Below are 72,089 nucleotides of genomic sequence, written 5' to 3' on the forward strand. Positions count from 1 at the left end.
TCCTGACCTCAGGTGATCCCCCCACCCCCACCTCGGCCTCCCAAAGTGTTGGGATTACAGGTGTGAGACCCCGCGCCAGGCCCCAAACACCATTTTCTCATGAATGGTGCTTCACATGACTTCTTCCCAGGTCTGCTTTCACTCAACGCTTTGCCCTAGGTTTTCTGAGTTCCTTGATTACCTTTGCTTGGGATGGGAGATGGGCCTTCCTTATGCTTTAAAAAATTACCCATTTATTTTTTGGAGGAGTGCAACAAGGATTTATTAAATGTAATTATATAATTCATCTGAAGGTTCCTGGAACACATAAAATTTAGGCCAAACTCTCAACCATAATCTCTAGAGTGTTTCTCAAATTCTTATGTTTTACTGGAATTCACGGGAGTTCCATTGTATAAGCTGCTCTGTGGAATAAATGGGAGAGAGGCTTGCAAGCAGAGGTAGAACTCCTGCTGAAGGTGGTTAGAAATTGGGATTTATATTGACAGCACAGACACCACCTGGGACTGTGCCTGGTCCCCTAGGAGATCTGGTCACTCTAGCAATAAGAGTCTGTGACCTTCATAAACGTAGAAAGCAATGTGCCCAGTTCACCGTCTGCATGTGTGTTAGAGGCAGAAGCAACGTTCTCAAGGGGAAAGAGAGCCAGATCTGAGTTTGCTGGCTGAACTTACCTTACATGGTGCTGGGGAGAGAGCTGGGGGAGAGAAGGCAGGCGGGGATTACTCACAAGGATTTAGAATCCACCCCGTGACACAGATTGATAGCTCCCTATGGGGCTTTGGTGAGCCCTACACCTCTTAAATTTTCACATAAAGCTTCGACTGGAGAAGCATCTGAACCACATACCAGCAAATCTCTGGACACAGCAACACATTCAGACTCTTCTGTTTGAGGAAAACATTGGGCAAAATAAGTAGGGCTTTTCTTCAATTCAGCTTCCTAATGGTCATGATCTTTGCAGCCCAGAAAGCAAAATTGAAGCAGACTTTTTTTGGTGACTTGTTTTGTTTCGTTTTAAAAATGGTATAGTTATTTTTTATAGCTTGTACTTCCTTTTTGGCACTCTTACAGAATTGCCACCAGGCCTAAGAGCTAGAATGGGAAAATGAAAGAGTAGAGGACAGTGTCACAGAAATGCGAATTAGGGAAAGGTTTTCAATATGGAAATATCTTTAATATCCTGCCAGGGTATGAAAGCGACAGGACCTTTCTTGGATAAGCGCTCATGAACCTACAATAATTAGGTTTTATTACATCATATTGAACAGCCTTTCCTAATACGGCAGCCTTTTCCTAATGCGGTGGTGCTCAAGGCTCTCTCTGATTTTCTTCCTGCTTATCTCTCTAGCCTCGTCTCTCAACCTCACTTCAGTCATAGTGTATGTTCTAGATATATTCAACCTCTTCTAGTGCTCTTCCCCCAACGACCCACATAGAAGACAGTAAAGACATTAAGAAGAGTTATTTTAGTTCTCCAGTTCCTTTTTATTGCTCTGTTCTCTGTAGAGAATGTTCTTCCTTTGACCTCACTCCTTCTCTGGTTTGAACTCTCAGTGGTCACTGCTTCCAGGAAGCCCTCCCAAACTCCCTCTCTTACTCCTCCCCAGGCTGGGTTAGGATTCCTTCTCTTTGCCTCCTTAATATCTATGTAGCTAGAACTTTGTGCTGTATTATTTTATAACTACATATACATTCATGAGTGGATAAATCAATATTTGTCACCATTGGGCTAAAAGCAAATTAATTTTTTTTTAGACCACATCTGGCTCTATCACCCTGGATGGAGTGCAGTGCTATAATCTTGGATCACTGCAAGCTCCACCTCCCAGTCTCAAGCCATCCTCCCACCTCAGCCTCCCGAATAGCTGGGACTACAGGCACGTGCCAACACGCCTCGCTAGGTTTTGTATTTTTAGTATAGATGGGGTTTTGCCATGTTGCCCAGGCTGATCTCGAACTGGTAAGCTCAGGCGATCTCCCTGCCTCAACCTCCCAAAGTGCTGGGATTACCGGCGTGAGCCACAGTGCCTGGCCTAGCAAATTAAATTTCTTAATGTATGAATTTCATCAAACTTTATGTTTATTTTTTTAAAAATTAAAAAAATTTATCCCTATCACGGCTCACTGCAACTTCTGTCTCTCTGGCTCAAGCGATCCTCCCACCTCAGCCTCCCAAGTAGCTGGAACTACAGGCGTGAGCCACCACGCTTGGCTAATTTTTGTATTATTTGTAGAGACGTGGTTTCACCATCTTGGCCAGGCTGGTCTCGAACTCCTGAGCTCAAGTGATCTTCCTACCTCGACCTCCCAAAGTGCTGAGATTACAGGTGTGAGCAACCATGCCCAGCCTAAACTTTATGTTTATGTTAGATTACAAAATCATAACTGTATGACATTTAAAAATTTAGAAAATTATGTTATTTGAAGAGTCACCCACTAAACAAAAGCATTCCTTCTCTAATGTTCCAGATTCTTCATTTTATTACCACACTCTTTAGAGACTTTGCTCCAAGTCTGCAGTAAACTTAAGCCAATTTATTGCTTAGAAGTCGAAGTAGAAAGTTGTTTACTGCTCTATCTTTAAAGACTGACACAGGCCTGACATACAGTGGGTGCTGAATAAATGAAGCTTTATCCTAGTTTTTCTGTACGTGGTCCCATTTCTCTATTTCCTTTTTTTTTTCCTCTTCATTTTTAAAAATCAAAATGCCAATCTGTAAAGATGAGGGAAGGGCCTTCAGAGAGTACTATTTCAAAGGTGGTAAAAATCAACCTTTGGGAGACCATTGGTGCATCTGAAACAGTCACAGACTTGGTTTCCACACCAGCCCTTTCCCATCTCCTCACTCAGAAACAAACTGGACTCTCATGGTTGGCACTGTGAATGTGGAGGAGGTGTTTCCAGGGCCCGATGAAATTGTACATGAACCTGAGAAAACAACTGGTTGACACATTTCCAAGAAAGACAGGTGTGCAAACGATTCCTGCTGAGCGTAGGTGCGATACTGTTTACATTACTACTCTTGAGCCCAGTTTTGCTTTCCCGTTTCCTCAGAGTAAATATGTGCACATATTAGATAGAAGCAGATGCATGGAATTTATGTACAACTGTGTTATCAGACTGAGTAACACAGGCTTTGTTGGCCCCACAATAATGGATGTGTATTTAACTCTCAGTTTATTACATGTCAGCTTTAGTTTTCTTGGAACTGAGAAATCCATGTATTTGAATGATTATTTTGAAGGAAAATGGTGATCATATAATGAATAGGAAGTGTCGCTTCCAAACTGCTATTAGTGGGCATACAAGGACATTTTTTCCAATGTCCTTTTTAATTAAGCAAACACTGAAAGTATTTGAACAGCATCTTTATTTTTGAAGAAGTGCGTCATCTCAATTAGTGGAGGTCTGTAAATACTGAGGGAGAAAGTGGTTAGCAAAGTTCAAATATATTTCATTTTTCAATCTTCTGAAATATTGGTGATTATTATATGTTCAAATGGTAAACTTAAAAAAATCATAATTCCAAAAGCTGGGCATTAGAACTTAAAGTTTATAGACTCTGTTCCCCAAATTAATATCACTAGAAATTTAGCAAAAAGCAGGGTAACCTACCTTTTGATTTTCTGAATGCAGGCAAGAATGTGAAGCAGTCTGATCTGTTCATTAACAGCACATGAGTGTAATTATTTTTAGCTGTACAGATAAACCAGTGGAATTTGACATGGCTAGAATATTCAGGCTAGATTTCCTGCTTAATTATTCAAAACATAACTGAATACTCGAACAAAGGAAGATGGTTGTGAATATATCATTCAAAGTACAATAGGGTTGAGTTTTGTTAAAGTTTTCTTCTGTAGAAGCCCAAAACTTGGGAATTACTAATTCAGTGTACAATAAGGAGGTATCATTGGATAAAATCCTTTCGTAGCTATCCAAGGCTGAGGCATGTGTGACTTCTGATTATATATATATTGGACATGTCAATTACAGTGCCTCCTGTCATTTTTTTTTAAACAGTAGAAAACACACTGGCCATAGCCTCCTGCTTAGTGAGGCAGTATCTGACTTAGCTGTGCAGGCATGGCTTCTGATGGGGCCAACTTAGAGCATGAAACCCAAGGCCAGATGTGAAGGTTTTGCCCTATAGGAGGTTAGTAATTAGCTAAGCCAACCTCATTAATTTCCTTCAAAACTATTTCTTCTTCTTCTTTTCTTTTCTTTTCTTTTCTTTTTTTTTTGAGACAGAGTCTCACTCTATCGTCCAGGCTGGAGTGCAGTGGCACGACCTCGGCTCACTGCAACCTCTGCCTCTCAGGTTCAAGCGATTCTCCTGCCTCAGCCTCCAAGGAGCTGGGATTACAGGCGCCTGCCACTGCACCCAGTTAATTTTTGTATTTTTAGTAGAGACGGGGTTTCACCATCTTGACCAGGCTGGTCTTGAACTCCTGACCTCTTCATCCACCCTCCTCGGCTTCCCAAAGTGCTGGGATTACAGGCATGAGCCACTGCACCCGGCCCCAAAACTGTTTCTTGGGGTGTAAGTCCCAAAATTCCTGGGGAATACAGAGTAGCTTCACAGAAAGATGGGGCAGACAGAGAGAGCAAAGCAGTGGTACTTTGAAAGAGAGACCACATGGGCCGTAAGAGAGGTGGAGAGGAGAGTTGTCTCAAGAATTACTTAATAGTCTCATAGCATTTAAGCTCTGGTACTCACCTATATTTATAATATATTCCCATTTTTATTAAGGTGGCCTGAGCAAATCTCTGCTCTTGGTAATCAAGGGTCTAATGACTATACTCAAGGGATAAAAATTAGCTGCATAAAACCCTACAGCCACTGAAGAGAGAGCAGTTGCTAACTAGAGGCTCTTAATAGAAGGATAAATGGAGAAAAGAGACAGGCTGGAAGTGCTAACTCCTTAAAAGCTCCAAACAAATGCCAGAGACTCTCCCCAGCCAATTCATGAAGGCCTCATGAGACAATAACCATATTGAGATCAACAATCATTGAAGAGGAGTTTCCTAAGTTAATGAAATAAAAGTTCTAGCAATTACTTGTTTCTGTAGGAATTCCCTTCCCCATAATAATACATTTGGTCAAAAAGCTTTTGATTTTTTTGGAACTGCTATTTAAAATTTCAAGTACCTGGGTATAAATTAGAGGTACTAAAGATTTAGCTCACATCGACAGTTTCAAACAGATAATTAACATATATTCCTTTTAAATTATTATTTTCTGGAAGGCAGTAAATATGCACTTGTAAAACCTTTGTGAAATGTACAAAGAAATATTTAATCAATGCTTTGCATGGTAACTGTGGTGGTAGATGAGGATAACAATGAGAGTGTAGATAATTATGAAGAAGAGCATAATTTCTGTCTTTTAAGTGGAGAACCAATTTGGCTCTCTCAACTAGAGCTATTGCCTAATCTGTCAAATCAAGAGCCAGAATGACAAGGGGATGAATATTTTATTAAGGGTGTCATAGATGTGTGCTAATCTAAAAATGCTCTTAGTAATAGGTTTTTGGAATTCACAGAACTTAGAGAAGTAATGCATTGTAAAAAGAGATCAAAAAGATCACACAAAATTAATTGTGTACAGATTTATAAATTATATAGTAAGGTCATGTGCTTCAATTACATTGGTAACATTAATTACACATAATTGCATTTCTAGTTCATGTGCTTATGTAATTTTACTAAAGCTTTACTATAGTGGAACAAGTTTCAGCACATGGAAATAATTTAAAAGTAAATCTCTAATAATATTACATAATAAAAAATTTAAAAATGCTCTTGCATTTTGGTACCACTCCATCCACTTCCAAACAGTAAACATGTTCAACCAATTTTCTAATCTACAAATCTGGTACGTTTTTCCTAAAACCAACCAGAAATGGTGTTTTTAATTGTACGTAAGTCATGCATCAGGATGAAAACTATATTGGTTTTTCTGACTTAGTTCCTAAAATCATCTTTGCACAAAAATTGTTAGCTCTTCTCCCAAATATGAATATGACAAAATATACACATGAATACAAGTATCCAGACATGACATATAACCTCATTATCTTGTGTTTTCAATTAAAAAATTTGTATCCCCTTTTATATAACTTGAATCCTTCTGGCCAGGTTTGAATTTGAATTCCTTCAGACTTGGGACCTGTAAAACTCTGTGACCCCATGAACCTCGATCATCACAGTCTCTGTTGTAAGTGGACTCACCACCATCAGCTGTGTGGCCTTGGGCAGCTCTCTATATCTATGTCTCAGTTTCCTATCTATGTTATAAAATGATGGGTTCAGTAGATCAGGAGTTCTCAAATAATGCTCCATAAGGCCTTGGTGTGTCTGTTGAACACTCCCTGGGGACCACTGGGTCGGGTGGGGGCAGTGGGGCAGTAGTTGCTTGGGCTCTGGACTTTCTGAGGTACCTGCTCAAATGGAGAAGCTTTACTCATGACTACTGGATTTATTGGACTTCTATATGAACTTTCATTTGACGAAAGAGCTAGAAGGCCAAAAAGAGGTTTGTAAACCACTAGTCTAGATAAAAGTTCAGACTCCTGCTTTGTCCTAGAATTAAATTATTCAACTTTGAGTTGAAGTAATATAAAACACCTGAATGAGTCTAGCATGAAATAATGTTCAACTAACATCTATTGGATGAATGGAGTTCCTGCCCTTAAGGGATTTATAGTCAAATGGAAAACCTTCCTCATCCTAGAAAATCCTATAGTTAAAATACTACTTCTTTTATCCTGTGGCCATTATACTTTTAATTGTTTCTTAATATTTTAATTTTGTATGTAGCAATTTTGTATGTCTAGGGATTCTAGGAAGATGGCAGAGGAGAAGGCACCAGGAATTTCTCTCCCCATCTAAGCAAGCATTGTAATGGCAGAATCTGTCTGATGTAACATTTTGGAACTCAGGAATCTATAGAAGGTTGCAAATTCCAGGGGTAGGCTTAGGCAGTAAATTGCATTTAATGTTGGTCAGTTTTAGCTCTTAGCAGGTAGCAGCAGTACTCATCCTCCACCCCAGCTACATGACAGGCACCTGTTCATGAGTTCCTGGAGTTCCTGGAGTGACTTGTAGGCAGCTTGTAGGCACTGGGGTGGGCAAAAAGGATCCTGTCCTCCAAACATCAGGGATCTGTGTTTGGATCACTGATTGCTTCTTCTGATCACAGACATACGGACAAAGAGGCTAATGGCCATTTGTTTGCACCTCCACCCCATTTTTGCAAGCCCTTCCCCTCTAGCAGAAGTGATTTCCAGGAGATTTAAAAGGCTGGTGCCCTTTTCTGTCTCCCTTCATTTTCCTTTTTTCTCTCTTTTGGGTGCCAGACGTTGAAGACTATAACATTTGAAAACAACTGCATATATGGGGAGCATTAGAAAGTGACTGCACATAACCAGGAAAAGACCCAGGTTCAGAAAAGGCCTGCAAAGACCTAAAGTTTACAACTGACACTAATCTTTGGCACAGTGACAGCCTAAAACATCAGAAACACAAACAATAAAATATAAACACAAAAAACAGAAAATCCTGGGAAAGGGGGAGAACCCGAGTTCCAGAGTTAGCATATTATTAGATTCAGATGCCTGGTTTTCAACAAAAAATTGCAAAGCATACAAAGAAGCAGGAAAATATGGCTTATTCAAAGGAAAAAAGAATTAACAGAAACTGTCTCTGAAAAAGACCTGATGGCATAGCAACTTGACAAAGACTTTAAAATAACCATCTTAAAGATGTTCAACAAACTACAAGATGTAGAGAATGCCAAGAATAAAATGTATGAACAAAATGGCAACCCCAACAAATAGAAAACAGAAAGAGAAACCAAAAAGAAATTCTGGAGCAGAAAATACAATAACCAAAATGAAAAACTCAGTAGAGGAATTCAAATGTAGATTTGAGCAGGCAGAAGAAAGAACCAGCAAACTTGAAGATAGGATAATAGAAATCAAGTCTGAGGAACAGCGAAAAAAAAAAAAAAAGTGAAGAAAATTGCACAGAGCCTAAAGGATCTGTGGGATACCATCTAATGGACCAATATACACATTGTGGAAGTCTCAGAAGAAAAGAGAGCCAGAAAGGGATAGAGAGAATGTCTGTAGAGATAATGGCTAGAAACATCCCAAATTTGATGAAAGACATAAATGTAAACTTTCAAGAAGCTCAAAGAACTCTAAGTAAGTTAAACTCAGAGACCCACAGTGAGGAACATTATAATCAAACTTTCAAAAGCCAAACACAAAGAGAGAAAGCAGTAAGAGAGAAGCAACTCATCATATACAAAGGATCCATGATAAGATTATCCACAGATAATCATTGGGAACTTTAGAGGCAGATGACAGTGGGCCAATATATTCAAGGTGCTAGAAAAAAACCCAAACGAATTGTCAATCAAGAATCCTACATCTGGCAAAACTGTCTTCCAAAAGTGAGAAAGAAATTAAGACATTCCCAAATAAATGCGGAGGAAGTTTGTTATCACTAGACTTGCCCTCCAAGATCAAGGGAGTCCTGGAGGTTGAAATGGAAAGACACCAGATAATCACGTGAAGCTATGTGAAGAAATAAAGCTATAAATACAGGTAAATATATTGGCAATTACAAAAGCTAGCATTATTGTAATAATGATTTGTAACTGCATTTCTTGTTTTCTACATGATTTAAGAGACTAAAACATTAAAAGGAACAATTATTAGTCTAAAAGCTATTATTATTGTAAACTGATTTGTAAATTCACATTTTGTTTTTCATATGATTTAGGAGGTTAATGCATTCTGAAGAATTATTAGTTTATGTTTTGGACACACAATATGTGTCACACAAAATTATACAAAGATGTAATTTTGTGACACCAAAACACAAAAGAGGTGGGAATGGAGCTGTTAAAGGAGGAAAGTTTTTGTATGTTATTGAACTTAAGCATGTTAAGTATGTTATTGAATTTAAGGTATAAATTCAAGTTAGAGTGTTACAACTTTAGGATGTTAAATATAATCCCCATGTTAACCACAAAGAAAATAGCTATAGAATACATATAAGATGAAATGAGAAGGGAATTTAAATAATTCACTGTAAAAGATCAACTAAACACAAAAGAAGACAGCAATTCAGAAAGTGAGGGACCACAAAAAAGTGTAAGACATATAGAAAACAAATAGCAAAATGACAGAAGTAAGTCGCTCCTTATCAGTCATTACTTTAAATGTAAATGAGTTCAATTCTCCAATCAAAAGTCAGAGATCAGCAGAATGTATTAAAAAACAAAATTCAACTGTGTACTGTCTATAAGACACTTACTTTACATCTAAAGACACAAATAGATTGAAAGTGGAAGGGTGAAAAAGATATTCCATGCAAACAGTGTCCAAAAAGGAGCAGGAGTAGCTGTACTAATGTCAGACAAAATAAACTTTAAATCAAAAATGTTTGCAAGAAACAAGGACATTATTTATTAATAAAAGGTTCACTTCAGTAAGAAGACATAATAATTATAAATATTAATATTTACACACCTAAGGACCGACCATCGTATATGAAGCAAAACTTCACAGAAACAGAGAAACAGTTGTATGATACCAGTTGGAGACATTAATACCCCACTCTCAAAAATGGACAGACCAAGACAGAAGCTAAATACGGAAACCAAGCACTTAAACAACACAATAAATTGACTAGATCTAACAGACATACAGAACATTGTATACCCAACAATAGTATACATATTCTTCTCAAGTGCACATAGGACATTTTCCAGGATAGACCATACGTTAGGCCACAAATTAAGTCTCAATAGATTTAATAAGACAGTTATATAAAATATCTTCACTGACCACAATGACAAGAGAGTTTGGAGAATGTAGTTTGCAGAATTCCAGTTTCCGTGGTACAGAGAGCTGGGTGTGGAGCTGAGAGACAAAGGTCACTAAGGGACTTTTAGTGTGCTGCTCCTGGAAACTCCCAGCTTTGGAATCTATAGTGCTAAATATATTAGAGGGTTTTTTTTTTTCCACAAAACAATAATGATTGACTAAAAGGCATAAATGTATCAAAGACTTTTTTTTGAAATATCGAAGATATTTCACACCCTGCTAAAGGCATGCTAATCAAATTTATCCCTGACCCTAAACAGAGGATAGGAGGCAACTATATAAAGTTCATCAGAATTGATATTCAAAATTATCTCAGTGGAAGAACTACGATTCACAAATCACCATGATAAAACCTAACAAGAATAGATAAATGCGGGGTTTTCATTTGGGTTAAAAGAATCTTGTCTATTCACCCGTTTTACATAAAGAAAACGTATGAACTATAAATATGATACGGACCATATGATGGGGCTCCTAGAAAAATTAACTGCAACTGTCAGCTGTACTAATAAGAACATACTTTCTATATCTAGGATGGTCATGCCACTACTGTACTCAATTTTATTTGTAATACTAGTAATTCCTTTGCAACTGTGAGATCTCTGCATACAAAGTTCAAATTTATAGAGGCCTACCTTAGCATATCATTTGGACAAGTGGAGGAATTTGTAGTATGTAGATATGTGAAAAATCCTACTTCACTTGTAGATTTTCCATCAGAGTATTGGTAAAGATAACAGGAAGATCAAAACATTCCTTTGTGTTCCAGACAAGTGATTTCATACTCCATCAGATCCAAAGCCCCTTTTTATAACTAGCTTATAATAATCTTTTCTCTGCTATGAAAACTATTGATAAGGTAACTTAAACACAAATTGTTATACAATTAAATATGATGTCATACATAATATGAAAGAAAAATAAAAGGTATTTCAGTGTAGAAATTCTCTGTTGCTATATAAGAAAATGTTATCAAGTATTAATAGTTAGATGCCTGCTCCTTGTTACAATGAATAATTTCAGATTTGTAATAAGTAAGAGCAATATTCTACTAAATATTTCCTACACTCTGTCCTTATATTTGAAATTTAAAAATAAGGGTTAAATAAGTATATTTCTCTTATGACCTAGAATATAATTTATCTTCATGAATGTTCTATAGTTGGGTGGAGTGTTCCATAAATGATGGTCAACTTTTCTTATAGTGTTGTTCAAATCTATTTTCTTATTGACTTTCTATTTGTATCAATTACTGATAGAGGAGTGTTGAAATTGCAAAATATTTTACTTCTCCTTTTGGTTCTATCAAGCTTTTATGTCCCTGGTACATAAACATTTAAGATTATTATGTCTTTTAGTAGGTGCATAAACATCTAAGATTGTTATGTCTTCTTGATGAATTGACATCTTTACCATTAAGAAATTCCTGATTTTGGATGGGCGCAGTGGATCAGGCCTGTAATCCCAGCACTTTGGGAGGCTGAGGCGGGTGGATCACCTGAGATTGGGGGGGAGTTGGAGACCAGCCTGACCAACAAGGAGAAACTCCATCTCTACTAAAAAAATACAAAAATTAGCTGGGCGTGGTGCCATGTACCTGTAATCCCAGCTACTCGGGAGGCTGAGGCAGGAGAATAGCTTGAACCCTGGAGGCGGAGCTTGCAGTGAGCCGAGATCGTGCCACTGCACTCCAGCCAGGGCGACAGAGTAAGACTCTGCCTCAAAAAAAAAAAAAAAAAAAAAAAAAAAAAAAAAAAAAAAAAAAAAAAAAAGAAATGCCTGATTTTTACTTTTAGGAATATTTCTTGTTCTGAAATTTACTTTATATGATATTAATATAGCTCCTTCAACTTTGTTTTGTTTTGTGTATTCATTGTATGTCTTTTTCCATCATTTTATTTTTAATCTTTCTGTTTCTTTATATTTAAAATGTTTTTCTCACAGACAGCACAGTAGTTAGGCCTTGCTTTTTTATCTGATAATCTCCATCCTTTAATTGGAGTGTCTTTGTTTTATTTTTTAGTTGTTGCTCTAAGGTTTATAATACACATCTAACTCATAGTTTACCTTCAAATTATATACATATAGTATAAGCACCTTACAATAGTATGTCTTCATTTTCTTCCTTCTGTCCTTGTGCTGCTGTTTCTTACATGTTATTGTCATACATTATGCTGTTTTGTCATACATGTCTCCACAATACATGCTATTATTGCTGCTTTAAATAATCTGTATCTTTTAAGGGGATTAAATTTGGAAGAAAAAGTATTTTACATGTTCCTACACACTCATCATTTCCACACTCTTCACTCCCTGGTGTAGATGCAAATTTCCATTTATATTATTTTCCTTCTGTCTGAAAGACATTTTTTCATGTAGCTTGTAGTGCATTCTTCCGGTGATGAATTCTTTCAGCTTTTGTGTATCTAAATAAGACTCTTTTATTTTCACTTTCATAAGCTATTTTATCCGGGTATAGAATTCAAAGCTTTTTTTTTTTTTTTTTTTTTTTAGTAGTAGTTTAAAGATGTTGCTTCATTGCCTTCTGGCTTGCAAAATTTCTGATGAGAAGTCTGCTGTCATTTTTATCTTTGTTCCTCTTTGTGTAACGTGTCCCATCATCCCTCTCCTGGAAATTTTAAGATTTTTTTCTTTATGACTGATTTTATGATCTTTCTTAGTTTGAATTTCTCTATGTTTATTTTTCTTGAAGTTGCTTGAGCATCTGAATCTGAGAGTTTAGAGCTTTCATCAAATTTTGACAATTTCAGCCATGATTTCTTTAAAGGTTTTTTCTGTCCTTCTTACCCATTCTATTTGCTATTCCAGTTTTACATGGTTTAGACCACTTACCTTCTGCTCTTCCTCCATACATCACTGATGCTTTGTTAATTTTTTCTAGTCTTTTTCTCTTTGTGCTTTATTTTGTTGAGATACTATTGCTATGTCATCAAGAATACTGATCTTCTCTTCTTTTTTTTTTTTTTTTTTTGAGACGGAGTGTCACTCTGTCGCCCAGGCTGGAGTACAGTGGCACGATCTCGGCTCGCTGCAAGCTCCGCCTCCCGGGTTCACGCCATTCTCCTGCCTCAGCCTCCCAAGTAGCTGGGACTACAGGCGCCCGCCACCTCGTCCGGCTAGTTTTTGTATTTTTTAGTAGAGACGGGGTTTCACCGTGTTAGCCAAGATGGTCTCCATCTCCTGACCTCACGATCCGCCCGTCTCCGCCTCCCGAAGTGCTGGGATTACAGGCTTGAGCCACCGCGCCCGGCCCCTGATCTTCTCTTCTACAGTGTGTAAATTGCTATCTATCCTATCTACTGATTTTTCTTCCCTATGATATATCATATTTATTAGTATTTAGTCAAAGATTTGAGAGAACCCTTTGCAAATCTTGAGAGTGTGCTTTCTCCCTCTTTCTCTCTGTGTAGCTTTCTCCTTTCCAGTACTTTGTCCCACAAATCTAGTCACCTTGCCTTCCTTAACTTTGATCTCTGTTTCCTTAACTCAGTGAGACTGTTGGCTGCATGCTGTGGCTTGAAAACTGCCTCCAGGCAGGAAGCTAGGGCAATCATAGCATTCAGTTCAACTGGTTCTCTTCTTTCAGGGTTCACGGTCCAGCATTACCAGTTGTTTAATGTCTGAAAACTGTTGTTTCATATATTTTATCTCATTTTCAATTTGTGCACGGAAGAAGGATAATTCCTGTAGCCATTAATCTTTCATGAATGGAAGTGAAAGTCTAAATAAGTAAATTTGAAAGTTAATATGTTATCATCGTAAATGCAATAGTTACAAAAACTGAGACAGCTGCTCTTTCATTGGTGCCTCCAATACCATAAGCATTTGTTGATGGTGATTTTCTTCAATAGTCCATTACTTTTGGTAAATTTCCAAACAAAACAAGTCTCAATCTTTCCTCAATTTACATGATATTTGCATTCCTGGAAATTTCATATATATTAACATGAAGCAAAAATGCTTTGTGTTCATATGTAAAACGGAGTTAAGTTCTGGGCTCAGATAATATAAACAGGTTTTTCCTTACAGAAAAGTCACATAGAATGTGGAACCATAACCCCTTGGGTAAGACTGTGATATGGGATCCTTGACCCTTATTGAAAGCTACCACCTACATAATTCGTACCTTTCACACGTAACATATTTTATCTGTTGTATGCATAACCATGGAGTAGTCTTGAGGCCTACATGCTCTTGGAAAAGCAATAAATAAGGTATGTCTTCATTACAACTTTCATCATCAGGGAAAGGGGGAAGATACATGATGTTTTGCCAAGCTAATTACTGTATTTTATAATAAGGGAATCTATTTTTAGTTAAGATTTAAAAGAAGTACCTGTTTCTGCCAAAAGGCAATGTAAAATGTCCCCACTATTCATACAACAGATAGAAATATTTATTGAGTTCTGTTATGTGCTAGGCATTGAGGATTGATGAGTGACTCAGAGAAGAATCCCTGTCCTCATGGAGCCTACGTTTACTACGGTTTGTGGAGAAAAACTGGCAATCAAAGGAAATGCCCACACGTCCCTCACATTCTAAGAGTTGTAACATCACACATTTCTGTTAACTAGTAAAACAAGTTATGAGAATTTTAGAGAGTATAATACAAAAGCAAAAGCCTCTATCAAAATCTTTCAGGGTTCCATACTTAAGGACTTTGAGGAAATGCATAAACAAAGCTGCAGATGATTTATTTCGACTCTATTTTTTTTTTTTTTTTTTTTTTTTTTTTTGAGATGGAGTCTCGATCTGTCGCCCAGGCTGGAGTGCAGTGGCCGGATCTCAGCTCACTGCAAGCTCCGCCTCCCAGGTTTATGCCATTCTCCTGCCTCAGCCTCCCGAGTAGCTGGGACTACAGGTGCCCGCCACCTCGCTCGGCTAGTTTTTTGTATTTTTTAGTAGAGACGGGGTTTCACCATGTTAGCCAGGATGCTCTCCATCTCCTGACCTCGGGATCCGCCCGTCTCGGCCTCCCAAAGTGCTGGGATTACAGGCTTGAGCCACCGCGCCTGGTCTATTTCAACTCTATTAATAGATTCGAAGACATTTTCAACTAATCCTGTTCAACCCACACTTCGTACTTTACTGAAACTGAGGAAAAAAGCCTCTCTCATACTTTTGCCTAGTAAGAGAACACAGTTACCCAGGATCACCTTGGCTTTTGAGACATTATTGTTTTGGCTGAGATCCCACTTTCAGACCTCATTTCCTTAGATTTGGCAACTTGAGTTCTGGACTGATGACCACTTGGTCTATTTGGACTGATTCTCTGAGCTACCTACTCTCTATGTGGTGATGTGGCTTCAGCCCAGAGCCACAGGTAGAATGCACTTTGTCCCACTCCCATCAGGCAGCTGCAATGCCAATGTGGGACTACCTTTGTCAATTAAAGATCCACAACAATATGAAATGTGTAGCCACAAAAATAAAACTTGGTGTCAGGAGCCCAGGGTCCAAATCTCTGCTCCCAAATCTATTTCATGTGGATCCTGGTGTAAATCAATTAATTTTTTTCTTCTGAGTCTCAATGGCCTCACCCTTAAAATGAGGACAATAATAACCTTGTTCATCAGATTGCTATGAGGATTGTAACAAAACCATGTGTTCCAGAATGCTTTGCAAGCTACACAGCACCATAGTAACCTACACTGCTGTTGTGGTAAGTGATGAGGAGGAGGGTAAGTGGCTGGATGAAAGTACCCAAAGCCTGAAAAGTCTATAGACCACTGACCTGCACATCTGAATGCAATGTACGTTTTGCTGCTTTTCCTGATTAGACAACAACAAGCTTTTGCTCTTAATGCTATTTCCACTTTTTACTTTTCTTTTGGATTTGTTGTCATTGATTCCAGTCTATCTAAACATAATTTAGTTTGGTGCCCAGGAGATAGTGAAAAAGCTGGTGCCCAGCTTTTTCTTCTTTGGTGTGGGAGCTTCTGCCTGGGGCTGACCTCCTTCTCCGGGTTAAGGTCCTGTGTAGCTGTCTTAAACTGACCGACCTGAAGTAGACCCAGACACACCTGTAAACTACTTACCTTGCATGGGTGGTGCCAGGCCTGGGGCTAAGAGGGCATGCCTGCTCCTGTAATCTGTAAGGCCTAGTAAAACATGATTAAGGCTCTGCTTGCAGTGTGGGAGTCAACAATGCCATTATAGCCTCCATTGGCAGATGGTGGGCAAGAGTTCCTGCACTAATAAGAATTTCTTGCTGGATCATCAAAATGCATTATCTTTTTGGGGTTTGGACCTTGTAGAACCTTATTCCTATGTTTGAGGCTTCAGCATCTGTGTCTCATGGTCAGTCTGACCTCTCTCTAAACAAGAGATCTGGAAAGAAACACTTTTCCAGGAAATCATCCACAGGCAGTTGACTGACCTTCCGCCATACCCCTTTCATTCCACCCCCAGCAGTTTCTCATGGATACTAAATATGTGCCTTGGGATAATTGGACTAAACAGGTTTGTCCGATTATTTACAAGCTCCTTTCAGTTTACCTGTTTACTTGTTTCAATTTTGCATGGGCCATTTTAATATTTTTTTGTGGTTCAGACAAAAACCACATATATCACAGTGTTTTAGATTAGTTAGGATTCTCTATGATGTGATTAATATAATAATCCATTTTCGGCCTCTGTTGTGAATCAGATGCTTTATATACACGATCTGATTTCATCTTCATAATGCTCCAGAGTAGGCATTATTATCCCCCTTTTAAAGCTGAGGCTTAGAGGGCTAAACTCATCTGTTTAAAGCTATGTAGTTGATCATTATCAGAGCTGGAACTGGAGCCTACCTGGATTTCAGTCCAAGTCTATGCTGTTTCCACTATACCATACTGGCTCTTGACTCTTTACTTGCTCTTTAGCATGGCAGTGGAAATCAGTACTATTAATATATGAGTTTCAGGTTGAGTTCCCTTCAACTTTTCTGTGCAGGGATAGAGGATAGGGTACTAATAGTTCCCGTTTTTGTTGTTGTTGTTGTTGTTTTAGACGAAGTTTCGCTCTTGTTGCCCAGGCTGGAGTGCAATGGAGCCATCTCGGCTCACTGCAACCTCTGCCCTTTGGGTTCAAACAATTCTCCTGCCTCAGCCTCCCAAGTAGCTGGGATTACAGGCATGGGCAACCACGCTCAGTTAATTTTGTATTTTTAGTAGAGACAGGGTTTCTCCATGTTGGTGAGGCTGGTCTCGAACTCCCAACCTCAGGTGATTCACCTGCCTTGGCCTCCCAAAGTGCTGGGATTACAGGTGTGAGCTACCGTGCTCAGCATTTTTTTTTTTTATCATGCCACATTATTTTTAATTACGTACAAAGATCTAACATGTCACCCAGGGACCATTTCACCCACTGCACTGTTTGGCCGCCGGTCTTTGTCTCTCTCTTCAGCAATGGTGAGGCGGATACCCTTTCCTCGGGGAAGAGAGATCCATGGCTTGTTGCTCTTGTCAATAACAAAAATGTTGGAAAGTCGAGTGGCAAAGCTGTTGCCATTGGCGTCTTTCACATGAACCACGTCAAAAGATCCAGGGTGCTTCTCTCTGTTGATGATCACACCAATTCTTCCCAGGTTAGCACCTCCAGTCACCATGCACAGGTTACCAGTGTCGAACTTGATGAAATCAATACTCTTGCCAGTCTCCAAACCAATCTGAATGGTATCATTCACCTCGATGAGGGGTCAGGGTAGTGGATGGTGTGAGCCTCGTGAGTCACAAGATGAGGAATTCCTTTTGTGCCCACAAAGATCATTCTCACTTTGCACAACTGGTACTTGGCCTCCTCAGGTGTAATACGATGTACAGCAAAGCAACCCTTGGTGTCATAGATCAGACGGAAATTCTCTCTTGTCTTGTCAATGCTGATGACATCCACGAATCCAGCAGGGTAGGTTGCATCAGTTCAGACCTTGCCATCGATCTTAATGAACCGCTGCATGCAAATCTTCTTTACTCCATCTCCTGTCAGGGCATACTTAAGTCTGTTCCTTAGGAAAATGATGAGGGGGAGACACTCTCTCAACTTGTGGGGACTGGTGAATGGACGAGGAGCAAACACACCAGTCAATTTATCCAGCATCCAATGCTTTGAAGCTGCTACCAGCTTCAGATGCTTCTTGGGACCACGAGCCATGGCTGCGTTAGGCAAGGAAAGAGGACCTCTGTCTTCTGGTGCGCATAGAAATTTCGTAGTTACAGTTTTTACAAATCAATATGCTTCTTGAAAACATGCCAGGAAGCAGATTGTCATGAAGCAGGCTGAGCATCCAGGGCTATGTCCAGTTATTGGTAGTGAGAAGTAAAGGAGAAAGCAATGAACAGTGTTGAATGGTAGACAGACACCAAGCATCGACCCTCTTCAGTCCCTCTCCTCATAGTAGACGTGTAATCATTAAGAAACACAAATTCAATTATGCCTTTACCACACTGTATACATTTGCTTTGATCTGTGTGATTGTTTATGAAGTTAATGACAGTTGCCCCAGTAGACTACGCTCTACAGGGCAGGGAGCATGTCTCTTTCACTTGCCACTGGATCTCTGTGCTTGACTGTGTCTGGCCCTGATCCTTTAACACAGCAGGGTTGTTCCTGACTTCAGATCTTTGTACAGAATTTTCCCTGGGTCTGGAAAGCAGTACTGCTGACCCCGCCACTGTCTGCCTACATGACCCTCTCACTCACTTCATGCAAGATTGTGCTCAAATGGCCCCTCATCCAAGCAGCCCTCACTGACTACTCTTTTTTTTTTTTTTTTTTTTTTTTTGAGACGGAGTCTCGCTCTGTCGCCCGGGCTGGAGTGCAGTGGCCGGATCTCAGCTCACTGCAAGCTCCGCCTCCCAGGTTTACGCCATTCTCCTGCCTCAGCCTCCCGAGTAGCTGGGACTACAGGTGCCCGCCACCTCGCCCGGCTAGTTTTTTGTATTTTTTAGTAGAGACGGGGTTTCACGGTGTTAGCCAGGATGGTCTCGATCTCCTGACCTCGTGATCCGCCCGTCTCGGCCTCCCAAAGTGCTGGGATTACAGGCTTGAGCCACCACGCCCGGCCCACTGACTACTCTTTCTAAAATAAGATTCTTTCTCTGTCCCTACCCCACATTCATCACCTCCTAATCCTTTGCCTTTCTTATTTAAATATTTTTTCCTACCACAAATCACCTACCCACATTATATTATTATTAATTTTTAAGAATCTGTCTTCTACTAGAATATGAGTTCATTGAAGGCAGAGACTTTACTGCTGTGTCCTTAGTACCTACAATAGCGTCTGGATATAACACGTTTAGTAAATGTTTCATCTAATTGGTTAATACATAAATCCTTATTGAGTTAATGAACATCTCCTAAAATTCATCCCTCAGTTCTGTCCATAGCAGATGCTACGATGCCCTGAGCCACGCCCTCTCAGCCCGCCTCTGCTTCAGCTGTGGCTGTGGTAGACAATTTCAGTGCATGTCAATGTTGGTTCACCTCAAGTGCAGGCGGAGTCCCTGGCTTTTCTCCACCAGCTTTCTCAGATGATGCCCGGGAAGGTGCCTCGCCGCCTAGAAATGCAAGGAGTTACTGTCCTCAGGGGCAACACTCACCAGGAGGGACGGTGCAGGATCTCCACTTCAGAGGGGCAGGTGTGCACCATCTACAGAGGGGCTCAGAGTCCCCATCAGCATTGACCCGCAGGGATGAGGACAATAAGCTCTACCGGGTACCCTTCCTGACCTTTCCCTTCTTCCCCCACCACTCCACCTGCGCCATTGCTCTGGCTTCCTTGGATCATCTTTTAAAGTAACCGTCTACCTCCAAGTCCGCATGGAAAAAATCCAATCCAAGAGACTGTCCTTTCCAACACTATGATCAATGACACAGGTGTGAATAATCATGGCATATTTGTCAAATTTGTTTTAAAATATTAGCAGGAGAGTTTGTTTTTTTTTTTCCTTTCTTCTTTTTATATTTTCTTTCTTTCTTTCTTTTTTTTTTTTTTTGAGACAGAGTCTCGCTCTGTCGCCCAGGCTGGAGTGCAGTGGCACGATCTTGGCTCACTGCAACCTCTGCCTCCAGGGTTCCAGCAATTCTCATGCCTCAGCCTCCTGAGTAGCTGGGATTACAGGCATGTGCCACCTCCCCTAGCTAACTTTTTTTTTTTTTTTTTTTTTTGTATTTTTAGTAGAGATGAGGTTTCGCCAGGTTGGCCAGGATAGTCTCAATTTCCCGGCCTCAAGTGATCTGCTTACCTCAGCCTCCCAAAGTGCTGGGATTACAGGTGTGAGCCACCATGGTCACCGAGTTTATAGTTTAAAAAATTTTTTTTTTTTTTTACTTTTGTAGAGATGACAAAGTCTCACTATATTGACCAGGCTAGTCTCGAACTCCTGGCCTCAAACAATCCTTCTGCCTTGACTTCCCAAAGTGCTGGGATAGCAGGCATGAGCCGCCCTACCCGGCAACGAGTTTATGTTGCTAATGGGGTTTATGGTTTACCAAGTGCTTTCACTCAGGTTGATTCATAGATTGCCTAAAAGAATCACGATTCAAATTAGAATTGAAAATATCTGGAAAATGAGTTGAATTCAAGAAATAAAATCTAATAGGAAAAAGTGTAAAAGCCAAGCCTTAGGTTAAAAAGAAAACAACCCACATACATAAAGGAAAGAAATAACCCAAACCTCACCCTGGTAGTTTTTCTTCATTAGGCAGCCTCGCACTTTAACTCTTTTTTTTTTTTTTTTTTTTTTTTGAGACGGAGTCTGGCTCTGTCGCCTGGGCTGGAGTGCAGCCGCCGAATCTCAGCTCACTGCAAGCTCCGCCTCCCAGGTTCACGCCATTCTCCTGCCTCAGCCTCCTGAGTGGCTGGGACTACAGGCGCCCGCCACCGCACCCGGCTAATTTTTTTTTTTTTTTTGTATTTTTAAGTAGAGACGGGGTTTCACCGGGTTAGCCAGGATGGTCTCGATCTCCTGACCTCGTGATCCGCCCGTCTCGGCCTCCCAAAGTGCTGGGATTACAGGCTTCAGCCACCACACCCGGCCACTTTAACTCTTAAGTCTTGGCGGTTTCTACATCCCAAGTAACTCTTGAATCTTTACACAGCACTTGTTGCAGCAGGAAAGTCCAGCGTGGGTCCAGGCTGTCCAGAAAGCCCCACTGTGGCAAACATGCACCAAACGACAGTTTTCCGAGGGAGTCCTAGATCAAGGGGGTGCCTGTGAATGCTCCACATGCAGCTGCCTGGGAAAATTAATCCCTGATATGTAGCAAATGCCTGTTCCCATGGTGTAAACTTCTACTGGAGCTGATTTTAAGCTACCAACATGACAACACCAAATGTGGAGTTGGGAAGCAATACACACAATTGGCTCTCATGAACCTGTAAGGGCCAGCTCCAGCATTTTAAAAGTAGAGCGCGTCATTTTGCTTCTTTATCAAGTACCACCCCAGTTTATTAGGGAGTAAAGTTTTGATCAACTAATTCAATGAATGACCAACAACATGCATACATGTAGAAATAGCTAATGAGGCCAGTCACGGTGGCACATGCCTGTAATCCCAGCACGTCAGGAGGCTGAGGCAGGCGGATAACAAGTTCAGGAGTTCAAGACCAGCATGGCCAACATAGCGAAACACCGTCTCTACTAAAAATACAAAAAATTAGTCAGGCGTGGCAGCGCACACCTGTAATCCAGCTACTCGGGAGGCTGAGGCAGGAGAATCACTTGAACTTAGGAGGTGGAGGTTGTAGTGAGCCGAGATTGCGCCACTGCACCCCAGCCTGGGTGACAGAGCAAGACTGTCACCCAGAAAAAGAAAAAAGAAATAGCTAATGAGCATGAGTTTGGGCAAAATTTGGTGAGTGAGCATGAGTTTCCCAGAGTTTGGTGGCAAACCTTCCGAAAGTTTGCCTGGTTTTAGGGACAGCCGTCTTTATAGTTTTTCTTTTGTCTAAAATCCATGGCCTCTGTGCGATACCCTAGATCTTTAAAAGTAGATTTACTAATTCTATATGTGAAGCTTGGGGTTATGCAAACGAAACAGAGAATTCTCACACAGGAATTCCAGGAAAATGAGACATGTTAATGGAAAGTTAATATTCCAATTCATTGGAACTTTCCATAGTACATATTCCTCAAAGGACCTGAGCTCACTTTTCGTAAGAGCACACAGCACTACAATGTCATTTAAGTATTGAAGGCTCTGTCCTAGCAACGACTGTGCCTCTTGTCACTAATAGACACATTCTTTGGAACCTCTGGACACATTTTCACATGGACCACACCTCTGTGTGTTTTCTGCAAATGAGCACATGAGCATGTACCTGGGGATATGGCTGTGGCTGTCACTGTGAACACGTGTTCCTGGGCCTGCCCATGTTGGAGAGTTATCTCTGAGCACCCAGACATGCCATGCCCTGTAGTAAACTGCCGCACGGTGATGAAAACCCCAAAGACAGATGTTTCCTCCCGAACAGGGCATATCACTGAAAGTTCCACGAGAAACGTAAATAAGCAGATTTAAAAATAATACTCAGTTTATGAAAGATTTCTCCAGAATATTACTGCCTCATTACTAAAACCAGAACGTGAAAGAAGGACAACTGTTGGAGCAAATGTTTTAATTTAGAAGTTTTCCTCATTTATCCCAGATTGAGAATGCAAGAGATATGTAAAACAACAAAAGCAGCTCGTTGTAAGACCACCCAGATATGAAATCAATGATTAAAAGGAGTCTTCGGAAGAAGGCTGTGAATATTCTTAATTATTATCAGGTCTCTAGGACTTTGTGCACTTTTTATAGAACTTGATGATGAACAAGAAGCTGATTGTTTAAGATACAGAACTCTCTTGACAAAGGTAACATTGATTTCTTCCCCTCTTTTAATAAAACACTTCTCTTGAAACTCTGAAAACCATGACTCTTTCACAACACCCTATTTAAATTTTTTTTTCCTGAAAAAAAAAAAAAAAAGTCCCCAGTACAAAGCCTGTGAGCAAATGCAAGAGCAATATAATAATAATTCTTGACAGGGTGCAGTGGCTCACACCTGTAATCCCAGCACTTTGGGAGGCTAAGGCGGGTGGATCATTTGAGGTCAGGAGTTCGAGACTAGCCTGGCCAGCATGATGACACACTGTCTCTACTAAAACTACAAAATTACCCAGGCATGGTGGCACACGCCTGTAAGCCCAGCTACTCAGGATGCTGAGGCAGGAGAATTGCTTGAACCCGGGAGGTGGATGTTGCAGTGAGCTGAGATTGTGCCACTGTACTCCAGCCTGGGCAACAGAGTGAAACTCCATCTCAAAAGAAAAGAAAAGAAAAGAATCCTTAACATGTTTGAGGTACTTGCCTTATGCATTATTCATTGTTTCATTTAAAGTTCACATACAATTTCTAAGATGAATACTGTTGTTTGTAGACTCCTATTTGTTGCTGACGAAGGTAAAGCTTAGGGAGGTTAAATGACTTGCTCAAAATCAACCAGGTAATAAGTGGAAATGAGGAAGGTCAGATTTGAAAGCATGAAGTTCTTTCTCAGCTACTACACAAAGTCTCCCTAAGAGGTTTAAGGAGCCCCCCAAAATAACATCATGTGGGAGATCCCTTGTCCCTGTTTGTGACATTTTGTCCTGCTGAAATCTTGTTCAAATCAAAGGTAGCAATAGTGGGGGAAAGTATCAGGGAGAAAGCAACGGAGTTTGAGTTGTCAGTGAGATTGGAAGAGTCTGAATTCAGACACCTGTAGTTGCTATTAGTTTGGTGTAAAAGTAATTGCGATTTTTGTCATTAAAAGTAATGGCAAAACATCATATTTGAATGAGATATTGAAAATGTCTTAGATATCTTATATTTGAATAAGTATGTTATTGAAATAAGGATATTTTGACACTAAAAGTAATGGCAGAAACTGCAATTACTTTTGCATGTACCTAATATTAATATTTTATTCCATTAATTTTTTCTTTTTTTGAGATGGAATCTCTCTTTCGCCCTGGCTGGCATGCAGTGGCACCATCTCAGCTCACTGCAACCTTGGCCTCCCGGGTTCAAGCAATTCTCCTGCCTCAGCCTCCTGAGTAGCTGTGATTATAGGTGCGCATCACCATACCTGGCTAATTTTTGTATTCTTAATAGAGATGGGGTTTCACTATGTTGGCCAGGCTGGTCTTGAACTCCTGACCTCAAGTGATCTGCCTGGCTCGGCCTCCCAGAGTGCTAGGATTACAGGCGTGAGCCACTGTGCCTGGCCAGTTTTGTCATCTTCTGATCTCCTTCTCCCATCCCATATAGCTGAGTTATATCTTTGGCTACTGGGTTTTCTCAGGAGAGCATGAGTCCTTTGCATCCAAGCGTCACTGGCATTCTCCTTGGCTGGCTGTACCCTGGGGCCAGCCCTCCCATCTGTAGTGTGACTAACTCATCCTTGGCTCCAGCAGCAGACACAGACCTTCACCATGCCATTATTTTCTTCTGTTTCCTGAAGGATATTATCCAGGGGCCAGTTTGGCCAATTAAACAATTCCACCATTGTTGAAGTCATCAAAGTTTCATTACCTAGAGACAGATGAGAATTAAATATAATTCTTGCTTGATAATGATAGTAATTGATAAATCCATTTTTTTTTCTGTGTCTCTGCAAGATTTGAGATAAGTTCTCTAGCACCTAATTTGAAACGGGGTAGCCATGTCTCCAAGGCCTAGGAAACTCCTCAGTTGATATCCTGTTCCCTGTGCCAATTATTGACCAAAGTAATTTCTCACACTGTTGAGATGCCTCAACTCTTGGCAAACAGGAATCACCTCAGTTTTTTAGCAGGTCTTTGGAAAGGTACCACACAGAACAGTGCCAGGCAGTTCAGAACAGGGTAAGTAGAATTATTTTCTACTGTATTTTCTATAAATGGACTTAGTTATTGTGGCTGTGATTGAATTATCTTCACAGAGTAGTATTTGAGGGGAGGATTATGAAGCAACATGGATTGTGGGAACTGTGTGTGTGTGTGTGTGTGTGTGTGTGTGTGAGAGAGAGAGAGAGAGAGAGAGGAACAGGATGGGTGAGGCAATGTCAGCAGATATTTAACACAGAAACCATGCATCAAAAGTTTTCCTAGTATGCACTACTTAAGAATCCCTTTTATCTTGAAATTGTTAGAATTAGAGGTAAGAATTTCTTTCCTTGGGAAGGTCCCACTTATTATTTCTCCTCTTTTTTTTCCTTTTTCTCCTATGTATCCCTGACACTTGGAATGCTAATTTACACTTTTAATAATTTGTAGTTGATAAATCACATCCACACTCATTATCTTATTGCTCTTTGCCCTGACCCTATGAGTCAGGATAGACTGGCACCCTTGTACCCTCTCAATAAATAAGGAAACTAAAGGTCAGAGCTCTTGTGATGGGATTAAGCTCACATACACAGCAAATATGCCACCCACTGGAAGTCAGGTCATGTGAGTCTATCTCAGTCCGCTTTCTGTTAGACACAGGGCCAGATGGTCTCTTAATTGCTGGGTTTGGGGGATTTTGTTTTTGTTTCTTGAGGGATGAGGTTTTGGCCTAAAAAGAAAGAGCACAGTATCAGCCAGCCATAGAAACACAATCTGAAAAACAAGTATTACTTTCCAGGATGTTAGGAGAACAAATGTTCCATGCCACACAGAATTATACTGTTTGCAACTCTGTTTGGCACTTAAGCGGAAATGTATTTTAAAATGATGGTGTCATCACTCTCATGACATTAAAACTGACCAGATATGGAGTAATGCATTTGAGTAGCTCCAGATGTTGTTCGTCCACTGGGTCATTTGCCCTCATTGTATCCACAAAGTGGTTGCTGAACAACACTATCCTTGTGGATTTCTGGTACCTGATTGAAATTTTCCTGGACACTTTTCTACTTCCTGGCTGCAATTTAATTGATGCAGAAATATAAACTGAATGCGGCTTCTGGCTTTGACATGTCCCCAAATTACAAGATGCTTTTCCCCTAAACCTAACAGCTGGCATCCACAGAAATATCTGAAAACATCCTTCAATAAAGTTTACCAAAAAATATCCACCGCAAAATGCTATTTTGACAGCTGTTCAAGTGACAAGCATCTAAAGTGAACTTACTTAAGCCCTCTAAATTTTATATTTTTAAAAAGATGGATTGCATGAAATTGCCTCACCTGAATTGATTTATCTTTTATGACTTCACACTTTCAAACCTAAATATTTGTCCTGAATTACATCACAAAAACCTATAGAAATGCTTAATTGTTCTTTTCTTGGGAATTATGATGAATTTTAAAACATATATTGAATTTATTTTCTTACAGATTCATTCATCTACCTCCCCATTCATGATCCATATTTGAACTTATATATAGCTTCCATCCTTGGTACTGTCAAAGACTACAGCTCCATGAAGTCTTTTAAAAAAATAACAGGTTTATAGATATGTAACATATATCCTACAATATGTAACTTATATATCATACAATATGTAACTTATATATCCTACAATATGTAACTTATATATCATACAATATGTAACATATATCATACAATATGTAACTTATATATCATACAATATGTAACATATATCATACAATATGTAACTTATATATCATACAATATGTAACATATCATACAATATGTAACTTATATATCATACAATATGTAACTTATATATCATACAATTCACTTATTTAAAGTGCACAATTCAATGGTTTTCGGTATGCACATCCATAACCACAATCAATTTTAGAATATTTCATCACCGCCAAAAGAGACCTCACACCCATAAGTCGTCCATGAGATAGTCTTTTTTTTTTTTTTGAGATGGAGTCTTGCTCTGGCGCCCAGGCTGGAGTGCAGGGGCGTGATCTCCTCTCACTGCAACTTCAGCCTCCTGGGTTCAAGCGATTCTCCTGCCTCAGCCTCCTGAGTAACTGCAATTACAGGTGTGTGCCACCACACCTGGCTAATTTTTATATTTTTAGTAGAGATGAGGTTTTACCAGGTTGGCCAGGCTCCTCTCAAAACCTCAGGTGATCCACCCACCTCAACCTCCCAAAGTGCTGGGTTTATAGGCGTGAGCCACTGCGCCTGGCCCCAGCAGATTAATACATGTGTTTATCTTATAGAAATACTCAGAATAATGTTTCATCAAATATCTGTGCACCTGTGGCCCAGGCAAGTCAACAAATAAAGTTAACCATCACGAGTCCATCCTTTATTAACTTGATTCCTAAGTGCATCTCATTAAGCCATATTTAACCTCCAAACGAAGACAATAACAAGGTCATAATTCTGTTTAACATAATACAACTATGACGTGTACAACTCAGTATGTACCAATCCCTTCCCAGAGAGGAGGTAAAGTCCTCGAGTGATGTTTACTCTTCTCCTTCATATAACTTAAACACGATGATGTAAAATTAACAATACATAAACACTATGACAGAAAGTCAATACGTCTTATGTTACATGACAAGGAAATAAGAGAGGGAAGAAAACAAAGGTATTTGCTTTATTGTATACACACATTCATAACAAAATAAGGAGGAAATACTCATGGCAATTATAGTCCTTGTTTATGTAGGTGGTCATGTGATCCTAGCTGGTATTTATAACAACCCTCTTTCAGTACTCCCATTTTGTATTTCCTTTTACCTTCAGCAAGCACCTTAGCTGGTCATGGTATGTTACCTGGTGGGTGGCCAGGACCTTTATTCCTGAAGGGTCTGGACCATTAGTAAAACTGCCTGGATTGGGTTGTTATATCTTCCTGTTGACCTTAATCACAGGATATGTGATGAAGAGGCATCACCTTGAACACTAAGAGATGCCCTAAGGAATCCACTATATTCCAGACATACTCTTCCTTACACCCATTGTGGAGTAGCAGTCCAATTTCCTTGTGGTTGTCAGGATTATTCACTGTAATCAAAACAGTAATTCCCTGTTTGCTTGTTGATTCAGAGGCATGAGGAGCCCAAAGTGGCTGGGTGGGCATCTTAACTTCCAGTTCAGTGGAATTGTTGTGTCTTCTGCTGGAAGCATTCCCTCCTTTGGAATCAAGACCTCTAGACCTTTAGATCGTATGGTCTCTGGAATAGGAAACACAAACTTTGCTAGTAGGTTACTTGGGGTAATAGTGAGTGGTGCCACTCCCATCTCCATCCCTTGATTCCTGGACCCATGAATCCTGGCTATGGAAGAAATAGCAGCGTATATTGGATGCTGATTCAGAACATATATAGCCTTCTGGAGAACCTTGCCCCAGGCCTGCAGAGTATTACCACCAACTGGCACAGAAACTCAGTCTTCAAAAGGCCATCCTACTGTTCTGGCAAGGGAGCTGCTTCAGAATGCTGAATTCCATGAGCTTGGGTCCACTGCATACTTCATTTGCTGAGAAGTGAGTTCCTTGATGAGAAGTAATGCTGTGTGGAATACCGTGATGGTGGATAAGTCATTACATAAGTTCATGGAGTGAAGTCGTGGCAGAAGCATTTCCATGCAGGAAGGCAAATCTGTATCCAGAGTAAGCTTCTGTCTAGTAAGAATAAAACCCTCAGCCGGGTAAGGTGGCTCATGCCTGTAATCCCAGCACTTTTGGAGGCTGAGGTGGAAGGATCCCTTGAGTCTAGGAGTTCAAGATCAGCCTGGGCAACAGAGGAAGACCCTATCTCTATTTTTTAAAAAAAGAATAAAACTCTGCCCCTTCCATGATAGAAGGGGTACAATGTAACCAATCTGCCACCAACCTGCTGGCTGATTACCTGGGGACTGGGGTTGTATTGGGGGCTCAGTATTAGTCTCTGCTGCTAGAAAATGGAGCACTCAGCAGTCGCCTGCAGCCACGCTGCCCTTGGTAAGTGGAAGTTCATGTTGTGGATCCCATGTGTTACCCCCCATCCTTACCATCATGGACACTTTGTTCAAGAGCCCACTGGGCTAGGGAAAGTGACTAACTGGTATCCACAGAATGGGTCATCGTATCTACCTTATTATTACCCTCTGCTGAGGTCACCTTTTGGTGAACATTCATATGGGACATAAATATCCTTACATTCTTTGCTCGTTCAGAGAGATCTGTCCACATATCTCTTCCCCAAATTTCCTTGACACAAATTTTCCAATCATATTCCTACCAATTTCCTGGCCATTCAGCCAAACCGTTGGCCACAACCCATGAATAGATATATAATCACAAGTCTGGCTATTTCTCCTTCCAAGCAAAGTGCACAGCCAAGTACACTGCCCAAAGTTATGCTTCCTGGGAGGGCTTTCCTTCACCACTGTCCTTCCAGGGATGTCTCATGGAAGGGCTATAGTGTTGCAGCTATCCATTTTCAGGCAATGCCTGGCTATCAGGAGAACCACTTGGAAACAGTAGGTCAAAGTCTTCTCTTCCTCTGTCAACTAGTCATTGGATACTTTATGAGGCCATAGGTGCAGACTGAGAGAGAAAGACAGTATCTTATAGTAGGAAGCAGGACCACAGGTATTTGGGCCCCTTTTTCATGTAACTTACTTGTGCCTTCAGGACTTGCATGGACTTAGTTACATATACACCACTCCCATTTGATGGCGGTATATACGTGACTTCAGGTGGTCCTTATTGACAGGTATGGAGAAAAAAGCATTCGTTGGATCGATAGCTGCATAGCAGGTTCCAAGATAAGTGTTAATTTATTCAAGCAATGAAACCACATCAGCAGCACACCCAACTTTATGGCCTGATGTATTAGATAACACCCAGTTCATGATGGTAGCTTAGGTCACATGGTAACTTGGTGGCCCATGGTTAATAATTCAGTGTCTACTAGGGCTCATGAGCAGGCTAAGAGCTGTTTTTCAAAAGGAGGGTAATTATCGGCAGAGAATGGCAGGGCATTGCTTCAAATCCCAAGGGCCTGCACTGCGATTCACTGGCAGAGGCCTGCCAAAGGCTCCAAACAGCACCCATATCTGCTGCAGACACTCCAGGCACCATCACATCTTTTGGGTCACATGGCCTGATCCAGCGGCAGAACAGCTGGTACAGCAGCCTGTTGCAGAACCTCCCCTTGTTCTGGATCCCACTCAAAACCATCAGCTTTTTGGGTCACTCGGTAAATGGGCTGGAGCAACAAACCAAGTGAGGAATACGTTGCCTTCAAAATTTAAAGAAACCCATTGGGCACTGTGCCTCTTTTTGGGTTGTAGGCTGGGCCTACAACAACTTACCAGGTACGACAAGTTAACCTTCACCTTAGAAAGGATATCTAGACATGCCCCCACGCCTCTGGACCCCTAGAAATTTCACTGACATAGAAGCCTCCTGAATTTTTGTCACATTTATTTCCCAATCTCTGACACACAGCTGTCTTACTAATAAGTCTAGGGTAGTTGCAACTTTTTGGCTGGTAGTCCAATCAGCATAATGTCTTCAACGCCTGAAACAGTGTTGTTGACTGTTTGCGCACCCCACAAATTCACATATTGCACCCTAATCAGCACCCCGATGTGATGATATTTGGAGATGGGGCCTTTGGAAGTTAATTAGGGTTAGGAGAGGTCATGAGGGTTGGGCCCTTATGATGGGATTAACACCCTAATAAGAAGAGGAAGATGAGTTCTCCTCTCTCTGTCTTCATGAATACACCAAGGAAATGTGCACCAAGGAAAGGCCATGTGAGGCCATAATGAGACCCTAATGGGAGTCAAATCAGCCGGCATCTTGATCTTGTATTACCCTGACTCCAGAAGAGTGAGAAATAAATTTCCCCTACTTGAGTCACCCAGTCTACGGTATTTTGTTATGGCAGCCTGAGCTGACTAAAGCAAGTATGGTATCTTGCAGAAGGGAAAGAAGATCATGATCCCTGCAGACAAAATTATGACGTAGAGGTGGAGAGTCTTGATATACTCCTGAGATAGAACAGTGAAGGTGCATTTCTGGTCTTGTCAGCAAACTGAAAGCAAACTGCTTCAGGTGGTCCTTATCAACAGGTATGGAGAAAAAAAGCATTTGTTGGATCAATAGCTGCATACCAGGTTCCAAGATATGTGTTAATTTGTTCAAGCAATGAAACTACATCGGGTAAAGCAGCTGCAATAGGAATCACTGCTTGGTTAAGTATATGATAATTCACTGTCACTCTCTGAGATTCACCTTTCTTTTGCCCAGCCCAAATAGGTGAGTTGAATGGGGATGTGGCGGGAATACCACTTCTGCATCCTTTCAAGTCCTTGATAGTGGTACTAATCTCAGAAATCCCTCCAGGAATGCAGTATTTCTTTTGGTTACTATTTTCCTAGGTAGAGGCAGTTCTAATGACCTCAACTTGGCCTTTCTCACCATCATAGCACTCTTTCCAGAGGTAGATGGAACCAATGTGGGAATTCTGCCAGCTGATGTGTACATCTATTTCAATTATGCATTCTGGAACTGGAGAAATAATTACAGGATAGATTCAGAGACCTAATGGGCTCCCTGTGAAATGGACTTGAGCTAAAACTACATTGATTATCTGACCTTCACCTGATCTATTTTGACTGGTGGGCCACAGTGACATTTTGGGTATTGTGGAATTAGTATTCAGTGGTCCCTAAAATGTTTGATTATTTCCTTCTTCTCAGTGCACAATTGCCCTGGCAAAAAGCTGTATGTCCCTTTGGGTAAGACTGGAAAAAAGATTAATGTTATAATTTTTTGTAGGCCAGGAGCAATGGCCCATGCCTGTAATCCCAGCACTCTGGGAGGCTGAGGCAGGAGGATCACTTGAGTCCAGAATTTCAAGACTAGGACAACATAGGGAGAACTTGTCTCTACGAAAACGGAAATAAAAAAATTAACCAGGTGTGATGACATGTGCCTGTGGTACCAGCTACTCAGTAGGCTGAGGTGGGAGGATCGCTTGAGCCCAGGTAGTCGAGGCTGCAGCGAGCTGTGATCATGTCATTGCACTCCAGCCTGGGTGACAGAGCGAGACCCTGTCTCAAAAACAAACAAAAACTGGTTTTTTTTGTTTTTGTTTTTGTTTTTTCAGTATACTTGGATTCTTCCTCTAGGGGACCTGGCCTCCCTTTCATTCAGGGATTCTGGGTCTGTAAACTGGCTCAAGACTGTAAATTGTTTGAGGGGCCATGCTCTTGTTATGATTCAGGTTAGGCTTTTGTTCACTTGACTTAGAACTTTTCTGTTTATAAGGTCAAGTAAGAATTTAGTAGGCCTATTATCTTCTCAATTCCAGAAGCATCATCTTCATTGAGCCAATGCCTAGGTCTGTGCAAGTCAAACCATTCTGATTGCTGCCTGGACCCTGTACGGTAACCATTCCCATCTTGCCTCTGGTGGTTGAGTGCTGCCCCTTGGCTGCTGCCACCCTGGAATCTAACTACTCCCATTCCATTTAGGTTTTCTAGTTAGTGCTATGGCTCCCACCGTCAGGTCTGGACCACAGAGAAGAGCAATCACAGAGCTCTTCAAGGATGCTGGGCTCCCCTCACAAATTTATTTCTCACAACAGTGGTGAAAGGTATATGTTTTGGTGGGTGAGCAGGTCTTAAATGACAAATCTACTATAACATTCCAATCTCCTTACACCTTTGAATCCCTTCCTCTTCGTAAAACCAAGGCAGATCTGGCATTTCCCACTTGCTCACTACGGGTCACATTCTGGTCCACATTTCAGCCACACAACCAAACGAACTATTAGAGCCCTTTCTAATTTCCCAAGACACAACACTAAATTCAGACTCTCTGCTTTGTGAGTCCGTATCAATAAATTTGATCTGATCCAGCTTCACACTCCTTCCACCATTATCCCACATCCTTAATATCATTCCAACATATGTTCCCAGATTTCTATTTGTATAAATTAGAAAACTAAAGTAGTTCTTTTGCAGTATAGAATACCAACTCTTGGATCACATTTTGTGCGTCATCTGTAGGGGCCTGTTGGCACTTTAGTCTAGTTATAGGTCTAGAAGCAAAGAGGGATGATGGGACGGGTCCTGAAAAGAATCAGCATTGTCTTGCCTGACAACTGCCTCAGGGAGGTCATTAGTTTCCTCAGGCCATGCAGGATTAATTCTCTCAGATGGGGGTATGGAAGCCTCTGCTTCCGCTGGGGGTAGAGAGGCTGTTTCCACTCAAAGAAGACTTCAAAGAAGACTCATCAGAATTTAGGGGCTCAATGCCCCCATTCAGTGTCTTCCCTCATGTACCCATTCCAACTTGTAGGACTCGCACCTTCTCCATCAGTGTCCTCACTTTAACAGTAGACACTTTGTGATGCTGGGAGTTAATTTGTGTCGTAATCCAGTGAGTTGCAGGTTGAGATTCTGGGTTTGAGTTTCAGCAATCTCAGTTCTGCTATAGGAGATAAGGGTCTCTTTCACAGCATACAGAGAAGCTCTTAGGTCATTTATGTGGTGCATGAGCTGCAAATTTGAATCCCTGGACTCATTCTATCCCAATTAGATAGGGCTGGACCAGTTTGTCCAGCCACATTAAGAGCCATCAGCCAATCTCACAGTACTCATTATTTTGACAAAAATGTTCTAAAGTATCATATATGCAGTCACCATACGCCTTGCTTCTTATAAGTGGTTGACTAGAAGTAGCCAATGGTGATAGTTTGCATATCTCTATTGCCAGAGCATGCCATGGACTATCAGTGCACTCTTTACTTCTGGAAATAGAGTCATGAGCATCTTTAAATCTAATTAGAGAAAATTGCAAATATCCCAGAAATCATTTAGAAAACTCCACCTTAAAACATTGTTCCTTTAGAAGCACGCTTGGCACCAAAATCTGTATTAGCCTGTGTTCTCCAGCGAAACAGAACCAAAAAAAAAAAAAAAAAAAAAAAAAAAACCAAAAAACATATCTATAAAAAGATATTTGCTATAAGGAATTGGATCATGAAGTTATGGAGGCTGACAAGTCCTGAGATCCTCATTTAGCAAGCTGGAGATGCAGCAGAGCCGACAATGTAACTCCAGTCTGAGTCTGAAGGCTTGAGAACCAGGAGAGCCAACGGTGTTGTTCCAGTCCAAAACTGGCAGGGTGGGGACCCAAGAAGAGCCAATATTTCAGTTTGAGTCTCAAGGCAGGAAAAAATTAAAACAACATCCCTGTTCTGAACCCCTTCTCAGGCAGGGGATGTTCTCTCTTACTTGCAGGAGGGTCGGTCTTTTTTTCTATTCAGGCCTGAGATTGGATAAGGCCCATCACATTCCAAAGGGGGCAATTTGCTTTACTCGGTTTATTGATTTAAACGTTAAACTCATCCAAAAACACTAAGAACAATGTTTGATCAAATGTCTGTGTATCCTGTAGTCCAGTCATGTTGACACATAAAATTAACGCTCACGGTGACCCTATTTTGAAGCCCACCGGCACTGAGAACTTACAAGAAACATTTAGTGTTTTATGTCTAAATATGAATAGCCGGGGATCACTAAGCATCAGAGGCCAAGCCTCTAAGATGAAACACAGAGTCCAAACAAGAGTAACTTGAAGGAAACAGAATAAATTGTCGAAAACAAACTACTTACTATTAGTTAACGTCCTCAGAAAAGGTGAGAGTCAAGATGCATGTAAGAATGAGAGTGATAAAAAAGTTAACATTCAGAGAACAAGAAAGAGCCTCCTGGATGTTAAAACAAAGATGGCACAACCGTAAAACTAAATATGAAGGGTGACGTTGAAAAAAATCTTCCCCGAAGCAAGACACTGAGACAGGAGTAGCAGCAAGCAGGATAAGCAAATTAGAAGATCCATCAATAATTATATCAGAGTGAGATAACAGAGAAAACAAGAGGAGAGGGAGATTATTTAAAGTTCAAAAAACCAAGACAGGCCAGGCAGGGTGGCTCACACCTGTAATCCTAGCCCTTTGGGAGGCTGAGGTCAGGAGTTTGAGACCAGCCTGGCCAACATGGAGAAACGCAGTCTCTACTAAAAATACAAAAATTAGCCAGGTGCGGTGGCGCATGCCTGTAGTACCAGCTACTTGGGGGCTGAGGGAGGAGGATGTGTGGAACCCGGCAGGTGGAAGTTGCAGTGAGCCGAGATCATGCCATCGCACTCCAGCATGGGCAACAGAGAGAGACTCCCTCTCAAAAACAAAAACAAAAACAAAACAAACAAAAAAACCCCCAAATCTCAAGACGAACGATATTACTTTTGCTGAATTAAAGGACATGAATTTTCCTACTGAGCGGCCTACTAAGTGCTCTGCACAAGAAATGCAGTGGGGGGGCGGGGGGTGAGGGGGTAAGTGACCCAAGCCAGAAGAGAACCCTTCTAAAGGACAAAATTAGGATCAAGACAAGATGACTTTTGTCTGTGAAGTCAGGAAGACATGAGCTCAGTGTTTCTGTTGGCTGTTTCTCTCCACATCTGGGGAGAGCCCATCTGTCTCATCCAGAGCAGAAATAAGAGATGGAGAGAGAGAGAGAGAGAGAGAGAGAGAGACTATGTTGGAATCTCTTGTTTTCGTCATTTATGCTCACCCTTCAGCACTTTCTTCTCTAGTATGTCTAGTATGATGGGAACTGATACCAATACATGTGTCTTTTGGCCAAAACGTTTTGAGACTGTTTTCAACAGGAGTGAGATGGGTGGTCTGTAATCCACAACCTGCAGGCACTTGTCACTGTTCTAGCCAAACCCAAACCCACACACGCACACACACGTGCAGGCTCTACTCCTCATCTGCAAATCACTGCTTAGAGGAAAGAAGTTCATTTACTCATTCGTGAAAGCTGATGTTCTTGCCCACTTAGTGCATTGCAGACACTGTGCTGGCGAATGAAGGAGGATCAGTCTCTGCCTTTAAAGGGCTTTTTGTCCAAAAGCATCCTGGTGAAGGCAGAAAAACAGGCAATTTCATGTGGCTGAGATGTTGGGCACAGCGCACAAGAAAGAGAGAGAGAGAAACCTGCCTTTCTTTCCTCCCTTTCCTTCCTCCTTCCTTTCTTCCCTCTTCCTTTCTCTCTCTCTCTCTGTTTCTTATGGTAGGAGTACCTAAAATCTATTCTCTTAGCAAGTTTTCGTATATTAGCTACAGTACTCATGTTGTACATTAGCTTTCCAGATTTATTAACTCTTCGTACTCTTGTTTTTTTGAGACAGAGTCTTGCTCTGTCGCCCAGACTGGAGTGCAGTGGGACGATCTTGGCTCACTGCAACCTCCGCCTCCAGGTTCAGGTGATTCTTCTGCCTCAGCCTCCTGAGTAGCTGGGATTATAGGTGTGCACCACCATGCCTGGATAATGTTTGTATTTTTAGTAGAGATGGAGTTTCACCATGTTGGCCAGACTGGTCTTGAACTCCTGACCTCAGATCACCTGAGACCCACCAACCTTGGTCTCCCAAAGTGCTGAGATTACAGGCATGAGCCACTGTGCCCGGCCCTTTGACTGCACCCTTTGACCCTTTGACCTACATATCCCCATTTCTCACTCCTCCCTAACACCTGGTAACCATCTTTCTACTCTAGGTTCAACCAGATTATTGCAAATGGCAGATCCTCTTTTCTTTTTTCTTTTCTTTTCTTTTCTTTTCTTTCTTTCTTTTTCTTTCTCAGAGACAGTCTCACTCTCACCCAGGCTGGAGTGCAGTGGTGCCATCACAGCTTATTGCAGCCTCAAACTCCTGGGCTCCAGGAATCCTCCTGCCTCAGCCTCATGAGTAGCCGGGACTACAGGCACATGCCACCGTGTCTGGCTAATTTTTAAATTTTTTTTGTAGAGATGGGGTTTCACTATGTTGCCCAGGTTGGTCTTGAACTCCTGGCCTCAAGTCATCTTTCTGCCCTGGCTTCCCAGAGTGCTGATATTACATATGTGAACCACTGAGCCTAACTCGCCTGTTAGAAACTTTAACAAAAAAGGTTTCTTATTGTATGAAGACCTCTGCAACTTGCTTTTCTCATTCACCTTTAAACTTCTAAAATGCCTGTTTTCATTAATGATATTTATCATCAAAGAAAACTGCAATGAGTAGAGACATAGTAAACCCATCTCAGCCACAAATCCAGCATGCTGGCCTATGGACATTTTCCTCCGGGGTCCCGAAAGTTCTAATGGGCCATAAAGAAGTAAATTTTCAGGCAGTTATTTTGGACAGCTGATCATTGGTCTTATACATTGATAATTGTTTTTCTCCCTCACATTAAACCCATCTTTATTTTTTAAATTTTTAATTGTATTATTTTAAATTTTATTTTAAGTTTCAGATACATATGCAAAACATGCAGGCTTGTCACATAGGTAAACGTGTGGCATGGTGGTTGCTGCACCTATCAACCCATCACTAGGTGTTAAGCTCCACATGCGTTAGCTATTTATTCTGATTCTCTCCTTCCCCCCACTCCCCCACAGACCCGGGTGTGTGTTGTTCATCCATATCCCTGCAAAGTACATGATCTTCCTTCTTATGGCTGCATAGTATTCCATGGTGTATATGGACCACATATTCTTTTCCAGTCTATCATTGATGGGCATTTGGGTTGATTCCAAGTCTTTGCTATTGTGAATAGTGCTGCTATAAACATATGTGTGCATGTATCTTTATAATAGAATCGTTTATATTCCTTTGTAAACCCACCTTTAAACGTGGAGAATGTTTATTTAATGTCCTTCATAGAATCCTTACATAGTAGTAAAAAGTAGAAGACATTTAAATCTGAAGATTAATTATAACTTTTAAAACTCCGATTTGCTAACTACATACGTGGTCAGAATATTTATACAGGCTGGGCACGGTGGTGCACGCCTGTAATCCCAGCACGTTTGGAATAGCAAGGTGGGTAGATGGGTGGATTGCTTGAGGTCAGGAGTTTGAGGCCAGCTTGGGCAACATGGTGAAACCCCGTCGCTCAATAAAAACAAAACAAAACAAAACAAATAAAAAAACTACTTATGGAGCAGTGTCTGCTTGTATGAAAGAAAGACAAGTAATAAAATCTTGTCTCTTTCCCAGAAAATAATGATAATCATAGGAACTGCCAGTTTAAACCCTAGAAGAAATTTTATCTCATCTCCCCTCTCAGGTTCTAGAACACTTTTTGAGTACTGCCAGGCCTAGGGGTGGAATGGGGTTCCCAGGGTGCCCCAGCTGTGCCTGAAGAATTCAGGAATGTTAGATTACCCTCAGTTACCAAAACAGTCCTGTGTCAGCTAGGCCTGTGCAGAAAGGTGAATGAATGCCTGTGCTTTGGAATTCCACCCCCCCACCCCACCCACCAGCCTTCTCTCTCTCTCAGTAATAAAGCAGAGCTCATGCTCGCTCTGGGTGTTATTGCTCTTCAGGATTACACATTAATCCATACTGTGTAATTACTTTACAGCAACTTTGTTTTCTTAATTGTGCTGAGGCATCTGAGGAATTTGACACTGCTGTGGTGAGGTTGGCATTTGTTTATACCAACAACACACACCAGTAAGAAGCTTAAGCTAGCAAAAGCCTAATGCATTAGAGATGCCATGGCTCAAATATGAAATCATATCACGTAGCATATCTTAACCCGGGCACCAAGCTGTGATGTTTTATAATGAGTAAAAGGAGTCACTCCCCTTAGGCTAGGGCATGGTTAAGTTGAACACAGAAATGACATCATCTTGACTTTGCCTGGGCATTTGGCCACGTACCTCATATATGTTGCATCTTTAATAATGGGAAAAGTTATCCTGTGTCTTTCACCATGAGAAGGACAAGAAGTCAGGGCTAAATTGAATTAAATGCAAATCATCTTGAAAATCTGAAAACTGTGTCGCATAGAATTGGACTATAAAAACAGTCTTTATCTGAACCAGTGCAGAGAAGATCGAGATTGTCCACATTTCTCCCATTCTCTATCTCCGGATGACACTGTAGAGAACACTGAATGTGGGGCTTGTGGGAGAAAGGGAAGCCTAGCTCCCCAAAGCCTCTGCAGAGATAACAGGGGAGTGAGGAGGGCTCTGCAGGTGGACCTGTGGCTGTGAAGTTAAAACATTAGCCTCCATGGGCCCCAAAAAATGCGGTACTGCTGTTTCCCATATACACTTTGCTCAGTAAAGTAAGGTCAAGGGTGCATGGAAGAAACTCAAAGGGGAGGCAGAACCCCAGGGCTAATCCTGACTCACTATTAGGCTCTGTGGCATTGGGCATGAAGTAGAACCATTCGGGAAGTTTCAAAACATACGGATTTGCACCTTTAAAGAATACATTGTATAGTACTCTCTTTCCAGAGGCGTTAAGATAATGGGAAAACAACTGCTTCTGGGAATGGAGAGATGAGGATCTGAATCTTGGCTCTGTGATGGAATTTCTGAATTGCCCAGGCAAGTTACTTACCTCTTAGGGCTTCCATTTCCTCACTCTTAAATAATGCCAGCCACGTCACAGAGTTAGCTCTGAATTAATGAGATATTTGAAGTTCAACTGGATCATTGCCTAACGTTGTAGTCCACTTGTGCTGCTATAACAAAATATCGTAGACTGGGCGACTTGAATAACAAACATTTATTTCTCACAATTCTGGGGGCTCAAAAGCCTAAGATCAAGCTGCTAGCAAATTCGGTTTCTAGTGAGGGCTGGCTTCCTGGCTGGTGGACAGCCACCCTCCTTGCAGTGTCCTTATACAGACTCTTCTCTGTGTGTGCTCATGGAAAGGTGATCTCTGTCTTCCTCTTCTTAGAAGGGCACTAATCCCATCAATGAGTTCCACTTTGATAACGAAATCTAAACTTAATTACCTCCCGAAGGCACCACCTCCAAATACCATCACACGGCGGGTAAGGGGTTCAATACACCGATTTTATTTATTTATTTATTTATTTATTTATTTATTTATTTTGAGACAGAGTCTCGCTCTGTTGCCTAGGCTGGAGTGCAGTAGTGCAATCTCAGCTCACTGTAGCCTCCACCTCCCGGGTTCAAGCGATTTTCCTGCCTCAGCCTCGAGGGTAGCTGGGATTATAGGCGCCTGCCACCACACCTGGCTAATTATTGTATTTTTAGTAGAGACAGGGTTTCGCCATGTTGGCCAGGATGGTCTCGAACTCCCGACCTCAGAAGATCCACCTGCCTTGGCCTCCCAAGTGCTGGGATTACAGGTGTGAGCCGCTGCGCCCATGGGGCCCAATAGACCAATTTTGAAGGGGCATATTTAGTCCATAACACTTCACAAACAGGAAGTACTCAGTAAACAGTAAGAATTTTTACTGTCTGTAAAATGGGTAGGTTGGCTAACATGCTCTCTAGGGTATTTTCTAACTTAGAAAAAAATTCCAGATAATGTTATTAGCAACTCCTTTGCCCCTGCGTAATATCTTCCTTACTTCAGACTTCGCAAGAACGGCACTCCCTTCCTTTCTGTCTTGGAAATTCCTTCTATGTCTGTAAATTAGTGCCACCTTTTATCCAGCCATTGAATCAAACACAACGTGCTTGTTCTATCTAACTGGTATCCTTCAAATCCATTCATTTCTCCCCATATCTACTGCTATGAAGAACTAATGTTTAGACAATTATTATCCCTTGCATGAATTACTAAAATTGCCTTTTAACTAGCTTTCTGCCTTCCAGACTTGTACTTCCTGCTTTATCCATGGGTAACCATGAATGGATTCCAGGTGTGTTCATTCCTTCAACCCTCATGGCGGCTGGGCGGCGTCTGGGGCCACCTCTTCCTGTTCCCTCATTGTACCATATAATATGACCATTTTCCATGCATGTTGTGGGTGCAAAATCTGGGAGGCACTAGTGTCTAATCCACTCTGTATACTGCAGCCAAAATGATCTTTGAAAGGAAAAGTCAGTGGCTCTTCGTGTTGCCTTTAAGATCTATTAAAATTTCTTAGACTGATAGATTCAGTTCACTTCATCAGCTTTAATTTATGTCAGGCTCAACAGGCTATCTTGAGAAAATATTTTCCGAATTCCTTTAATTCCTTTTTTTTTTTTTTTTTTTTTTTAGCCTGCCAATAACTTAGCTTGGAGTAGTGAGCTTCTAGAATTTTCCCACAGTGTAGAGGAGACACTCCTGCCCCCAGTTATAAATGGAGTCAGAAAAGGGAACAGGATGTGGGGAAAGTAAAAGAAGAGCCCACTGGGCCGGGCACGGTGCCTCACGCCTGTATTCCCAGCACTTTGGGAGGCTGAGGAAGGCAGTTCACGAGGTCAGGAGTTCGAGACCAGCCTGGCCAATATGGTGAAACCCCATCTCTACTAAAAATTCAAAAATTAGCTGAGCCTGGTGGTGGGTGCCTGTAGTCCCAGCTACTCGGGAGGCTGAGGCAGAAGAATCACTTGAATCCAGGAGGTGGAGGTTGCAGTTAGCCAAGATTGGGCCATTGCACTCCTGTCTGGGTGACAGAGTGAGACTCTGGCTCAAAAAAAAAAAAAAAGAAAAAAAAGAGGTAGAAGGATCACTTGACGCCAGAAGTTCGAGGCTGCCGTGAGCTATGACTGCACCTCTGTAGTCCAGCTCGGGAGACAGAGTAAGACCCTGTCTCTAAAAACAATAAAAAGAAATTTTAAAAAAGAAAACCGGGCCGGGCGCGGTGGCTCAAGCCTGTAATCCCAGCACTTTGGGAGGCTGAGACGGGTGGATCACGAGGTCAGGAGATTGAGACCATCCTGGCTAACACGGTGAAACCCCGTCTCTACTAAAAAAATTCAAAAAACTAGCCGGGCGAAGTGGTGGGCGCCTATAGTCCCAGCTACTCAGGAGGCTGAGGCAGGAGAATGGCGTAAACCCGGGAGGCGAAGCTTGCAGTGAGCTGAGATCCGGCCACTGCGCTCCAGCCTGGGCGACAGAGCGAGACTCCGTCTCAAAAAAAAAAAAAAGAAAACCTACCGGTCTTCTGGTCCTGAGGATTCTTGGGAGGAGAAGGGAGAAAGAGTGTTCGTGCAAAACGGAAGAAGAGGGAGGAGAGGGAAGCTGCCAGTCCTTAAGTCTCTGGTAGTGGAGTGGGGCGGGGACGCGGGACAGGGATGTTAATTAAATTAGTGGGTTACACCAAGAGGAAGGAGGGGAGCTATTGCCATAGCAGCCTCAGAAATATTATGGCAGTGTGGATATTTTTTAAGGCTCAACTTCAATTCCTATGTGGAACACAAGCCAAGTCAGTCGCGGGGCCTCCTGAGGCAGGGGGAGGTGAGCCTGGGGCAGGGGCCACTGGCAGGCTGGACACCAAGCTCAGGGGAAAACAGCCAGCAGAGCCAAAGTGAAGTGGAGTCCTGAGCAAGCTGGGAGGCCTAGCTCACAGACTGCACCAACAGCTCACATGACAAGCAACTCCAGAATCATGATGGGGTCTGAGAACCCCAGTGTCTCCCTGAAACCTCACAGGTACCTCTATAACACACCCTTCCTCCTATGCACCTGGACAGCCTCTCAAGAAAGAATCAGGGTCAGGCACGGTGGCTCACGCCTATAATCCCAATACTTTGGGACGCCGAGGCACGTGGATCACCTGAGGTCAGGGGTTCGGGACCAGCCTGGCCAACATGGGGAAACCTTATCTCTACTAAAAATACTAAAAATTAACTGGGCACAATGGCAGGCGCCTGTAATCCCTGCTACTCAGGAGGCTGAGATAGGGAGAATTGCTTGACCCCGGGAGGCGGAGCTTGCAGTGAGTTGAGATCGCACCACTGCACTCCAGCCTGGGAGACAGAGCGAGACTCCATCTCAAAAAATAAAAAAAGAAAAAGATAAAAGGAATCAGAAGAGGGGAGGCTTCTCCAAGATTGAGCATTGTTTTCCAAGAGAGATGTGGCGTTCCCTAAACAGTCTATTTAAATCATTGGATTGTATTATGCATTTAACAGACTTGAGCATTAACTTACTTTTCCTTTGACAGTTGAAGACTGAGGAAAAGGACTAAAATAAAGAAGTTACCATTTTCTGCACATCTCAATTGGAGTGTGTGACACACTTTGCAAACCTGTTATGTTTATAAAGCTCAAAGCAAAGCAATGGTTTAAGGTAGCATGCAAAACTGACAGTTCTGTTTTCCCATTTCTCCTCTTCTGCTTCTCATGTTTTGCAAAGTCAGCACAGAATGGAAGGCAATGTTCTGAGATTCCACATTTGGGCAATTGATTGAATGATGCTGCTGTAACACACAAGTCTGGAGTGGAGTTGATACTGGGAACCTGATGATGAGCTACATTTTGGACAAGTTTAATTTGATTATGCATTACCAATATCAAGCTATGTCTTGCAAGTTGGGGGTATCTACTTGGAGCTAAAGAGATTGGGACACGAGATATAAATTAGAGAGTTTTCAACATATGAGTGATAAATGAAGCTGTTGGGATCCCCTCCAATGAACAGTAAGAACATATATTTTTGGTAGAGGAAAGGGCTAATGATAAAGACCGAGAAAAAGAATGTTGTTAGTAAAATGGTCAACTGGGAAAAAGCGACAGAGTTGTGGAAGGCAAAAGAAGTTTCTTTCTTTCTCTTTTTTGTTTTGGATGGAGTCCCGTTCTGTCACCCAGGCTGGAGTGCAGTGACACGATCTAGGCTCACTACAACCTCTGCCTCCCCAGTTCAAGCAATTCTCCTGCCTCAGCCTCCCAAGTGGCTGGGATTACAGGCACACGCCACCACGCCCAGCTAATTTTTGTATTTTTAGTAGAGATGGGGTTTCACCATGTTGGCCAGGCTGGTTTTGAACTCCTGACCTTAAGTGATCCTCCCACCTTGGCCTCCCAAAGTGCTGGGATTACAGGCGTGAGCCACTGCACCCCGCCGCCAAAAGAGGAATTTCAAGAGTTGGTGATAATCTGGGTCAAATCAGCGAATTAACTATTAATTCACTCAACGAATATTAAGCTGGCCATGTACCTGGTATAGTATTAGACTTGGGGCATACAAAGTTGAAAAGACAAAGCTAGCAGGGTGGTTGGGTAGGATGGGAGCTGGGGGAAGCCACTGGATCCTGACACCAGGAAATCACCCTGTAGTTTAATAAAGTGAGGAGATCGGGGTAAAGTTGTGGTAGCAGAGGAGTGGCTGGAAGGGAGAATCTTTCTGAAGAAAGTCTGTGGTGAAACGCAGGAAAGCAAAGGGGTTCCACAGGAACTGACATCGGAAAGAAGACATTTGAGAGAGCGGGAAACGTGCGTGCATGTATAAGCTGAGAGGATCACACTGATGGGCTCAACGCATTCTTTCAGCAAGGGTTTATTAATAGCTATTTGGGAGCAGACACAATTACTAGGGAAGGGAAGGGTGACTGAGCAGTGAACAAAACTCCACCCTCAGGAGGTTTCCACTCTAGCAAAGGGAGACAGACAGAAAGCAAACTCAGAACACATAACGTGCTCATGTGTTGGCAAATGCTATAAACAACATGAGCACCAGGTGGTAGGGGAGAGGGGTACTTTATTGGAGGCCAGGCCTCTCCATGGTGTACACTTGCACTGAGGCCTAAGTCACGAGGCGAGGAGCACCTGCACCGTCATGCGGATGAACAGCCCTCCAGCAGAGGGAGAAGCAGGTGAGGAGGTGGGAGTGAGCCTAGGATGCTGGAGGGAAGGCAAGGCGGGGAGGAAGGTTGCAGGAAGTGAAGTTCATAGGTGGACAGTGGTCAGCTCCACAGGGCTTTGCAGGTCAAGGCAAAGGGCTTGGCTTTTGTTTAATCGAAGCGTAAAACAACCGAAGGCTTTAGGCAGCGAACTGATCAGACTTCTTTTTTTAATGGTAAGAGAACTTTATTTTAATAAAAATGTCCTCTTTTTCAATTCACCCCTTCCTCTACCACTAGAAAGTAGCTTTATTGCTAAAAAGTAATCCGTTTATTTAATTTAATTTATTAATTTATTAATTTATTTATTTGTTTTGAGACGGAGTCTTGCTCAGGCCGGAGTGCAATGGCACAATCTCGGCTCACTGCAACCTCTGCCTCCTGGGTTCAAGCGATTCTCCTGCTCAGCCTCCTGAGTAGCTAGGATTACAGATGTGCTGTCACCATACCCGCCTAATTTTTGTATTAGTAGAGACGGGGTTTCACCATGCTGGCCAGGCTGGTCCTGAACTCCTGACCTCAGATGATCCGCCCGCCTTAGCCTCCCGAAGTGCTGGGATTACAGACGTGAGCCACCGTGCCCGGTGAAGCAATCCGTTTATTTAGACATTCTCTTCTTAGGCATTTTTAAGTTTTTCCACCGCTGTAACACCACTGCGTATTTTTCACTTTCAGTCTTCTCTTGAAACACTTTTTTTTCGGGAGAATCTGCATCACTGTCTCTGTTCCTGCTTCCTTATCCTCTCCAATGAGAAGATCCAATGTATCTCCCACTTTCACCATTCTGCTTTTCTTCCATAATTTTTCCCCATTCAGCCTGAGTTCACCTTTGCAGAATGCATCTTCCACTTTGTTTCTTCCAATATCCCGGCTTGTCTTCAGGACAGCGTCATCCTGAAAAGATCGCACTACTGTTTCCAGGTCTTATAGTCTTTGACTATAGTAGGGCCATCCTCAAACTCCTCTTCCTGCTCACTCATCTCGTTCTGACCACTTTCTGCATCAGAGTCCTCTTCATCTTCTATTTTTTGCAGAGACTTTTTAGTAGATTTTTTTAGAGCTTATATTACTTTTGAGTCTTATGGAACACGGAAAAATATATTCCAGAGATATTAAAAGTCCCGGGAGTCTCAGTGAGAAAATATTATGGAAAAGTGTTTTATAATTTGGTGCATATAACTTGGTACTAGAAAAATACAAGTATTGATTCCAGGAAGTACAGGGTTTGTGTGACGAAGGTGTCCCTCAGAGAACACCCCAGAGTCCAATCCAGGTATCTGGCTTTCTTAAAACACCAGCGTGAGATTTGACACTAGTCATTGCCATGGCACTTACAACCTGTGTGTCAGGGCCTCCGAACAGACACGTTTTTTCCTCTGAGGTCCACAGTGCTTACTGTTGGAGAACCATCTGTTGGAGATAAGAGGAGACTCAGCGAGAAGAGTCAGGAGGCCTGCGGTGGGCGGGGCAGGAGCTGCTGGTGCTTGGGCCAGCCCCAGGGTTTTGGCAGTGAAGATGCTGGGAAGTGGTAGAGCTGAGGACGGTTTGTGAGTGGAATTCCATCAGGACTTGATGGGTTTGGACGTGGCATTAAAGGGGAGCCTGGCTCAGAATAAAAGTGAAGTTGCAAGAGGACTGAATGATTGATAAAGAAGTCCCCAGAAAAGGAGGGAAAATGGGATTCAGCATTGCGGGGGGTGTGTGTGTGTGTGTGTGTGTGTGTGTGTGTGTGTGTGTGTAGGGAGGTTAAGACTTGATCAAAGCCTGGGCAACAAAGCAAGACCTTGTCTCTGCAAAACATTTTTAAAATATTAGCTTGGCGCAGTGGTGTGCGCCTATAGTCCCAGCTACAGGAGGCTGAGGCAGGAGGATTGCTTGAGCCCAGGAGTTCAAGGTCGCACTGAGCTGTGATCATGCCACTGCACTCTGGCCTGGGCAGTAAGATCCTGTCCCTTCCTGAAAAAAATAAAAAGAAAAAGAAAAAGTGAAGTTACTAGAGGACTGAATGACTGATAAAGAAGTCCCCAGAAAAGGTGGGAAAATGAGATTCAGCATTGGGGTGTGTGTGTGTGTGTGTGTGTGTGTGTGTGTGTGTATGTGTGTAGGGAGGTTAAGACTTGATCTGATTGGGATGCTTCTTTTTAGGCCCAGACAAGAAGGAGTGGAACTTGTAAACAGAGAAACAGTCTATGACTTTGACAAATTCCGGGATCTCTCTGAGCCTTTTCTGTAAAACAGAGGCTTGTTGTTGGGATTCACACAGCTCATAAGTGCCCAGGGCCTGGCATAATGCCCAGCACCATAGCAGGTAGGGAGAGAAAAAGAGCTTTGCAATGGGGACAGAGGAAGCTTGAGGGAGCCCCTTTCTCTGGATGACGTTCTCTTGGTGAACGAGGAGAGGAAATAATCCGAGGGCAGGGGCCTGGGGCAGGAGTGGCCTTGGAGGCAGGAGAGTGATAATATTTAGAAAGCTGCCGCCGAGGAGGTTGAGGAAGATCAAGGGCTATGACTTCTGAGATCCTTGCTGCGATTCAGTTATGTTTTTTTTCCCCTTGAAGTATTTTTTTAAGCCAACTGTTTCATTGAAAACTGAAAGTCTCTCTGTACAGAGTCCAAAAACAACAAAAGTCATATTACAATGATAAGACTTGACAGGAAAACAGCACTCGAGGGAGCTGTTCCCGGGACACCCCGGGTAGGAGGCTTCTTTAGTGACACTGTCTTTCCCCGTCCACTGCAAAGACCGACGTGAGCCTGGTCCAGGCTGGGGACTCTGAATTGACTGTGCTGTGTGAAAGGGACAGAAGGGTTCTGATGCCAATTTACTTCCAATCCATATGTAGGTTTCCTTTACAGAGGGCCATGGGGCTAAGTCACATCCAATAAGAGGGAGTGAGGAATAGGCTGGCATGCAGTGTTTTGATATACAATTTATATGGCAGCTGAGCACAGTGGTTCATGTCTATAATCCTGCCCATTTGGGAGGCCAAGGCAGGAGGACCTCTTGAGTCCAGGAATTCAGGACTAGCCTGGGTGACATAGTGAGACCCCATCTCTATAGAAAAATAAAATAATTTTCTGGATACGGTAGCATGCACTTGTATTCCAAGTTACTTGGGAGGCTTAGGAGGGAGGATCGATTGAACCCAGGAAGTCAAGGCTGCAGTGAGCCATGATTGGGTCACTATACTCTAGCCTGTGTGACAGAGCAAGATCCTGTCTCAAAATAAATGAATGAACGAATGAATTTATAGGCACTGGGTCCCAGTTAGGATTTATTTTGATAGATTTAGTTAGCCAGTTCATTCTTTTTTTACCTATTAAGAAAATATATATTGACAGCATTTAGTATGCATAAAATATTCCTGTCCTAAAGAACTACTTAAAAATCCTAAAGAACTACTTACAAATTTCACTTCTAGGTAGTTTCCTTTGCAAAACTAGTATGCATAATAGCACCATTGAAATACTGTGCTTTTATTTTCTCAAAGTCCATGACTTTTGGATGATGTAATTCAGTGAATTAAACATATTTGGTACTTCTTAGTTTCTTTCTATAAGACAATAAAATGACTGGGAGCAGTGGCTCACGCCTGTAACCCCAACACTTTGGGAGGCTGAGATGGGAGGATTGCTTGAGCTCAGGAGTTCAAGACCAGTCTGGTTAACATAGCGAGACCCCATCTCTATTAAAAAATGATAATAATAAGTAAAAGAAAAGAAAATGTATAGCGTTTTCATGTAGATATTAACAAAAGAAGCTAATTTAATCCATTGTGATACTGATTTCAGTTTTTCTTTTCTATAAATCACTATAGCTTATTTTAATGAAACAACTTGTGAAATTTCCTGAAGTACTGTTATTTTTCCTTCCCTTTGTTAATTTCACATACTTTCAAATTTAATTTAGAAACTCGAGATTTCATTAACTTATTTCTGTATCTGTTAAAGTTTTTTATCCTTAAAAAAGGTTTGGGCCGGGCGCGGTGGCTCACGCCTGTAATCCCAACAGTTTGGAAGGCTGAAGGGGGCAGATCACGAGGTCAGGAGATCGAGACCATCCTGGCCAACATGCTGAAACCCCGTCTCTACTAAAAATACAAAAGTCACCTGGGTGTGGTGGTGCGTGCCTGTAATCCCAGCTACTCAGGAGGCTGAGGCAGGAGAATCGCTTGAACCAGGGAGTGAGAAGTTGCAGTGAGCCAAGATGGCGCCACTGCACTCCAGCCTGGCAATAGAGTGAGACATCATCTCAAAAAAACGAAACAAAACAAAACAAAACAAAAAAAGGGTTTGTTCCACAGAAATGAGATATTCAGAATGAATTTATGACTTTAGACTTGTGTTTCAGTTAGGAAGTAATGTCTGTGCTGACAAGTAGAAAAATACATCTTCAACAACACAGCTCTTTTTGGCCTATCTTGGAAAGTGTCCTTTTCCTGTTAATAGCAGTTATTAGAAGACTCATAAGAAGAGATGGAAAGATATTGTGTGAGAGTTTATTAGTGACACTGTCTCCCTGATTTAAGATACAAGAAATGCATCCACAATCCAACTGTTCATGTTCTATCCAGATTCTCGGTTTGAAAATATGATCAGAGAGCAACGTGATTGCAATCCTTGGAATGTATAGTCTTCTCTAACTGTGTTGCTGTGACTCTCTTTGGCAGTCCAGGTGATACTGTTTTCCGTATTATTCCTGTTCAGTTAAAGTGAAGATGTAAGTTATGTAGATGTCAATGACACCTCTGTATTGAGTTCTATGTCTATCAATAAATGATGTCACACAAGCAAGCTGGAAAGCAGCAGACTTTGCCAATTGCCAATGTTTTAACCTATATTACAACACTATTTGCTTTAAGTAATTAAAAATAATTTCTTGCTGTTTCTTGGACTGTGGTCAAATCCGCAGAGTAAACTCTGAGAATATTAATTCAGATCGAACCTCCAAGCATGTTAAATTTCCATTCTTGAGGAAGTTAAAATGTTTATTTTTTGGCAATCTTTATCTCCTGATTAATTTTACGATTCCTTCTTTAAATTCTGCCTTCATAATCACAGCCATATTATGGTTCGACATTTGAAAAACGGTAGCACATCAGCCATTGTATAGAGCATAGGCTGGGGATGGAGGAAAAGTGGGAAAGAAAAGCATTAGGAATCCAGATGTTCCGGTCACCGGAAAATGGACTTATAGTATCTGACATGGTGACAATGAGAAAACTTGTTTAGCAGTCAGGCTCGGGGAATCATGAAATTTCTGAGCTCTAGATATTTCTTAAATTTGCATACTGTACAATCTAATACATCTCTCCTATGTTCATAGATGATGTAAGAAGAAGGTGGTGTGGTTAGAGACAGAACCAGAATGAAACCCTCCAGGGTTCAATTCAATACTCTGTTTACTATACAACAAATCCTGTAAATAAAAAGAACTGGGGCAGGATTTTGCAAACAAGTATCATCAAGTTCTCTTTGCTGATTCTCGTTTTGTTTGGAACTTGGAAACTCTGAACCAGGTATGGCTGCTCAGGTAGGGTCAAAGCGGGGAAGGAGTTGAGATTTTCTTTGATGTGTTTCACAGTGGTAGAGTCTGCACACTGGAACTAATTGAAGTTAAGAGACTTGGAATCTAATCCCAATTTTGACGTTAACAATTTTAGGCAAATCACTAACCTGTCAGTGGTTTAGAGGCTTCCATTGTAAATGAGTGATTTAGCCTAAATCAGCGGTTCTCAAACTTTCTGGCGTGCATCAGAATCACCTGGAGGCTTGTTAGAAACGACTTGGCTGTGCCCAATATCCCCTAAGTTTCTGGTTCACCAGGTTCAGGTGGGACCTGAGAATTTGCCTTCCTCCTCAGTTTGCGTTTTGTCTGAGCACCCCATGTTGAGAACCAGTGGCCTACAGATCATCTCAAAGGTCTTTTCCTGTGTGAAAAATTATTCATCTTTTTACCTCAACCTTTTCAGCAAAGGGAAGTTTATACTTTCATGGTGCTTGGAGTGGGTAGGGCAGGGAGGTGTTTATTTTTATTTTTATTTTTTGGTGAGACAGAGTCTCACTCCTTCACCCAGGCTGGAGTGTAGTGGCGCAGTCTCGGCTCACTGCAATCTCGCCTCCCGGGTTCAAGTGATTCTTGTGCCTAAGCCTCCCGAGTGGCTGGGATTACTAGGTGTGTGCCACCACACCCGGCTAATTTATGTATTTTTAGTAGAGTTTTGTGAGATCTTCCGAAGAAAGGCACAAGTTATTTGAAGTATTATTTTAATACAGTGTTATGTAGAAAGCCACAAGGTTGTTGTAAAGGGAATGTGAGATATTCTACGTATCTGGCGAAAAGAAAATGTGGAGGAACTCTATCATACTGAGTGCATTATCGACTTTAAAGTAGTGTCTTACCATGGAAACTCATCTCAAAACAAACTTTATTTATTTAAGTTGGAGTCAGTGGGAGTCGCTAACAAGAAAAAATAGTTGTGAATCAGAACATTAAGTGAAAAAACATAAAACAAATATTTGATGTTACTGCTAGCTAAAGAATTCTTCAAGTAAGAATTTTTCAGTTACGTTTGATTGATTGATGTTCTTTCATAGTTAAAATAGCATGAAGCCATGGTTTTAATCCCGTCTTACTCCTTTTTTGACCTTGAATGCAAATATGCTTGGCTTTTTTTTTTTATTGCGTTAAAGGCAATACTTTAATCATAACAAAGTAAAATGGGGAATCCAAAGGTATAGTCAGTTCTTTGTTCCTATTAGAGATCAGTTTGGCTTGTAGCAATCTCTCTTCAGGAGTATGTATTGGCTGAGGTTAGCTGTGTATACTGGGAGTTTTAGGGATTACAGTTACTTTCTGTACTATATGGTAACTTAGTTGCTAAGTGGACATACCCCTTGCTTTTCTACACACTGCTGATTTGTTTTAGGACCCGTTTTTAATAACAAATATTCCCAAGAGTTGGAAAGCATCTTGTAAAACGTAAAAATTGTATTTGAGATAGAAAAATATTCCCCGATATAAAATAATGTATTTTACATTTATTTAATCTAAAAATGACCTCAAATCTTATGCAGGTCACTTAAAAAGATACGACTTTTTTCTGGTCAAAGTTAAATGCACTGGTGATCTACTTTTGTCTCAATGAGATATGACCCTTGTAAAATGTAAATTTATAGAAAAGAAAGAAAATGAACATACACCTCTCAGAGGCTTTCTGTGGGCTGATAACAAAGCTAGTGTTTAACCTTGTTTTCACTGACACAGCAGGGGGGAAGCCGTGGGAGGAAGGGTCTTGCCATGAAAAGGATCCTGGTTGATCATTTAAGGACCATCTGGGAAACTTGTTTGCAAAGAGCTGGTGAGTGCCCTGGACATTAAGTGCCTGATAGGGCACCACCATTGTCCTCACAGAAACACAAAGAGGAGCTCTGCAGCCTGCGTCGAGGTTCATCAGAGCTTCAAGTTAAGACTTTCTTTTTTGTTTTAAGTCAGCTCGATTTGACATGATTCGATGGTTTCGTTTTAGAAATAATTGTATCAGAAATTTAAAATGCATCTCATCATGGTTACAATCAAAATATCAGAGAAGTGTTGTCAAGGATGTAGAGAAATTGCACCCCACACACTTGGTTGGTGAAATACAAAATGGTGCAGCTGCTTTTGGGAAACAGCCTCACACTTCCTCAAATGGTTCAATACAGAGTTCCCATAGAGTGGATTGGCCATTCCACTCCTCTTTCTTCCTCTCTCCCTCTTCCCACATACTTTCGGACCTGAGTGTAGGCTCTGTGAGAACAAGGTCTGGTCCTTTGCGTCACTGTCTCTCTCCAACACCTGGAATGAGTTCAGCACACAGCAGTGACTCAACATATTTTTAATCGAATAAATCAATAAGGAAGAGGCATACAAGTGAGGTCATTAAGAGCATGGGCTCAGCCAGGCACGGTGGCTCATGCTTGTAATCCCAGTACTTTGGGAGGCCAAGGCGAGGGATCACCTGAGGTCAGGAGTTCAAGACCAGCCTGGCCAACATGGTGAAACTCCATCTCTACTAACAATACAAAAATTAGCCAGACGTTGTGGCACATGCCTGTAATCCCAGCTACTCAGGAGGCTAAAGGAGGAGAATTGCTTGAACCCAGGAGGCAAAGGATGCAGTGAGCTGAGATCCTGCAACTGCACTCCAGCTTGGGCAACACAGAGACTCTGTCTCCAAAAAAAAAAAAAAAAAAAAGAGCATGGGCTCTAGAGTTACCCTGCCTCGGTATGAATTCTGGCTCAACTTTTAACTGCAGGGCCTTGCATTAGTTTACTAGGCCTCTTTGAGCCTCAGTTTGTTCATCTGTGAAATGGAATGCAAATAACACTTGGATTTTTGAGTGACAAGCACTCAGCAAAAGCTTATTAAAAGTAAAGAAAATTCATTTCACAAAGGGTTAATAAGAATTGACTGCATGACCCTTTTTACCATGTAATATGGGGCATCATCTCTATAGATGAATAAGATGTGGTCCCTGGCTACAAGATTATAAGAAACTTTCACCCTAGTAGGAGATAAATCTATAAAAGCCAAGAAACGACGTAGGTTTGCAAAGAATACACCAAGGCAAATGTACCACATTAGAAATCACACATTCCAGTGTTCCCAAAAATGAACACAAAGGGAGACATAGTAATTTTGAAATAAATTTCTCTCTCAAAATTATTGTGTCACCAGTGAAAATGTTGATTTCTGTAAGTTTCAAGTGGATAGGTTTTGGTCATCATGAAAATTTTATTTCATGCCTGCCTAATGTATCTCATTAAAAAACAATAAAAATTAGTACATTGAACTTAATGTGTCAGAATGAATTCAAAAATACAATGCATTTTTGTCTTCTACTCTTCCTTTACAATATATTCAGAGGGAGTATTTCCCCCCCGCCATCCCTAGATCGTAACTTGGGCCAGTCCTGTGATTATGGGGTTCACTGTTAGATAACTGCAGTCCTAGTAGATTGTGACCCCAGTATCTCTACTAGGTTATCTTCTTCCTCCTAGACTTAGGCTATAGAAAACACTATAGTGGGCTGGGCAAGAGTGGCTCATGCCTGTAATCCCAGCACTTTGGGAGGCCGAGGTGGGTGGATCACAAGGTCAGGAGTTCGAGACAGCCTGGCCAGCATGGTACAACCCTGTCTCTACTGAAAAAATACAAAAAATTAGCTGGGCGTGGTGGAGGGCACCTGTAATCCCAGCTATTCAGGAGGCTGAGGCAGAAGAATCGCTTGAACTCGGGAGGTGGAGGTTGCAGTGAGCCAAGACCATGCCACTGCACTCCAGCCCAGGCAACAGAGTGAGACTCCGTCTCGGAAGAAGAAAAGAAAAGAAAAGAAAAGAAAAGAAAACACTACAGTAAAGAATTCACAGCTAAGAAACTTAACACCGTATGGGAAAACAAAATACAGATGGGAGACTGGGGCTATGACTTAATATATTCTATCCTTAGATTTACTAACTGTAGCTAATAACAACCAAATTAGGAAGAGTAGTTGGTACACAAGCTTCACAAACTTCTGCAGGAGTTGAAATATCAGTTATAGTTTGAGAATTGCAAAGTTTCTCAGAAGATTCTGAAACTCTACAGATGTTTTTGAATGTGTGGAAAATGGAATCATTGCAAGATTTGCTAGTTAGGGTGCTCCTAATTGGCTGTCTAACCATAGAGAAGTGTATCACCAACATCTTTAACGGAGAGGAGATTCCCATGGGAAGAAGGGGTGGAGGCATGGGAGGTGGCGTATTCTAACTCTCAAAAGATTGATATAGGAACTTTTGTAAGGAAATCATGGCTATATCTTTACAAATAGTTTTAAATTTTTTTTTTTTTTTTTTTTTTTTTTTTGGGACAGAGTCTCACTGTGTCCCCCAGGCTGGAGTGCAGTGGTGCGATCTCAGCTCACTGCAACCTCTGCCTCCCAGGTTCAAGCAATTCTCATGCGTCAGCCTCCTAAGTAGCTGGGATTACAGGCGTGTACCACCACACCTGGCTAATTTTTTGTAATTCTAGTAGAGATGGAGTTTCACCATGTTGCCTCCTGAGCTCAGGAGGCTGGTCTCAAACTCCTGAGCTCAGGTGATCCTCCCACCTCGGCCTCCCAAAGTGCTCGGATTACAGGTGTGAGTCACCGTCCCCAGCCACCAACAATTTTTAAAAGATCCGTTGAAGGAAATAGCTAAAGCAAAAGTTGACTGTTGTTAAGAAAATCACTATAACCATAGGCTGTCTAAATAATGGTTTACTGTTGTCATGATCAAAGTATATATATATATGTGACTCCTTTGTGTGTGTGTGTATATATATATATGGTGTATATGTGTGTGCGTGCTTATCTTTCTATAGTCCTAATATTGGGCAAAGGAGCCAATTATCAATATTCTTCTCTCAACTTAAATAGTGGAGGTATTTTCACGACTCTTCTGTTAAGACTGGAATTTCAATGCTTGCCTTCTCTATAAAAGAGGCTGATAAGAGGTTTTTCTGTATAAAGCAAGTCTAATTCTGCACAAATCCAAGAGAGATTCAGTTAAGTAAAAACCTTTGTGTGATAAAAATTTACTTAGCATTTATATAAAAACATCCCTTTACATATTTTTACATTTAATAAGAGTACACCAAATAAAAACGTTTTTATTAACGTCTTATCCATTTTCAACTAATAATGAGTAACGAACCAGTTCTTGTCATCAGATGCGCTTTCTCTCCTCCTTTCCTAAGATCTCAAATAAATTAGTTTTACTTAATTAAAAAAAGTAGATCCTATAGTATGTTTTCCCCTTTCTGGTCCTCCCTGCATTTGTTCAGTTGCCTCTCTGGCTTCACGACCCAGAGCTGTTACGGTCTCTTAGATTTCCAGCATGGTCCCCGGAGAGGCAGACCTGAATGCCTGAGATGGAAAAAGTTCCGAGAAATATTTCCTTCAGCTATTTCATACAGTTAGGCATTGCTCAGTTTCCCAATCCCTGTGTTTAGCTGCTCCCAGGACACGAGGTTGTGTAGCCTTAGCTCTGCCCGTGATAGCTTCATGCCAGCATGCACAAAGCTCTGTAGTCCATCTCAGTCCCTGCCCTCCTTACATGCAGAAAGACAGTATTGAGTATTAGGTTTGCTTTCCCGTGTTCTCTAACATTATGTCCGTGATCTATACAAGGCTTTATTACAAAAACCTCAGCTTCTGCTTTATCTATGTTTTCTCTCCCTAACTCACAATATCTATTTTTCCAATTATTCCCCAAAAGATGTTTTATAATTCTTGTGCAGTGCACCCACGTTTTTTGCCACCATATAAAAGTAAATCCACTGTACCAGAATCTAGCATAAAGAAACTTGTGGTTGGGGAAAGAATTTAATATTTGAAAGCTAAAAGCAAAGAAACAAACATACAAAACAAAACAAAGAACTCTTATTTCACTGATGAGCTTCTGAAATGTAGGATTTGCTATTTTAAAATTGTTAGTGGTTATGGCTAAATCTGTTCAGCAGAGTTTAATAACATATGATATAAGCATTCTCTGTCCTCCTTTCCTTTTTTAACCTAAAATTTTAATGAAAATACAAAACTTTTTGTTCTGCAATGTCGCAGTGCGTTGTTAAACGGGCAAAGGCCGTAACATCTCCTTATATCACAGCTACAGTGCTTGCGCTGCCTGACCCTTGGACTATGTTGTAATGCCTTTGAAATCTGGGCTGGATTTTATTTATTTTTGTATTTTCCCCTGCTTTTAACTTGTCATAAAATTTATTGGGGGGAAAAAAACCTTTCTTATTGCTTCTGAAATTTTCCCCTGCTGGAAGATGATTTATGAAAGTAGTAAGGTCATTGTCTGCATATACTCCAAAAAGAAATAAAATTTAATTTGTACCATTAGTTGTTTATTTCAATAACATGTAAGATTGGGAAAAATAAGAAATGTGGTACCAAGACGGTCTTTCTAGACCCCTTTGTTACTAAAAATCACACAAAGGCCCTTTTGTTTAAATGTTTTGGTTGCTGCTGATGTTAAAAGAACTCTGAAATCACTACTCCAGATGCAGTTACTGTGGGCAAGTATTCAACACCCACCAACCTTTGGTCTTCTTTTAACTGCAGCAGCTCAATAAAAGGGGGAGACAGAAGACACTGAGAAGGGAAAACACACATGCACTCACACACCTCCCAAACACATTAACACGGGCTGTGCGGCCTCTGTGACAGCCTTGCAGGCTCAGCTGGGGTTTTATGGCCTTTGCTGGTCTTGCTGGGGTCAGGCAACTGATGAGCACGGGTAAGAGGAGCACGCAGATGTAGCTCTTTGCTATTGTTGTCAAAGAAAACAATACAGTTGAGCTCAAGCATCTCTAGTGAGCAGCATAATCATCACAGGGACACACGATCATTAGGCATCTATGTTTAACATTTCATGTAAATTGCTGTAATTAATATCATTGTAAAAAAATCTCACACACACAGGTTCTTGCTTTGGTGTATTTGTAACCAGTCTGGAATGTTCCCCTGTGAAACCTACCATTCCTTTCTGTCATTATCATCACCACCAGTACCATCTCCCCCACCTCACATGATCTAACTGCATTTACTCACAGAGGATTCGAGATCCCCTTGCCTTCTGAGGCATGCCCAAGCTTAAATTCTGCCCATGAACTCCTCCCACAGTTTGCCTCCCCCATCCTCCCGCACTGCCCTGGCCACCGGAGCCTTTACACTGTGCTCTGGTCCCCAGAACTATAGAGTGGAAGGCTGCTGGCTGCAGAAATTCGAAGTGTTGGGCTGTTGAACTCAACACTGTGTAGGTAAGAGGATAACAATTCAATGGTGAAACAGGGAAGGGAAGTCAAAGTTCAGGGTTGGTCCTACAGGAATAAGAGGATCTATGTAGATAGAGGGCTGGCTCCCCCAGTCCTTGAGTGGTGATCAGCTATGTTGAAGAAGATGAGTGAGGAAGAAAGGAGAGCCTGGCAAAGCCCAGAATAACCCTCTGGCCCGGCTTTTTCACCCACCCACACAAAGCCACTGGGCTTCTGAACTGGTTCTCTTTCAGGACATCCAGGATGCCAGGGGCATTCCTGACACCCTCTCCTAGTGTGGGGTCTGCCTCACATAAATATTCTATGTGGATATAAATATTAGGGGGTTAATAATTTGACGGTTTTGTCTGGAGCTATATCATTTACAAAAAGTGATTTCATTTAATCCTAATAACCTGGGGTGGCAGGCAGATTATCATTCCCATCTTATAAATGAGTAAACTGAGGCTCAGGGGAGATGTGGCATGGCTTAGGTCCTGCCGACAGCCAGTGGTTAAGTCAGAACCCGACTCAGGTCAAGAAAGCAGAGATTGCTGGGGTCAGGAAGGCGGTGAACTCAGGGATAGAAACAGGGTGGGAATGGAAGGAGGAGCTGCTGAAGGTGAGGGAAAGGGAAAGGAAAGACAGGAAATCCCCGAGACAAACCCGCGTCCTTCCCCATTTTGTTGCGTTAGACAGTTTATCTCCATCTCTGCAGTCAGTGAAAAGCTATGCACCAAGGTAATGTGGGCTCTTTGAGTGACTACTTTTTCATCTCAGCAAGAATTACTAGCTGCAAATTTTAAAACCTGAAAAAAAAAGTCTATCCTATTTTTGGGAACCCTTTCCTTTGGTTTCATTCTAGTCATATCATCAATTTCTGTTTATAAATGAATTTGAAGGGATCATGCAAATCCTTCAACTGCACGAACATCTGGCGTCCAATGTTGCTTCTCTGGGAAATCTTGGAAGACTCTCTTTCTCTTGGAATAGCTGAGTTCTGTTGTTCTTATATTAACATCATCTATAAAATATTCTGCCATAAATTATTAAATATTGGACTGCTTTTCTGCTAATCTTGCTCTTTTCTAATTTTAAAATAAAAAAAATGTTCATTTAAAAATAGAATAAAACAATCTGTTGTTTTTAGCTAATAAAAGATTCTCGCCCTACTCTTAGCAGTTAGAGAATAGTTGTTCTTCTTTGGGACTTTTTTCTTGCTTCTTGCTCTTCCCTTGTGACTGCCAAGTTTAGATCATTCTTCTGTAAGTAGGGCCAAGATTATGCTATTTATAATGTATACACTAGACCTCTAAGTCACTACATCAGTGGTCCTCAAACTTCTTAGTCTTAGAATCTCATTATACTCTTGAAAATTATCAAAGACTACAAAGAGCCCTTATGTGGGCTTATGTGGGTTATATCTACCAATATTTACCCATAGTAGAAATTAAAACTGAGAGAGTTGTGAAATATTTATTTATAATTCATTTCCAATAGCAGTAATAATATCAACTGAAATAACATATTTTTAAAAATAAAAGTTACTAAACAAAAAGAATGTATGAGAAGAATGGCATTGTTTCGCACGTTTGTAAATGTCTTCTGTCTGGCTTAATGGAAACAGCTGAATTCTCATATCTGTTTTACATTCAGTCTGTTGCAACATCACACGTCATGTAGGCTCCAGAAAACTCCATTGCAAAAAAGACAAATACCATCTTAGTATTATTATGAAAATAATTTTGACCTTATACAGCTCCTGAGAAGGTCTTGGGGACCATCATGAGCCTCCAAACTATATACGCTTTGATAATTGCTACATGAAATCATGATAAGACTCAAAGGAACCTGAAGAGATCACTCTAATAGTATGAAATAGTGTCAGTATTAAATCAGGTTTTGAGTTTGTGTGTATTCTTGTACTGAATGTATCACTCACTTCCTCCTTAACCTAATATCCATATGATTATTTGCTGCCTGCTTTCTGTCCCATTGTTCAGGTTTGATCCTTGTGGTCATCTCAGAGGTATTCGTCTCAGCTTCAACTGAGAACGTAGAATAATATATTGTTCCTGGCCCACAGAAGCGTATGTTTTACTTATTATTATTTCTTTTTTTTTTTTTTTTGAGACGGAGTCTGCTCTGCCGCCCAGGCTGGAGTGCAGTGGCCGGATCTCAGCTCACTGCAAGCTCCGCCTCCTGGGTTTACGCCATTCTCCTGCCTCAGCCTCCCTAGTAGCTGGGACTACAGGCACCCGCCACCTCGCCCGGCTAGTTTTTTGTATTTTTTTTAGTACAGACGGGGTTTCACCATGTTAGCCAGGATGGTCTCTATCTCCTGACCTTGTGATCCGCCCGTCTCGGCCTCCCTTATTATTATTTCTAATTATAATTATCATTACTTTATAAATCAAAGGTTTATTTTGAAAGTCAATAATAATTTTTAAATTTTCCTTTTAGTGGGTGATTATGAATGTCCATTAGAGTATTCAATTACAATCATGATCTGCTCATTGAAGGTCATTCAAACAGTCTAGACTACTCTACCAGTTTTCAACTGCATTTTCTGTTCACTCTGATGATAGTTTTTGCAATTGCTTTTGATGTTTTTGTCATGAAATCTTTGCCTATGCCTATGTCCCAAATGGTATTGACTAGATTTTCTTCTAGGGTTTCTATAGTTTTGGGTTTTACATTTAAGTCTTTAATCCATCTTGAGTTAATTTTTGTATAAGGTGTAAGGAAGGGGTTCAGTTTCAATTTTCATGGCTAGTCAGTTTCCCAGTACCATTTATTAAATAGGAGATCCTTTCCCCATTGCTTGTTTTTGTCAGGGTTGTCAAAGATCAGATGGTTGTAGACGTGTGGTCTTATTTCCGAGATCTCTGTTCTGTTCCATTGGTTTATGTGTTTGACTGTGTCTTCTTATTTTTCTGCCTAATGTTGTTTGTGCTAGACTTCCATAATCACACTTCTCCACCTTGCACCTGTCCACAGTCAGCCTTAACACGGGGTCTGGCTCCTAAATCTGTGGTTTCTTTGCCATGAGGCAGGATATCTAGCTCAAGGTCAGCCAGTTTGAATTGGCCATGTGCCCTATCTTTTTATGCTTGATCCATCTGCCCTGTCATTCCTATACTAGATTCAGAATCATCTGTTTTTATGAAACTTCTTATCTCTTGATTCTTCTGCTCAGCTGGGATAATGGTATAAGTTCTGATTCCCCTGGTTTTGATTTTGTGTATTTTCTTGTACTGAATGTATCACTCACTTCCTCTTTAACCTAATACCCATATGATTATTTGCTGCCTGCTTTCTGTCCCGTTGTTCAGGTTTGATCCTTGTGGTCATCTCAGAGGCATTCGTCTCAGCTTCAACTGTTTATTCTTGGTGCCCAACAAATCTAAAAATTCTCATGTCAATAACGTATAGGTTTATATAAGAAGCCACTGATGGCTAGGTGCAGTGGCTCATGCCTGTAATCCAAGCACTTTAGGTGGCCAAGGTGGGAAGATCAACTGAGGTCAGTTTTAAGACTAGCCTGGTCAACATGGTGAAACCCTATCTCTACTAAAAACACAAAAATTAGCTGGGTGTGGTGGCAGGCACCTGTAATCCCAGCTACTTGGGAGGCTGAGGCAGGAGAATCACTTGAACCCTGGAGGTGGAGTTTGCTGTAAGCCGAGATCGCACCACTGCACTCCAGCCTGGGTGACAGAGTGAGACTCTGTCTCAGAAAAAAAAAAAAAGCCATTGATGAACAATGGAGAACATAGAAACATCAGTCTCTGATATATGCGAAATGCGTAGTGTACTCTAGCAGAAATGGGTCTCGTTAAGGCAGCATTATATAAAGGTGTTGTTAATTAGATTTTTCCAGGATCTTGATAGCAATTGTCATGAGTTCACCTAGTACAGATATCAGTGTAAAATAATGGCTATGACATTATTAAGAAGACGAAAGGATTCGTTGAGTATGGAATGAGAAATAAGTGTACTTTTCTACAGACCTGCAGTAAACAAATTCTAGTGGATTTACAGTGGTTCAGATATCAACCTTCAAGTCCTTTTCAATAAGGAAGTGGTGATAAAACTAAGGAGTACAGTTTAAAAAATGCCTCTATTTAGTCTAGTTCAGTGTAACCTGGGCACTATTGACATTTTGAGTGGATAATTCTACGTTGCTGAGTTTGTCTTGTTTATTGTAGGATAGTTAGCAGTATCTCTGGCCTCTAACTGCTAGATAGCGCTCCCTTTGACAATCACAAACGTCTCCAGACTTTGCCAGATGTTTTCTTGGGGGCAAAATCCCCCCCTATTAAGAACTACTGGTCTAATCTTTATACATTTATTACAGTGTAGCCTGATTTTTGATTTATTTGTGAAATGGCTACAAGGACATTGCACTTAATTTTATTTTTTTATTTTTATGAAAATATTTTATTACTATAACTTGTTTTCATTCTTTTATTTTTTCACCCCCTTTACCGGAATATGAACTTATCATATTTGCTATATATTCTTGTGTAGTTATTTTATTGTTATTAATTGTTAATGTTAATCATTATCCATTTTTCCCAGCAGACTTTTTTTTTTTTTTTGAGACAGAGTCTTACTCTCATCCAGGCTGGAGTGCAGTGGTGTGATCTCGGCTCACTGCAACCTCCGCCTCCTGGGTTCAAGCAATTCTTCTGCCTCAGCCTCTGGAGTAGCTGGGATTACAGGCACCTGCCACCATGCCTGGCTAATTTTTGTATTTTTAGTAGAGACGAGCTTTCACCATGTTGGCCAGGCTGGTCTCAAACTCCTGACCTCAGGTGATCCGTTCGCCTCGGCCTCCCGAAATGCTGGGATTACAGGTGTGAGCCACTGCGCTTGGTCATTCCCCAGTAGATTCTAAGTACCATGAAGGAAAAAAACTTTTTCCAGACCAATGTATCTCTTTGTCTATATTAGTGGCTGCCAGCTGGTGGGTTTTAATGGATATTTGTAAAGAGAGTGAAAGAATTAATTTTTATGCTTGGATCAAGAGGCAATCAATATGTTATTGTTTATGGAAAACTGGAATAAGAGTCAGGTCTGGATTCAAGTGTTGGCTGTACTGTGAGGACTTTGGCAAATCTTTTTACTTCACTGACTGTTTTTGTTTGTTTTTGTGTTTGAGACAGGGTCTTGCTCTGCCACCCAGGCTGGATGTGCAGTGGTGCAGTCATGGCTTACTTCAGCCTTGATCTCCCGGGTTCAAGTGATCCTCCCACCTCAGCCTCCTGAGTAGCTGGGACTACAGACTTGCGCCACCATGCTCAGCTAATTTTTTAGAAATTTTTATAAAGATGGGGTCTCTCTATATTGCCCAGGTTGGTCTCAAACTATTAGGCTGAAGCTGTCCTCCTGCTTTGGCCTCCTAAAGCACTGGGATTACAGGTGTGAGCCACTGGCCAGCTTCACTGGCTCTTGATCCTCTCATAGGTAAAATTAGGACCCATTAAAGGTACCGTCTTAGTTTCCTAGGGCTGCTGTTCCAAAGTACCAAAGTACTGGATGGCTTAAAACAGGAGTGTACCGTCTCACAGTTCTGGAGGCTGGAAGTTTGAAATCAAAGTGTCTGCAGGGTCACACTCTCTCTGAAGCCTGCAGGGGAGAATTTTTCCTGGCCTCTTACAGCTCCAGGTGTTTGCCAGCAATCCCCGGAGTTCCTTAGTTGTAGATGCATCACTCCAACCTCTGCTTCCAGTATCACATGGCCATCTTCCCCCTGTGTGTCTTTCTCCTCGTCTAAGGACATCGGTCATATTGGATTAGGATCCACCCTAATGATCTCATTTTAGTTCGGTTACATCTGCAAATCTGTTCCCAAATAAGGTCACATTCACAGATACTGGGGGTTAGGACTTCAACATATCTTTTGTGGGGACACAATTTAACCCATAATAGCTCTCATTCAGCCTTTTTTTTTTTTTTTTTTTTTTTTTTTTTTTTTTTGAGACCGAGTCTCCCTCTGTCACCCAGGCTGGAGTGCAGTGGCACGATCTCGGCTCACTGCAAGCTCCGCCTCCCAGGTTCACACCGTTCTCCTGCCTCAGCCTCCCAAGTAGCTGGGATTACAGGTGCCCACCACCACGCCTGGTACTTTTAGTAGAGACAGGGTTTCACCATGTTAACTAGGATGGTCTCGATCTCCTGACCTCATGATCCACCCGCCTCAGCCTCCCAAAGTGCTGGGATTACAGGCGTGAGCCACCACGCTGGGCTTCATTCAGCCTTTGACTGTTTGAATATTGCTATTATGATTTTCTGTCTTTGCTCATTGTTCTTAAGTTATAGACCACCATCAATGTGTAGAACAGAATAATAGTTTAAATCCAGTTTAGTATTTAGGTTCCTGTGAAATGAACAGCTCAAATCTAATGGTGCCACGGGAATGTCTGGAGACTGACTTTGTTGAACCGTCACCTACACTTCAACGCTGTGTATGCCACATTGCTTTGCTTCTGTATATGGCCAACACCAAGCCATGACCATCCATAAAACTTCTTCTGACAGTGATTCTGGCCAGTGGCAAAATCTATGCTCATTGCCTGACTGCACTACAGTCTGCAACAAGTTCACTTAAACATTAATTACAAAAGAATATTGCAATGGTTAATTTTATGTGTCAATTTGAGTGAGTAACAAAGTCCTAGATATCGGTTAAAAATTTCTGGGTATGTCTGTGAGAGTATTTCTGGAAAAAATTGATGTTTGAATCTGCAGACTGAGTGAAGCAGATTGCCCTCCAACCCCCACCCTGCAGTGTGGATGGGCCTCATCCAATTGGTTAAAAGCCCGAATAGTACAAAAGGCAGGATAAGGAGGAATGTGCTCTCTCTGCCTGACTGCCTGGGTTAGGACATTGGTCTTTTCCTCTTCTCAGACTGGAACTTACACCATCAGTGTTCCTGGTTGCCAGGCCTTTGGACTCAGACTGGAACTGTACAACTGGCTTTCTTGGGTGTCCAGCTTGCCAGCTGCAGAGATTAGATTATTCAGTTTTGATATGGTTTGGATGTGTCTCCACCCAAATATCATCTTGAATTGTAGTTGTCATAATCCCCATGTGTCATAGGAGGGCCCTGGCGGAAGGCAGTTGAATCACGGGGGCAATTACCACCTTGCTGTTCTCGTGATAGTGCATGAGTTCTCATGAGATCTGATGGTTTTATAAGGGGCTTCTCCCTTTTGCTTGGTACTTCTTCTTGCTGCTGCCATATGAAGAAGGATCTGTTTGCTTTCCCTTCTGCCATGATTGTAAGTTTCCTGAGGCCTCCGCAGCCATGCAAAACTCTGAGTCAATTAAACCTCTTTCCTTTACAAATTACCCAGTCTCAGATATGTCTTCATTAGCAGAGTGAGAATGGCCTAACACAAGCCTTCATCCCACAAGTTAATCCTTATAGTAAATTTCTCTCTCTCTTTCTCTCCACACACACACACACACACACACACACACACACACACACACACACACAAATTATATATAGATGTAAAAATATTATCTTCTATTCATTCTGTTTCTCTGGAGAACCCAAACCAATACAAGTATATATGTAATATTATCTGACACAGTTAAGACCTGTAAAGCTAAAGCTGGACATATTCTTGTCAATAGTGAGTTATTGTAGTGTTGAAGAGGTCAAGTTTTGTAAAAAAGTTGCCTAGACTTTAATTCCATTTCCATCATTTACTGTGTAGCTGTGGGCAAAGCACTTAACTGCAGTAAACCCACCTGTAAAATGGAGATAAAAATATCTACATCAAAGAATTGCTTTGAGGATTAAATGGCACAGACACAATGTCAAGAGGACTTGGCGAGACAATCTGAAGCTCTCACTGGCCAAAGATGGGAAAATTTGAACTTCTATAAGAATAAGAATTTCAATGGATTGAAACCTATCAAATATGTTTAAAACCATAACTTTGAAAATGAGTATAATGAATATAAAAAGTAAGAAACTCATCACCTTCTAAGGATAATAAAGACCCAATTTTTATCATGAAAACCACATAAGGGGAACACTTGTCCTGCTTTTCCCATGTGAACCAGACCACTGGTGACCAAATAGATGACAGGAAGAATCATCTTATAAAATTATTCCATTGCATAAATAAAAGCAAAGTAGTAGAATTAGAACATTACTAGTATGCAAACCTAATTAATTGATAGATCTAGACATTGAGCACCAGTAGCTGCTACCATAAAAAAAAAACAGTGAAAACCAGATATTGCTGCTGATAGGAAACCAATATACCCGTGTAGATTTCCAAAGAGCTCCTACCTGCCTCTGAGGCTTCCTAGGACTGCCATGACAAAGTACCACAAGCTGGGCCGCTTAAACCATGGAAGTTGACTGTTGCACCGTTCTGGAGGTAGAAGTCCAAACCAAGATACCAGCAGGGTTGGTTTCTTCTGAATGCAGTGAGGACTCCTTCCTCGTCTTGTGGATGGCCATCTTCTCCTGTGTCTCTTCACACAATCTTCCCACATCTGTTTCCACGTCCAATTTCTCCTTTTTATGAGGACACTGGTCATACTGGATTCGGGCCCACCCTAATGAGCTCATTTAAAATTTTTTTTCTTTCTTTCTTTTTTTTTTTTTGAGACAGGGTCTCACTCTCTCGCCCAGGTTGGAGTGCAGTGGTTCAATCACAGCTCACTGCAGCCTTGAACTCCTGGGCTCAAGTGAGTCTCCCGCCGCAGCCTCCTGATTAGCTGGGACCACAGGCGTGCATCACCAGGTCTGGCTAAATTTTTTTGTATTTTTTTATAGAGACGGGGTTTTGCCATGTCATCCAGGCTGGTCTCGAAATCCTAAGCTCAAATGATCCACCTATCTTGGCCTCCCAAGGTGCTGGGATTACAGGCACGAGCCACAGTGCCCAGCCTTAATGTTTTTTTCTTTTCTTTTCTTTTCTTTTTTTTTTTTTTTGAGACAAGGTCTTGCTTTCTCACCCAGGCTGGAGTGCAGTGGTATGATCACAGCTCACTGCAGTCTCTAACTCCCTGGGCTTAAGTTAGCCTCCTGCCTTAGCTTCCTGAGTAGCTGGAACCACATATGAGCACCACCATGCCCAGCTAACTTATTTTTAAATTTTTTTGTAGAGATGGAGTCTTGCTATGTTGCCCAAGTTGGTCTTGAACTCCTGGACTCAAGTGATCCTTCTGCCTTGGCCTCCCAAAGTACTGGGATTGCAGGCATGAGCCACCATGCCCAGTCTTATTTTTAACTTGATTATGTCTGTAAAGATCCTATTTCCAAATAAGGTCACATTCTGAGCTACTAGGGGTTGGACTCCAGTGTATTTTCTACTGGGGGAAAAAATTCAACCCTTAACAGGAAGGAATTTTGGGATTCCAGCTCCTTGAAGCATGGTCTAGAAGGGGTTGCATGGGATCCACGTGGTCATGTCCTCTTACCTCCCCTGTAGGGAGGGCCATGGCCGAGGAAAGCCATAGGCACCGTCGCTAGTGTGCCTGTGGATAAGGCACTCTGTAACGTAGCATGTATAATTATAAACTGTGGCAAACTCTACCCGGTCCTTTTCTCTGAGCCCTCACCATTTGAGAGCAAGCTGGCTCTATGACCTACTGCTAACGGCTACAACCCTTTGCCTGAGGGCTTTCTCTGGCCAAAACAGTTGCTCTAATTCAGGAAATTAACAATTCCCTGGAAGCAACTCTCAATCAATGACTGCAGAGATATAGACCAATGGAACAGAACAGAGTCCTCAGAAATAATACCACACATCTACAGCCATTTGATCTTTGACAAACCTGAGAGAAACAAGAAATGGGGAAAGGATTCCCTATTTAATAAATGGTGCTGGGAAAATTGGCTAGCCATAAGTAGAAAGCTGAAACTGGATCCTTTCCTTACTCCTTATACGAAAATTAATTCAAGATGGATTAGAGACTTAAATGTTAGACCTAATACCATAAAAATCCTAGAGGAAAACCTAGGTAGTACCATTCAGGACATAGGCATGGGCAAAGATTTCATGTCTAAAACACCAAAAGCAACGGCAGCAAAAGCCAAAATTGACAAATGGGATCTCATTAAACTAAAGAGCTTCTGCACAGCAAAAGACACTACCATCAGAGTGAACAGGCAACCTACAGAATGGGAGAAAATTTTTGCAATCTACTCATCTGACAAAGGGCTAATATCCAGAACCTACAAAGAACTCAAACAAATTTACAAGAAAAAAACAAACAACCCCATCAAAAAGTGGGCAAAGGACATGAACAGACATTTCTCAAAAGAAGACATTCATACAGCCAACAGACACATGAAAAAATGCTCATCATCACTGGCCATCAGAGAAATGCAAATCAAAACCACAATGAGATACCATCTCACACCAGTTAGAATGGCGATCATTAAAAAGTCAGGAAACAACAGGTGCTGGAGAGGATGTGGAGAAATAGGAACACTTTTACACTGTTGGTGGGATTGTAAACTAGTTCAACCATTATGGAAAACAGTATGGCGATTCCTCAAGGATCTAGAACTAGATGTACCATATGACCCAGCCATCCCATTACTGGGTATATACCCAAAGGATTATAAATTATGCTGCTATAAAGACACATGCACACGTATGTTTATTGCAGCACTATTCACAATAGCAAAGACTTGGAATCAACCCGAATGTCCATCAGTGACAGATTGGATTAAGAAAATGTGGCACATATACACCATGGAATACTATGCAGCCATCAAAAAGGATGAGTTTGAGTCCTTTGTAGGGACTTGAATGCAGCTGGAATCCATCATTCTTAGCAAACTATCACAAGAACAGAAAACCAAACACCGCATGTTCTCACTCATAGGTGGGAACTGAACAATGAGATCACTTGGACTCAGGAAGGGGAACATCACACACCGGGGCCTATCATGGGGAGGGGGGAGGGGGGAGGGATTGCATTGGGAGTTATACCTGATGTAAATGACGAGTTGATGGGTGCAGCACAGCAACATGGCACAAGTATACATATGTAACAAACCTGCACGTTATGCACATGTACCCTACAACTTAAAGTATAATAATAATAAATAAATTAAAAAAAAAAAAAAAAAAAATAAATAAATAAATACCCCGGCTTCCTCACTCCTTGAAAAGGATAATTCTGAGGAAAGGCAAACATGTGGACCAGTATCAAAGGCTTTCCCCTGTCCTTTTAAAATTTCATTAGAAGATATTTGTTTAATGTGCGAAAAATTGATGTTGAGCTGCTATAAACTCAACATTAATTTTATGTGTGCATATATACACATATATCTAAAAGTATGTGTATATACACATATATCTATATGTATATACACATATATGTATATATACATATTTGCACACATGTATGTATATATACATATACACACACACATATGTATATATAGAAACTCCTGGACCTTGCTTTTTAAGGTGGTAGAAGCAGACAATAAATGAAATACATGAAGAAGGGGGATATCCATGTGACAGCGATTCTTGCCTGTTTAGTGCACCACTGCGTCCCCCAGCCAACACAAGGCCTGGTGCATATGTGCATGAGTGATGCCTATTGAAGATGTTAACAGTAACAGAGCAGGGAACTGCAGCACCCATGGGGTGGGAAGGGGGATGAGGCGGTGCTGTGGTTTGGCTATTTTTCTCCTCCAAATCTCATGTTGAAATGTGATCCCCAATGTTGGAGGTGGGACTTGGTGGGAGGTGTTTTGGTCATGGGGACAGGTCCCTCCTGAATAGTTTGGTGCCTTCCCCATGGTCATGAGTGAATTCTCACTCAGTGTTCAAGTGAGTGCTGGTTGTTTAAAAAAGCCTGGCACCTCCTTCTCCTATCTCTCTCTCGCTTCCTCTCTCCCCATGTCATCACATGCTGGCTTCCTGTTCATCCTGCCATGACTAAAAGCTTCCTGAGGCCTCACCAGAAGCTGAGCCAATGCTAGTGAAATGCTTGTACAGCCTGCAGATTTGTGAGACAAATAAACCTCTTTTCCTTTATAAATTACCTAGTCCTGAGTATTCCTTTATAGCAACACAAAACGGACTAACACAGGCGGCAGAGTCAAGATTACTTATGATGTTGTACTTCATTATCTTATTTTGTTCTTACCATGATTTTTCTTTCTCCCAATATTATGATTCTTTGAAAGCTGTCTATACCTGGCACGTGATGTTTCTCTACATTTATTTTTTAAAACAACTGAGCAAGGGAGAAAAGTGGATGTCACCTGACTAGACCCAGGCCAGTAACAACATATCTCACAAGCTCCAGCTTGCCATTGCCTCTTAAACAGAAGAGTGTCAGACAATTATTATTTTCATTGTCCCAGGCATCAATAATTCATAAAACATTCAACTGTCATTTTTTCTATTAAAGGTGGAATCCCATTATTAAGTCAGTTATTATGTCCCTGATTTATTCATGCACTATTATTTTCTCTGTTCATTCTCTTTTTCTCTTTTTATTTTCTGGGATTGCTTTCTTTAGGACGTGGAAGTCAATCTGCTTTTAGCTCAAGCAACCCATACAGACCTGGTATTAACCTTGCTTCTGAAATCTTTATCTATTTCTGATTTCACTGAACTTCCATAGTTTCCATCTCTGGGACACAATTCAGCCAGGAAGCTGAACTCATACATAGTTTTACCAATTGCCTAATATAAGACTAGTGTGATAATCTTGTTCACTACAGTGCCATCTTTTTGTGGTGAATTATATTTTCTTTTGGAAAAGATGATGTAATTTTAAAAAATGTTATCTCATTTACATCACCTAGAACAGTAGGAGCTGGTGGTAGACATTCAACTCCTTGTTGGATTGATCAGGAGATAACTACAGGCTTTTTAAGGCTGTTTTAGACCTGAATGGTAAAATACAGAATAGCCATTTACTAGGCACTTCTTTAATGTCCAGTGAATGCAAAGAAAGTAAAAGATACAATGATGACCGTGGAAGAACACAGAGGAAATTGTACAGCTTGAATAAAGAAGCAATTTAGTAGAGAAGGATTCAATTGGACATGGTGGAAAATAATTAGATTGATTAGATGGGTCTTTAGATGCAAATAGGAACGCTGCTGAAAGAAAGAAAATGTACTGACCTGTCTGCTCCATGGCACGCATAGGAAAGCAACAGCTTTGTGAGTGTTGAAAATGAACACTACACTATTTATTTTGGTTCATAGAAGACTTACCACATTGTACTCATGTTACAGCTCCTTAGCATTTTGAAGTTGTTGATAGAGTTCATCATGTAGAGACCCTTTAGTACACTTTCACACCAGACTCTGGGGTGTTTGTGTGTGTGTGTTACGTGTGTGCGCTTGGTAATTGTTTTTCTATAGTACTTTCTCTTCTCATACTTGTTTGTTAAACACTATGTGTAGAAATTGTAGAATTTTATCTACACTTGAACCTTTTCCTTTTGTCAACAAATAGATTTCACTGGTACTGTATCTAAATAATAAAATCAACAGTAGAAAAGTTATTCCAGCTTTCAACTATAAATATGATGACTTTTTAACCCCTTTGCTGAAGTTTATTTAGCTTACCACTGATTAAGCACTAGTCCAAAAAGTTTTTTATTCTCCGCTTTTTAATCTGATACAAAGTAGGATGAACTCATTGAGTGATTAATACATTCAAGAAATATTTATTGATTTATCAACACTGTAAGTCTATGGCACTGAACAAAACAAACTTTTGCTTTCATGCAGCTTACATTCTAATGGGATGGGATTGACAATGAATATATTAACACATAGTGTTTGATAAATACAGTATTGTATATTTATGTGACAGAAATCTTTATTTAGGGCCGGGAGCAGTGGCTCATGTCTGTAATCCCAGCACTTTGGAGGGCCGAGGCGGGCGGATCACGAGGTCAGGAGATTGAGACCATCCTGGCTAACATGGTGAAACCCCATCTCTACTAAAAAAATACAAAAAAATTAGCCGGGCGTGGTGGCAGGCATCTGTAGTCCCAGCTACTCAGGAGGCTGATGCAGGAGAATGGCGTGAACCTGGGAGGCAGAGGTTGCAGTAAGCCGAGATCACACTACTGCACTCCAGCCTGGGCGACAGAGTGAGACTCTGTCTCCAAAAAAGGAAAAGAAATCTTCATGTAGAAATGAGTGAAATATTCTATATTAGTTATCTCTTGCTGTGTAACATACCCCCAAACTTAACAGCTTGAAACAATAAATGTTTATTATCTCACCCCATTTCTGTGAGCCAGGAGTGGCTTAGCTGGACAGTTCTGCTCAGGGTCGTTCATAGGTTGCAGTCAAGATGTTGGCCAGGGCTGCAGTCATCTGAGTGCTTGACTGGGGATGAAGGATTGCTTCCAAGGTAGCTGACTCCCATGGCTAGCAAGTTAGCATGAGTCATCGGCCAGGAGGCCTCAATTCCTCACCATGTGGACCTCCACGAAGGGCTGCTTGAGTGTCCTCACAACATGGAGGTTGTCTTTCTCCACTGGGGTGTGATCCAGAAGAAAGACAGGCAGAAGCCACAATGTCCTTCATGACATAGTCTTATAGTCACATATCTTTACTTCTCCCATATTCTGTTGAAGCAAGTCACATTTTCACGGGGAGGGAAATTAGGCTTTACCTCTGAAAAGGGAAATATCAAAGAATTTGTGGACATATTCAAAAATTACCATAATTACCCTGATGCATTAAAAAACAAACGGTGTGCTTCAGAGACCTTTAAATTAGCCATGCCTTGTTTTATTCATATTGTTTGTTAGCGTATAATACCATGTTATGCCTTGTTTTACAT

General features: G+C 41.4%; 2 pseudogenes; both read right to left on the reverse strand.

The window, feature by feature from the left end:
• Positions 1-17,254: 17,254 nt before the first annotated feature.
• Positions 17,255-18,094, reverse strand: LOC126953433 (40S ribosomal protein S4-like; annotated as a pseudogene).
• A 26,943-nt stretch (positions 18,095-45,037) lies between these two features.
• Positions 45,038-45,771, reverse strand: LOC126952355 (mitochondrial transcription rescue factor 1-like; annotated as a pseudogene).
• Between the last annotated feature and the right edge of the window lie 26,318 nt (positions 45,772-72,089).

This window comes from Macaca thibetana, chromosome 4, assembly GCF_024542745.1.
Source record: "Macaca thibetana thibetana isolate TM-01 chromosome 4, ASM2454274v1, whole genome shotgun sequence".
NCBI lineage: Eukaryota > Metazoa > Chordata > Mammalia > Primates > Cercopithecidae > Macaca > Macaca thibetana.